We start from the raw sequence: 72,089 nt of genomic DNA, 5'->3' as shown, positions 1-72,089 counted from the left end.
AAGCATTATATTTATATGGGGGCAAAATCAAAACAAAATAATTAAGATATATTTTTTGTTAGGTCAAGATGAGTAAATGCTGTAATACTGTATATAAGTTTGAATATTCTGAGTGAAACTATAACACTGTGCTGTTGTCCCTTCCAATAAAATAACAAAAGTAATTCTATATTTTTTTTATTTGATTTGCATTTAGATTACCGACTATGTTATGTCTACATTAAAATTAGCTACTAAAGTTAACTACTAATATAAAATACATATTAAAATATAAATATATATTGAAGTAAATTAAACTACATATATATATTTATAACAAATACATTAATAACTAATTTTAATGTATGAATAATACTTTTGTTAGAATAATACTAATCTATTGCTATTTTTTTTTATTAAAAATATTGAGTTCCTAGCATTGTACTATTCTAATTAAGTTTCGGAAATTTTTTAGGAAGGATTAATAAGTCATTGAGAAATTTTAAATACTATATTAATCTTTCATTTGAAAGTTACTACTAATATTAGACATGTTGGTTTTTTTTAAGAGTCTTTCAATAATGAGTTGCAACTTGTGAGATGGTTTCATTTGCTTGTAAAAATTGACAAGTTTAAAATATGACTTATTTATAAATGGGTTAGATTTTGTTTTTTGGTTGTCGACGGTATTCCTCATCCCAACAGGATAAGGATTAATCTATCACATGTTAAGTAGATCTGTTAATTTATTTAGCCACATATATAAACTGTGTTGTTATTGTAACATTAGTTTCTTAATTAGATTTTTAATAACTAGAAATTAATTAGTTTAAAATGAAATTATATAGATATATGATAAAATTTCTTGATGACTTGTATGAATATTAGCTAAAAAATTACTAAAATTATTTAATATTTTTTAATTAAATTTTCTAAAGAATAAAATAATAAAAAAATTAAATGAGTAAACTCATTTAATTCGTACATACTTGTGCCCTATTTTCTAGGGTTTGTTTGTGTACTCTGCTCTGCTAGGATTTTTTTAGGAGAATCTTTAATTGTGAGCCCGTCTCATAAAAGACTACTAAGGAACAATGGCAACACATGCTGCCGATCGAATTCATGCTATTGTGACAGATGAAGAAACAGTCATTCGGTTCAATGATGAGAACATAAAGGATGGGATAGAAAAATGCTCTAAGAGTCTTGTAGGCAGGTTGTTTTCAGATCAGAAAATTAGTCCAGTGGCTATTGAGGCAGCTTTATATGCGATCTGGAGTCAACCGATATGTTTCAAAGTCATGGATCATGGAGGAAACTTGTTCCAACTCTTTTTCGACAATGAAACAGACTTGATTAGGATTGAAAGAGGTGCACCTTGGCTTTTCAAAAATTACATTTTGAATCTACGAAGGTGGAATGAGGACTTGGAGATTAAAGATGAGGAGTTTGCAATGGTTCCAACATAGGTTCAGCTATGGGGATTACCAGAACAATGCAAAACAAGAAACCTAGGCAGCAAAGTAGGAGAAACACTTGGGAGCATGTTAGAGACCGATTTGTTTTCAATAAGGGGGTAAGGAGGACTGATTGCTGAAGACGAAAGTGATGCTGGACATCACAAAATCACTAAGAAGATCCATTAAAATTTCAGGCAATAATCAGAAATTAATGGAGGTGAACCTGAAATACGAATGTATCGATAACTTTTGTTATTATTGTGGTTTTATTGGTCATGAAGTGAGAAATTGCTAGCAGAATTTGGAGGATGTGACAGTTGGACAATCAAAGGAGGAACAATGGGGTTCGTGGCTAAGAGCTGAACAAGTGGGGAGAAAAATAGAAAATCTAAAGGAGAACCAAAATCCTAACAAACCTAAAAAGGAGGAGGAGAGGAGACAAACGTCAAGGAAGCCTACACCAGTAAATCTAATACGTGCATTTGCTAGCTTATCAGTCCAAGAAGGCAATTCACAAAATAGTGGAGCTGAGGTAGGTTTCAAACCAGAAAACCAAATCACAGAAGGGGAAAGAGGACAGGAGAAAGTGGGAGAGAGTGACCCAGGATTGGAAAGAAGAAAACAAGGTGAGGGAGGAGAATTTGATAGAAGCTGAAAATTCTAACAGTTTATTCACCTTCAAAGCAACAAGCCGAAGTGAGGAGGTAATGGAGGCAGCAAGCTGAAGTTGAAACCGAAGGAAACCAACCCTCAAATCGGTCTCAAGATCCAAGAGGAGCAATATGGGGTTGCAAGACATGACGAATAGGAAGAGACAGTTTCAAGTAGTGGATACATCAGCAAGCATGGGAGAAGGTGCCACCCAACATATGGCACCCAAGGAGGGATGAAGATGCTGATATGGAACTGTCGAGGTTTGGAAAACCCCCTGATAGTTCACAACATCCAAGGGATCACAATATCCCATTCTCCCGAAGCATTGTTTCTATGCGAAACTAAAAACAATGCTTTGACAGTGGAGAGGGTTGTTAGGAGGGCAGGTTTTACAAATTGTTTCACGGTGGATCCAGTGGGTCAGGCAGGAGGCATGTCAGTTGCATGAAAGGAAGGCATTAATTTGCAAGTCATTGAGCAGAAAAGTTTTTTTATTCACTTCAAGTGTCACCATGTGGAATCTAATCAACAATGGGAGGCAATTGGAGTTTATTTAGCTACAGAAGAAACAAGAAGAAGAGAATAATTCAAAAGAATACTGCACAGAGTTCAGATTGGGGACGAAAAGATGATTGTGATAGGGGACTTTAATGCAATCAGATTCTAGCATGAAAAGGAAGATGGTCGAAATAAGGCAAAATTCTCAATTTAAGAATTCAATGACTTTATCAATGATGGTGAGTTGATGGATTTGGCCTTCGAAGGAGAAAAATTCACTTGGAGCAACCGTCAATTTGGAGGTAACCTGATACGGGAGAGACTGGATAGGGTGCTAGTCACTAATGAATGGAGAGCGGCTTGGCCGAATGCATTCATGACGCATTTATATTGCATTGGGTCAGACCACAAACCAATTTTGTTAAGTGACGATCGACAACAGAGGAGATTTAAGAGAAGATTCCGCTTCCAAGAAAGATGGTATGAAAAGGAGGCGGTGGTGGAATTAGTTAAGGAGGCATGGAAAATAGAAATCTCTGGATCTCCAATGTTTAAGTTAGTTGGAAAGCTAAAAAACTACAGGCATTGGCTGGTGGACTGGCAAAGGAACCCCCCCCCCACTAATTTCCAAGTCTGAATTTCATACATTAAGGAAAGATTGGTTGCTGAATACGAAAAAGGAAGCCATGTTAATCCCACAGAGATTTGAATATTGGAAGCAGAACTTGAAGAGGCTATGGAGGATGAGGAACGGTATTGGAGAGAAAAATCCAGGGTTCAATGGCTGAATTGGGGAGATAGGAACACTAAATTCTTCCACTCTAAATTCAAATCAAGATCAAGGAGGAATAAGGTGTGTGTTATGGAGGATGAAGAAGGAAATTCAGCAACAGACCCAGATGGAACTGCTCAAATCACAGAGAATTACTTTGTAAATCTTTTTTCCTCTAACAACCCGGCTGATCCGAAGGAAGAAATTCAACATGTGCCTATGAAAATTGATGCAGCCACAAACAAAAGGTTGATTCGGCCAGTTTTGGATGCGGAAATCAAGTCAGCAGTTTTCTCTATCAACCCCTTTTTAGCTCTTGGGGATGACGGATTTACAGCTAAATTCTTTCAATACTTTTGCGGGACAATTAAGGATGATGTGATCAGAACGGTCCGAAGTTTTTTCCTTAGAGGTAAAATTTTGAAAGCTTTTAATCACACTCATATCTGCTTTATTCCCAAAGTTGATAATGCGAGCTCTATGAAGCACATTCGGCCTATAAGTCTCAGTAGTGTTTTTTACAAAATTATCTCTAAAATTTTAGTACACCGAATGCAAACAGTCATGAATAGAGTGATTAGTGACAATCAAAGTACTTTTGTTAAAGGGAGGTTGATTAGTGATAATGTTCTTATTGCTCACGAGTTTATGCATTTCCTGAAAAATAAGAGATATGGTGACTGTGACCTAACTCTAAAGTTTGATATGAGTAAGGCTTATGATAGAGCCGAATGGTCTTTTGTTTGGCGATGATGAAAAAGTTGGGTTTTTGCAATAAATGGCTGGATTGGATGAAGGAATGTGTGACGACAGTTTCTTACTCTGTTACTGTGGATGGTCAACCACATGGTTATTTTAAACCATGTAGAGGGTTACGTCAAGGCGATCCTCTTTCTCCCTACCTATTTCTATTTTGTGCAGAGGGTCTCTCCCATCTGCTCCACAGAGGAGAACAGAGACTAGATCTTTCTGGTTTGAGATTGAATCACAGATGCCCCAGAATTACCTATCTATTTTTTGCAGATGATTCAATTTTATTTAGCAAAGCTATAGAAGGAAACTGCCGAGGGTTTACTAAGTATCTTACAGATCTACGAGGGTATAAGTGGCCAAGTGGTTAATCTAGACAAGTCATCTGTTTTCTTCACCAGAAATACACCGCTTCAAACCCGAGACCAATTGTCTAATCTTCTTATGGTTCCTCATATTGGAAATCAAAATAAGTATTTGGGATTATCGTCAATTATTCAGAGGTCCAAGAGAGCTACTTTCAACTATATTAAAGACAAGATTCGTCAGAAACTCCAACAATGGAAACGAGCTCTAATTTCTCCTAGCGGTAGAGAGATTTTGATAAAGGCAGTAGCTACAGTAATTTTCATTTATACTCTGAGTTGTTTTCGATTGCCTGATACTTTACTAGAGGAGTTACAGCGCACTATTTTATAGTTGTGGTGGGGACAAAAAATAGAGAGCGAAAGATGCAATGGATAAGTTGGCAGATTACATGTAGACCCAAAAATCAAGGAGGACTAAATTTCAAAGACCTAAAGGCTTTCAACCTTGCGATGCTTGCAAAATTAGGCTGGAGGCTACTTACTAAATCGAATTTACTGCTTAATAATGTCTACAGGAGAAAACACTACAGGTTCACAAGTTTTCTGAGAGCAGAGACAGGGAATAACTCATCATGGGGATGGAGGAGTGTCTTGGAAGGCAGGAAAGTCCTAGAAAAAGGACTAATCTAAAAAATTGGTAGGAAAAATATGGTGAACATTCATACAGATTCATGGGTCAATGACTACACTGGAATTATGCTTATTTCTAATCAAAACACTGATAGAATTCCTCAGTGGGTCTCAGAACTAATTTTTCCTAACAAAACTTGGGACCAGGATAAAATAGCAAAATTTTTTCAATCAGAAATCACTGAAGCAATCATCAATACTCCTATCTGTGAAGGCGACGATAAACTAACCTGGATGAGGACCAACAACTGTGGATATTCTGTAGCGTCAGGTTACCAAGTAGCATTCCTCTTCTACCACCCTTGAGCAGAGTTCCTCCTGATCGATGCAAGCAGCAAGAGCTTTGGATGAGCATATGGAAGATGAAAAGCCGACCTATTGTCAAAAATTTTATCTGGAAGATGGCTCATGAAGGCTTGCCAGTTAACCAAAAGATGCATTCCAGATTCACTTCTTCTAACCCGATGTGCATTCGCTGCCAAATGGAAGAAGAATCAGTAGGTCATTGCATTTTTGACTGTCCAGACTCAGTGGAAGCATAGAAGCTCGTGAAACTTGAAGTTCCTGCACAATAAACAGAACCATGGAAGTGATGGTTAGAGTTCATACAACCAACCAGACTTAGAAGCCATAACTACTCAAGTGAGCTGGCATCGAACCTGTGCTGGTAGATCTGGAAAGCAAGGAATGAATTGGTCTTCAATAAAGATCGGAGGACGCCTTGGATGTGTGTTGAAGCGGCTCACCGATCCATGCAGAGGAGATGAAAAAGATGAATTGGGCATTGTGCTCTTTGTGAGAGAGGGGAGAACTTAACTTCTACTGAGGAATTAGGAAAGTTACTTACTCAATTAATGTAATTCAATTACATCATATTCTTTGTTGGATCTTTTCCAAAATTGCCCCTTGTGTGTAGTCCCTAGTGGACCTTTCATTTCATTTCATTACATTAATAAAATATTTTCTTTGATAAAAAAAACTCATTTAATTCGTTAGTTCAAATGAGTCTAGTTAAACTATTTTTTTTAATTTTGATTTGTTGCAGGTAACGAGTTGACTCAAACCTGCATGAAACAAACTCATTATACACATTAGTGACTTGTATGCATAGTCATAGTGCGCGAATGTGTCACACATCAGACGCGTCGTGCACATTAATTACACCTTTGCTTAATTGTGGCTGACAGTATAAAACTAATTGAAGGATTTAATATACCAAAAATAAAAAAATTTAAGATTTATTTAGGAGTTAAAATTTTTTATAGAGCAAGTAGTTTCTTGTGAAAATCCTCAAGGATATAACTATATATTGTATAAAATTTTTTACAGTATCTCTCAAATTGACAGGTCACTATCACCATTATCTACAACCATCACCATCATCTACGATCACCATCACTACCACTATCAGATTCATTATCACCATCATTATCTACCATTAACAAAAAATTATAATTGATAAATTTTTTAATAATCACCGTTTATTTAAAAAAAATGATAGAGACAGACAGAGTCAGTAATCATAGTAACCACCAACCGAAATTAAAAAAAATTAAAGAAAAATGAGAGAGAAGAGGGAGATGATGAGAAAAGGGCAGAAAAAGGCAATGACAGTTGCAAAATGGGAGGAAGGCGAGTAGGCGATGACGTTGTGACTTGCTGAGTTACGAGCGTTGGACAGCGACAACACTGTGACTTGTTGTGTTGTGAGGGTTGGATAGCGCTGCAATTTGATGTGTCATGAGGGGTGGATGGCAAGGGAGACAAATCTGGACAAGTGACAAAGGGTGGCGACAGTGATGCGAGAGGCGGCACAGATCTGAGAAGCGCGACAGCAAAAGAGTGCAAAGGAAACCAAATCTGAGTATGTAAGGAAGGAAGAGAGAGAGAGAGAGAGAGAGAGAGAGAGAGAGAGAGAGAGAGAGAGAGAGAGAGAGAGAGAGAGAGAGGGGGGGGAAGGAAACATGGTGACAGCGGCATCATCAATGGCAGACGAAGAAACATCTAAGGAGAGGTGAAAGACTGGAGGATGGTTAGAAAAAATGAAAGTAGAAGGATAAATGGGATAGGGTTAAAGTAGGGACAAAGCTGAAATTTTTTAAATTAATTAAGAACAAAAATAAAAAAATTTATATTCCATAAATTATGTCTCATTGTCTTAATTTTAAAGAGGAATACTGAAAATATATATTTTATTTGTTTATATGTATTCTGCCTATAAAAAATATGTATCTCTATAAACAAATAATAGACATATAACATTGTGTTTATATATTAGTGTTCTCAACAAACAAATATAATCTAAGAAAAAAAACTTATGTCTATGTTAATTTTATCTCTAGATATTAGGTGAATAAAAGAAAAAATTATTTCTAAGATAAACATATTTTATCCGTTTTTATATTATATTTGTTATATTATAATCATTAATCAGAAACTCTGTATATAATTTTCATTATATCTATATTACTTAATTTTTCTTCACCATGTTCCATAATGAGTGATTTTTTTTTTTTTTCATTTTAAAGAGGGCAACGGGAAGCGAATTAGGTGTGTCAAATAAAATTTCCATCATACAGAAACATATACAGTCTAGATAATAATTTATAATTTAGTTATGTATTTATAGATTTTGTTTTTGTGGAAATAGCTTTTAAAGAATTATAACAAATGAATATTATTTGATACTAAATATTAAATGAGAATTAGTAAGGGTTCACACTTGTTTTTTTATTTTTCTTTTAGCCTTGTCTAATAGTGTTAATTATCTTTTAGATTTTTTGTTTTTATTATAAGAAAAACATTGAAAATGGTAAGAACCGTAATTTTAAAATTGACCATTTAGATAATATAAAATAATAAATTAATTGCTTGAAAATAGGTCAAAAATTTAGAAATTTTAATTTAAAAATTTAGAGGTAAAATTTGAATTTAGTGAACTTTTTCGAATAGAAAAATGTAATTTTCTGCGAAAAATTACATAAAAATGCGTATCGATAAATTAACCGGTAGTACCAGCTTAAGTCTGTATGGTACTGTGTGACAATAATAAAAACTGTAGCAAAACTTAGGAAAGTAATTAAAGTTAAAAATCGGGTACTAATTTCAAAGATTTGGCCCAAAATTAGAACAAACGGGCCAAAAACGCTAATGGATTGGACTGGGCCTAAGTTGGACCCAAGCCCAATATATAAATGCACTAACTTAATGAGCATTCAGCTCATAACTCACACACTTATTGTGTGTTTAAATTACAGTTTATAAATGGGTGTTTGCATAAAATTAATTTTGCAAACTTGATTTTGATGAAAAGTAAATTTGTGTTAAAGTGATTTATGTTTGATAATCTTTATATTAAAATGGATTATAGTAAAGTAAATGTTGTTTGGATTACACTACTCAAAATTACTTTTAGATAAAAAATTATTAAAATAGACATCAACTTAAATAATTTTTTTATATTATTCTATCATTTTAGTTTAGATATTTAAATAGATCTTGTTAATTAATTTTATAATAAAATTAATATTTACTTATTAAAATAAAAATAACATATAAAAATTGACAATATATATTTTTATATCAAAAGCAAAAATAATATATGAAAAATATATCAAAATATACTTTATTAAATTATATTACTTATAATTTTTTTACTACTCTCAGTATTCTTTTATTTAATACTATTTTAAACTATAAATTTTAATTATTTATGATTTTATTATTAGTTATAATTAGTTTTTTATTTATTTTGTTCTTTTTAATAAAATCAATAATTTTATATTATAACAAAATTATAATAAAAAATTAATATACAAAAATTACACTTACAAATTTAACAGAGTCAAACAAAAAATAAAATATTTTTATACAAATCCAAAAATAAAAATTTTATAAAAAATATAATTATATATTTGAAATATTTGAGTACTAAAGAGACTACAAGTAAGGAATTAAAGGGTAGAATTGAGAAGAAAAAATAAATTCAATCCTAACGTGATTCTCTAAACGCAGAAGCTATAATTTCTAGCTTCTTGTAAACGCACGTTAAGAACGTAAAATTATTTTAGTGTTTAGAGCAAAAAAATATCCAAACATAAAGAGGAAGCATTCAATGCACTCAAACGTGCTTTTCTTCTTTCTAACGCTAAACCACCTAAACCGAGCAGCTGGGAATTGAGAGAGAGGAAGGAGAAGAAATACTATTCATTTTCATCTTCATTTGCTTGTATCTTAAGTTACGGTGCTCCAATTCGTATCCCGTTTGTGGCCACGCAAAACTCTCGCCGAGCCCATTAGTTCTAGCTAGGCATTGTACATAATAACTCGAAATTTTTACTCCATCCTTCAGCCCTAATAATTTCAAAAATATAGGTTGTGGTTTTTAGTATATTTTTGTATTTTAGTTGTTTAGGTGCAATCCAATAGCAGGTTATTGTTGGTTTGTGCTCCAAATACTATTGGAAAAGATAAGATTTCTCTTTATTCTTGTGACTTTGTGAATTTGATGAACTATTGGTATTAATTGAGGTAATATTGGTATGTATAGTTTGAAATTATGATTGTTGGAGTTGATTGGGAGCATTGGAATTGAGTTTGGTGGATTGTTGGTAAATTGGAGGCTTGTTGGAATTAAATTTGGTGATTTAGTACATATTTGGGAATCATCCAAGGTATGATTTTGGTTTTCTCTATGTAATATGTAATGTTTTGTGACACTTAAGCTAGTGGACCATAGGATAGGATTGGATTGAATATATGGTTGCTTGAATTGTGATTGTGTTATATGAATGTTGATAAAAGTTGAGTAAATTGTGTGGTTGAGGAATGATTGTGGTGGAATAATAATATGATGTTGATAAATTATAGATGATGATTGTATGTATGGAATATTGTTGATGGATGATGCTGTTAAAATTTGATTGAAGAATTGGTGAATTGAATGATGATTAGGTGTGAAAATGATAAAGTGAATTGGTAAGTAATGGAACATATGGATGTGATTATGGGTGTTGAATGGTGAGTTTTGGTATGGCTTAGAATGTATATGAATTGGTTTGGTTATGGAAGTTTTGGAAACTAGAGAATGTTGCATGGTTTTGTAAAACTTGTTTTTAATGAATTTTAGCAGATCATAACTTGAGCCTTGAACCCTGAAATTGAGTGATTTTTATTTTAAATTAAAGATAATTTTAAGAGCTTTAAAATGATATAAAGTTTGAGAAAAATAGAAAAAAATGGAGTTTTATAGAGGAAGTTATGAACGTTGGAAGTTAGGGCCAAAAATCTGATTTCTGTAGCTTTAAAAATTTTCTAAGTCCGGTACATCATGCGTATGTGAACCTGTGCACGCGACGCGAGCATTCTTCACTGTCTGGGGTATCTCGCATACGCGGGGCACTGCATGCGTACGCGGAAGCTCAATGTTTACCCATGCGTACGCGAGATTTTAACATGTGACACGAGCATTCCATTCTGTTTTGGACACTCGCGTATGCGAACAGGATTTTGCGTACGCGACCACCTTTTTTTTTTAACTTGCGCGTACGCGGGATAGGGGTTCGCATAGGCAAGACCCATGTTTTGTTGAAAAATGGTTTTCTTCACTTTTTAAGGGTTTTCTAGGTTTCCAAACTTCTTTAACTTCTATTTAAGGCTCTTAGATAGTGATAAGGCTTTGAGGTTAGTAGAAATAATTTAGGTAACTTATATTAGGTGATTTATCCTTATTTTAGAAGACGAAGATTTAGGCTTGGGAAGTTCCAGTGATTGGAATGACTTGAGTAGTTCAACAAAGTATTGAAATGACAATATTGAGAACTGGTGATGAGTTTGAGACGTGGATATGATTTGATTATGATGAGATGAGTAGTGATAAACTTGTGAAATTAAGAATTGATGATGGTTTTGACGAGTTTGGAACTTGGGAAGGAATAACAAACTTGTTGGTTATTCAAAGAAGTGTGCAGAGTACCATATCCCTGGCGTGGAAGATTCTCTGCCGCATGAGTGTGCAAGGCACTATATCCCTGGAATGTTGAGAGTTGAGAGTTGAAAATGGATTGAGATGAGAAGATGGTGAATTCATTGGATATGATATGATAGTGTGCAAGGCACTATAATCCTGGGATGCACATGATATGATAGTGTGCATGGTACTATATCCTTGGCGTAGCAGGAAGGGCTACATCCAAAAGGATGTGTCGGGTTGGCAGTTGAACCGACAATGTGACATCACAGCCAATAGGACAGGCATTCATCATGTGCATTTTCTATATGTTTGATTGCTTTGCTTACTTGCACCCTATGCCTAATTGTATAACATGCTTAATTGCTTCTTGATTTACTTGCTATATATGAATATTACTTGTGTATTACTTGTATGCAAATACTTGTGTTTTCTTCTGGAATTGAGGAGGTTAGGTAGGCGGTGGCGATCGGATCGCATGGAGGATATGTTGGTGAAGGCTGTGGGACAGCGGTGATTTTAGTGATAGTTAGAAATTCCTTAAGTTAATGTACCATGTTTATGGTTTAAGTTATTTATTTCATTAAGCTTGAATATCTGTATTGATGTGGAGTTCTAGGATTGTCTTTGGCTTCCCGGAACCTTATATCTTATGTATTATATATTGGGAACTGTTACCATACTGAGAACCTCCAGATCTCATACCATATGTTGTTATTTTTCAGATGCAGGTCGCAACCCACCTATATGAGTTGCAGATTGGTGACAGAGCAGAGGATGGCTTCTCTTTGTTTTGATTTTGTTTTATTTTGTTGTAGTTATCTCTCTCATCTTTTGTATAAATATAACTTTGTTGCATTAGAGGCTTTTGTTTCAAACATCGAGAGATAAGAGTAAACCTTTTATAAAACTCTATTGTATTTCCTGACTAGTCTACCTAAACTCCGTAAGCTATGACTAGTTTCCTTTGTATAACCTATATATTTTTACCTTGTTTATTTATTAGCTTCTACCTTGTATATTAGGGATTTAACGTAAGATTGTATATTTATATGTTCTGTTCTTATCTTGCCTACGCATTTAGTTATCGTGTGAGAACGCTTCGCGCTTTGTAATTTCGCTTTATGCGACTTTGAGCTTTTATTCCTTCATCGGGCTTCTAATATTACTACTTCCTTCTCTCTCTCTCTCTCTTTATATATATATATATATATATATATATATATATATATATATATATATATATATATATTATGGTATGAGCTTTAGAACTTTCGTGGCACTTTATTATCTTTTGCTTTACGGCATGAGGTAAGACTTAGGTAATAGGGTGTTACAAAAAGTGTTGAAATTACCGATAGAATTGTTAAAAAAATATGTCGATAATATTATTACCCTTGAATTTACCATCGGACAAATTCTGACAGTATGAACATCATCGGTAAATTACTACCAGCGGATTTTTGAATCCCGACAATAATTACTGTCGGAAATAACTCCTTGCAGAACAACCATTTTGGTGTGTGTTTACCATCGGAAAAAATTCGATGGTAACATTGGCACCTTTTTATTTTTTCATGCCCAAGTTACCTTCAAAAAAATTATACTTTTTTAACTATGATTATCATAATTATAATCTGATTAAAACTAGATAAAAGCTAATAGAACAAAATGTTTCATTAAAATAAAAAACTACAACATAATAAAGTAGTGTCGTTAATGAAATAACGGATAGTGATGTGTAATTATACAAAATAAAACATTAAACCCTACGGGTCTTCATAATCATTGTTGTTGTCCTCCTCCTAATGGTCTTGCTGCTAGTCCTGATGCGGTGGCTGGTGCACGAATTGTGAATCACACTTTTCCCAACTCGTACCACTAACCAGCAAGTGCACTGGGTCGTCCAAGTAATACCTTACGTGAGTAAGGGTCGAATCCCACGGAGATTGTTGGTTTGAAGCAATCTATGGTTATCTTGTAAATCTTAGTCAGGAAGTCAAATATGTTTATCAGTTGAATTGTGAATAACCAAGAGAGCATAAATTAAAGGTTACTTGATATGCAGTAATGGAGAATATGTTGGAGTTTTGGAGATGCTTTGTCTTCTGAATCTCTGCTTTCCTCTGTCTTCTAATTCACGCACGCACGTCCTCCTATGGCAAGCTGTATGTAGGGGATCACCGTCGTCAATGGCTACATCCCATCCTCTCAGTGAAGAATATGCTCACATGCTCTGTCACAGCACGGCTAATCATCTGTCGGTTCTCGATCATGCTGGAATAGGATTCACCCTCCTTTTGCGTCTGTCACTACGCCCAGCACTCGCGAGTTTGAAGCTCGTCACAGCCATTCAATCCCTGAATCCTACTCGGAATACCACAGACAAGGTTTAGACTTTCCGGATTCTCATGAATGCCGCCATCAGTTCTAGCTTATACCACGGAGATTCTGATTAAGGAATCTAAGAGATACTCATTCAATCGGGTATAGAACGGAGGTGGTTGTCAGGCACACGTTCATGGTTTGAGGAAAGTGATGAATGTCACGGATCATCACCTTCATCACAGTTAAGCGCGAATGAACATCTTAGATAGGAACAAGCGTGTTTGAATGGAAAACAGAAATACTTGCATTAATTCATCGAGACACAGCAGAGCTCCTCACCCCCAACAATGGGGTTTAGAGACTCATGCCGTCAGAGAATACAAAGTTCAGATCTAAAATGTCATGAGATACAAAATAAGTCTCTAAAAGTTGTTTAAATACTAAACTAGTAGCCTAGGTTTACAACAAATGAGTAAACTATGATGGATGATGTAGAGATCCACTTCTGGGGCCCACTTGGTGTGTGCTGGGGCTGAGATTTAAGCAATCCACGTGCAGAGGCCATTTGTGGAGTTGAACGCCAGTTTTTGTGCCAGTTTGGGCGTTCAACTCCAGCTTTTGATCCTTTTCTGGCGCTGGACGCCAGAATTGGGCAGAGAACTGGCGTTGAACGCCAGTTTACGTCATCTATCCTTGTGCAAAGTATGGACTATTATATATTGCTGGAAAGCCCTAGATGTCTACTTTCTAACGCAATTGGAAGCATGCCATTGCGAGTTCTGTAGCTCCAGAAAATCCACTTTGAGTGCAGGGAGGTCAGAATCTAACAGCATCAGCAGTCCTTTTTCAGCCTGAATCAGATTTTTGCTCAGCTCCTTCAATTTCAGCCAGAAAAATACCTGAAATTACAGAAAAAACACACAACTCATAGTAAAGTCCAGAAATATGAATTTTTCCTAAAAACTAATGAAAATAGACTAAAAACTAACTAAAACATACTCAAAACTATATGAAATTAACCCCAAAAAGCGTATAAAATATCCGCTCATCACAACACCAAACTTAAACTGTTGCTTGTCCTCAAGCAACTAGACAAATAAAATAGAAGACTAATAGGTTGAGAAGCAATAATATCTCAGAGTTTTTGATTGAAGCTCAGATTCTAATTAGATGAGCGGGACTAGTAGCTTTTTGCTTCTGAACAGTTTTGGCATCTCACTTTATCCATTGAAGCTCAGAGTGATTGGCATCTATAGGAACTTAGAATTCAGATAGTGTTATTGATTCTCTTAGTTCAGTGTGATGATTCTTGAACACAGCTTCTTTATGAGTCTTGGCCGTGGCCCTAAGCACTTTGTTTTCCAGTATTACCACCGGATACATAAATGCCACAGACACATAATTGGGTGAACCTTTCAGATTGTGACTCAGCTTTGCTAAAGTCCCCAATTAGAGGTGTCCAGGGTTCTTAAGCACACTCTTCTTTTTGCCTTGGACCTTGACTTTAACCGCTCAGTCTCAAGTTTTCACTTGACACCTTCACGCCACAAGCACATGGTTAGGGACAGCTTGGTTTAGCCGCTTAGACCAGGATTTTAGTCCTTTAGGCCCTCCTATCCACTGATGCTCAAAGTCTTGGGATCCTTTTTATTTGCCCTTGCCTTTTGGTTTTAAGGGTTATTGGCTTTTTGCTCTTGCCTCTTGTTTTTAAGAGCTTTTGGCTTTTTCTGCTTGCTTTTTCTCTCTTTTTTTTTCTGCAAGCTTTGTTCTTTGCTGCTTTTTCTTGCTTCAAGAATCATTTTTATGATTTTTCAGATTATCAATAACATGTCTCATGTTCATCATTCTTTCAAGAGCCAACATATTTAACAGTCTCAAACAACAAATTCAAAAGACATGTGCACTGTTCAAGCATTCATTCAGAAGACAGAAAGCATTGCCACCACATTTAACTAATTAGAATTTCTCTTATTAAAACTCGAAATTTTATTGCCTCTTATTCAAAAGATCTACTACTTTATTCATGTTTGCTGATGATGAGAAAAATAAACTATAGTTTAATTGGAGATAAAATCAAAATAGATACTAATTACTATTATATGACTCCTAAGGTAAACTTCTATAAGGACACTGTCACAGAGTTAAGGCAGAAAGTGGAAATTAACAACCTTTATTCTGGGGGAACGGGGGTTCCTCTGATCCTTGGGGTGCCTGGTCCTACGAGAGAAGACTTTTGGCGCTTCAATTCCCTTAAGTCACGCCCTTGCTCCTCTTGTTCTTTAAACATATAGGTCAGCATTTGACTGTGTTCCTTCTGTTCTTTATTATTTGCTCCATAGCTTCCCGTATCTTGGTAACAGACGTCTCAAGATGCTCCCAGTATTCAGATTGAGGGATCTCTGGGAGGAATTCCTGTGCTCTCTTCTTGATGGGATCATCCTGTGCTTGTTGTTTTTCTATTGATGCTTTGGTGATTGGCTTCTCAATTGAGATATACTCAGTTATTCTCATCCTCACTCCAGCGTCCTTGCAGAGCAGAGAAATCACGCTTGGATAAGCCAACCTGGCCTCTTTAGAATTTTTGTTAGCAATTTTGTAGAGTTCAGCTGAAATCAGCTGATGAACCTCCACTTCCTTTCCCATCATGATGCAATGGATCATCACTGCTCTTTTAACTGTGACTTCAGAACGGTTGCTAGTAGGCAACAGAGAATGCCCAATGAAGTCTAGCCATCCTCTGGCGACTGGTTTGAGATCCTCTCTCTTGAGTTGATTTGGGACACCCTTTGTGTTGGTGGTCCACCTGGCTCCAGGGATACATATGTCCTCTAGAATCTTATCCAGGCCAATGTCTGCTCTCATCATCCTCCTGTTGAAGGAGTCTGGATCATCCTTTAGCTGAGATAGCTTTAAGATCTCCCTGATCCTGTCAGGGTGGGTATGAACAATCTTTCCTCTGACCACGGTCCGGTAGTCATAGAGAGCAGTCCCAGATAGTTTCTGCTTGTCAGTTTGCCACATATTAGCATAGAACTCCTGGACCATGTTCCTTCCCACTTTCGTTTCAGGATTAGCTAGGACTTCCCAGTTCCTGATTCGAATTTGCTCCTGGATCTCCGGATATTCATCTTCTTTCAGATCGAATATAACTTCCGGGATCACTGATCTCAGACCCATTATTTTAAGATAATGGTCTGAATGTTCTTTAGATAAGAACTTTCCTTGATTCCAAAGTGGTTTTGGAACGTTCTCTTTCTTGCCCCTTGGATTTGGTTGTTTTCCTTTAGGAGCCATGATCTTAGTGATCTCGGATAAACACACCAAACTTAGAGGTTTGCTTGTCCTCAAGCAAAAGAAAAGAAAGGAGAGGGGTAGAAGGAGAGCTAGGTGCAATTGTTGATGGAGGAGGAGGGAGGCCGAACCCAAATTTAAAGGGATGGGGGGTGGGTTTTCGAAAAATTGGAAAAGATAAGATAAAAAGATTGAGTTGAAAAAGATAAGATAGAAGATATAGTTTAATTTTGAAGAGATATGATAGATTTTTGAAAAAGATAAATCTGAATTTTGAAAAAGATAATATGGAGATTTGAAAAAGATATGGATTAGTTGAAAAGATTTTAGAGTGAAAAAGATAGATTTGTTTTCAGAAAAGATTTGAAAAGAGTTGGATTGAATTTGGAAAGAGGGATTTTTAGAAATTAAGGATTTTAGAAATCAGGGTTCTTAACATGTTCATGTAAAAATCATGCATTGAAACATAAAATTTGAAATTAGAATGGAAATACGTGTGGAAAAATGAATTTGGCTCCTCCTTGCTATCCTGGCGTTTGAACGCCCAAACACTGCCTGTTTTGGGCGTTCAGCGCCCAAATGCTGCTCTCCTGGGCGTTCAACTCCCAACTGCTGCCATTACTGGCGTTCAACGCCCAGTGGGTGCCCCTTTCTGGCGTTGAACGCCCAGATTGCTACCATTACTGGCGTTCAACGCCCAGTGGATGCCCATTTTGGGCGTTGAACGCCCAAAATACACTTCTACTGGCGTTTTCTTGCCAGTGAGCTCTTTTTCTCTGTTTTGTGTGCTGAGGTCTTCTGTAAATGATTCCTCACTTTAGTGTCAGTGAACTTTATATAAACAAATAAAAATAAAAATAAAAATAAAAATAGGGCAAAATGCTTAGAGGATTGTTGCCCCATGGCTGGGTTGCCTCCCAGCAAGCGCTTCTTTATTGTCTTTAGCTGGACCTTGCTGAGCTTTTAATCTAGCTTCAGCCTTGAGCATTCTTGCTCAATGTTGCCTTCAAGATAATGCTTGATTCTCTGTCCATTGACAATGAACTTCTTATCAGAATCAATATCTTGAAGCTGCACATAACCATATGGTGATACACTTGTAATCACGTACGGTCCCCTCCACCGGGATTTTAGTTTCCCGGGGAATAGCCTGAGTCTAGAGTTAAACAACAAGACCTTCTGTCCTGGTTCAAAGATTCTAGATGACAGCTTTTTGTCATGCCATTTTTTTTTATTTTTCTTTATAAAGCTTGGCATTTTCGAAAGCTGTGAATCTGAATTCCTCTAGCTCATTTAGCTGGAGCAATCGTTTTTCTCCTGCTAATTTGGCATCAAAGTTTAGGAATCTGGTTGCCCAGTAGGCCTTATGTTCCAGTTCCACAGGCAGGTGACATGCCTTACCATACACGAGTTGGTATGGAGATGTCCCTATAGGGGTCTTGAATGCTGTCCTGTAAGCCCACAGAGCATCATCCAAGCTCCGTGCCCAATCCTTTCTACGGGTATTTACTGTCCGTTCCAGGATTCTCTTTAATTTTCTGTTAGAGACTTCAGCTTGCCCATTGGTTTGTGGATGATATGGAATGGCCACCTTGTGGCGAATTCCATACCGAACCATGGCAGAGTAAAGCTGTTTATTGCAGAAGTGAGTGCCCCCATCACTGATTAGTACTCTAGGGACACCAAACCTGCTAAAGATATGTTTCTGGAGGAACTTCAGCACTGTTTTAGTATCATTGGTGGGTGTGGCAATGGCCTCAACCCATTTTGATACATAATCAACTGCCACCAGAATATAAGTGTTTGAGTATGATGGTGGGAAAGGTCCCATGAAGTCAATTCCCCATACGTCAAACAACTCAATCTCCAAGATTCCTTGTTGAGGCATGGCGTAACCATGAGGCAGATTGCCAGCTCTTTGACAATTGTCACAGTTACGTACAAACTCTCGGGAATCTTTATAGAGTGTGGGCCAATAGAAGCCACATTGGAGGACCTTGGTGGCTGTTCGCTCACCTCCGAAATGGCCTCCATATTGAGATCCATGGTAATGCCACAGGATCCTCTGTGCTTCTTCTCTAGGCACGCACCTACGGATTATTCCGTCTGCACATCTCTTAAAGAGATAAGGTTCATCCCACAAGTAATACTTTGCATCAGTAATTAATTTCTTCTTTTGTATCCTGTTGTACTCCTTGGGTATGAACCTTGCAGCTTTATAGTTTGCAATATCGGCAAACCATGGTGCTTCCTGAATGGCAAATAAATGCTCATCAGGAAACGTCTTAGAGATCTCAAGAAAGGGGAGGGACGTCCTTTCCACTAGCTCTATCCGGGACAGATGATCAGCCACTTGGTTCTCTGTCCCTTTTTTGTCTCTTATTTCTATATCAAACTCTTGCAGAAGCAATACCCATCTGATGAGCCTGGGTTTTGAATCCTGCTTTGTGAGTAGATATTTAAGAGCAGCATGGTCAGTATACACAATCACTTTTGATCCTACTAAGTATGATCTGAACTTGTCAATGGCGTAAACCACTGCAAGTAATTCTTTTTCTGTGGTTGTGTAATTTTTCTGGGCATCATTTAGAACGCGACTGGCATAATAAATGACATGCAGAAGCTTGTCATGACTCTGTCCCAATACTGCACCAATGGCGTGATCACTGGCATCACACATTAGCTCAAATGGTAACGTCCAGTCTGGTGCAGAAATGACTGGTGCTGTGACCAGCTTAGCTTTCAGCGTTTCAAATGCCTACAGGCACTCTATGTCAAACACAAATGGCGTGTCAGCAGCTAGCAGATTTCTTAGAGGTTTTGCGATTTTTGAAAAATCCTTTATAAACCTCCTATAGAATCATGCATGCCCCAGAAAGCTTCTGATTGCCTTAACATTGGCAGGTGGTGGTAATTTTTCAATTACCTCTATTTTTGCTTGATCCACCTCTATTCCCTTGTTTGAGATTTTATGCCCAAGGACAATTCCTTCAGTCACCATGAAGTGACACTTTTCCCAGTTTAAAACTAGGTTGGTCTCTTGGCATCTTTTCAGAACAAGTTTCAGGTGATCAAGACAGGAGCTGAATGAGTCTCCATATACTGAGAAGTCATCCATGAAGACTTCCAGAAATTTTTCCACCATATCAGAGAAAATAGAGAGCATGCATCTCTGGAAGGTTGCAGGCGCATTACATAGCCCAAATGGCATCCTTCTATAAGCAAACACTCCGGATGGACATGTGAATGCTGTTTTCTCTTGATCCTGGAGATCTACTGCAATCTGGTTATAGCCTGAGTAGCCATCCAAAAAGCAGTAATAATCATGACCTGCTAGTCTTTCTAGCATCTGGTCTATGAATGGTAAAGGAAAATGATCCTTTCTGGTGGCTGTATTGAGCCTTCTATAGTCAATACACATGCGCCACCCTGTAACTGTTCTTGTAGGAACCAGTTCATTTTTTTCATTATGAATCACTGTCATGCCTTCCTTTTTTGGGACGACTTGGACAGGGCTCACCCAGGGGCTATCAGAAATAGGATAAATAATCCCAGCCTCTAGTAGTTTGGTGACCTCTTTCTGCACTACTTCTTTCATGGCTGGATTTAGCCGCCTCTGTGGTTGAACCACTGGTTTGGCATTATCCTCCAATAAGATTTTGTGCATGCATCTAGCTGGGCTTATGCTCTTAAGGTCACCTATGGACCACCCAAGAGCTGTCTTGTGTGTCCTTAGCACTTGAATAAGTGCCTCCTCTTCCTGTGAATTTAAAGCAGAGCTTATGATCACTGGAAAAGTGTCACCTTCTCCCAGAAACGCATATTTCAAGGATGGTGGTAATGGCTTGAGCTCGGGTTTAGAAGGTTTCTCCTCTTCCAGAAGAAATTTCAGAGGCTCTTTCATGTCCTCTGAATCCTCTAAATCAGGCTGAACATCTTTAAAGATGTTTTCCAACTCTAATTCAAGACTCTTAGCCATGTTGATCTCTTCTACCAAAGAGTCAATAAGATCAACTTTCATGCAGTCTTTTGATGTGTCTGGATGCTGCATGGCTTTGACAGCGTTCAGCTTGAACTCATCATCATTGACTCTCAGGGTTATTTCCCCCTGTTGGACGTCAATGAGGGATCGTCCAGTTGCTATGAAGGGTCTTCCTAGAATGAGAGTAGCACTCTTGTGCTCCTCCATTTCCAGCACAACAAAGTCAGTGGGAAAGGCGAATGGCCTAACCCTGACAATCATGTCTTCAATCACGCCTGATGGGTATTTAGTGGAGCCATCAGCAAGGTGAAGACATATCCGGGTTGGTTTAACTTCTTCAGTTAAACCAAGCTTTCTGATAGTGGATGCAGGTATTAGGTTGATGCTTGCCCCAAGATCGCATAAAGCTATCTTGGTACAATTATCTTCAAATATGCATGGTATCAGAAAGCTCCCGGGGTCTTTAAGCTTTTCAGGAAAGCTTTTCAGAATGAATGCACTGCATTCTTCAGTGAGGAGAACTCTTTCTGTTTTTCTCCAATCATTCTTATGACTCAAGATCTCTTTCATGAACTTGGCATAAGAAGGTATTTGCTCAAGTGTTTCTGCAAATTGAATCTTTATTTCAAGAGTCTTGAGATAATCTGCAAAGCGAGCAAATTGCTTATCCTGCTCCTCTTTCCGGAGTTTTTGAGGATAAGGTATCTTGGCTTTATATTCTTCAACCTTAGTTGCTGCAAGTTTATTGCCTACAGAAGTGGTTGAAGAAGCCTTTTTAGAGGGGTTGTTGTCAGCATTTGTGTGTGTCTGATCCCTCACTGGCGATTGAGTGCCAGAGTTAGAAGCTGGAGTGGAACTAGACGCCAGCTCCTTGTCTGCTCCTGGCGTCTGAATGCCAGGACTGTGCCCATTTTGGGCGTTCAGCGCCAGGTCTTGCCCATTTTGGGCGTTCAACGCCATATCCTTGCCCATTTCTGGCGTTGAACGCCAGTCCTGCCTTGTTTCTGGCGTTGAACGCCAGTCCTGAGCATGGTCTGGGCGTTCAGCGCCAGCATTCCACCAATTTTCTGGTGTTTTAGCGCCAGAATTATTTTTCCCTGGGCTCTTACTGTCCTCAGGTGAATTTTGGGTGGTTTGCTCATTTCTTAGCTTTTTGCTGCCTTGAGGTGGGGTATTTAATGTTTTCCCACTTCTTAGTTGAACTGCTTGGCATTCTTCTGCTATTTGCCTTGACAGATGCTGCTTTGTTTGCTTAAACTGTTCGTCCATATGTATATTAGCCATCCTTGTCTCTTGTAACCTGTCTTTAAATTCGGCTAGTTGCTTTGTTAGAAAGTCCAATTGCTGATTGAATTCAGCAGCTTGTTTTACAGGACTGAGTTCAGCAGTTACTGTTTTAACCTCTTCATTCATGGAAGGGTTGCTGCTTAGGTACAGATGCTGATTCCTGGCAACTGTATCAATGAGCTCTTGAGCCTCTTCAATTGTCTTTCTCATATGGATAGATCCACCAGCCGAGTAATCAAGAGACATCTGAGCTCCTTCTGCAAGCCCATAATAAAAGATGTCTAACTGAACCCACTCTGAAAATATTTCAGAGGGGCATTTTCGTAGCATCTCTCTGTATCTCTCCCAGGCATCATAAAGAGATTCATTATCTCCTTGCTTGAAGCCTTGGATGTCCAGCCTTAGCTGTGTCATCCTTTTTGGAGGGAAATACTGATTCAGGAATTTTTCTGTCAGCTGTTTCCATGTCCTTATGCTGGCTTTAGGTTGGTTATTTAACCACCTCTTAGCTTGATCTTTTACAGCAAATGGAAACAGTAATAGTCTGTAGACATCCTGATCTATTTTCTTATCATGTACTGTGTCAGCAATTTGTAAAAATTGTGCCAGAAACTCTGTAGGTTCTTCTTGTGGAAGACCAGAATACTGGCAGCTTTGCTGCACCATGATAATAAGCTGAGGATTCAACTCAAAGCTACTGACTCCAATGGAGGGTATGCAGATACTACTCCCATATGAAGCAGTAGAGGGGTTAGAATATGACCCCAGAGTCCTCCTGGACTGTTCATTTCTGCTTAGGTCCATGATGGAGAAAGGGAGATGATGTAAAATAGAAAAAATATTTTTATTTATTTATTTATTAATTTATTTCAAAAATAAAATAAAAAAATAAAATAAATAAAAATGAGTAAAAGATTTTCGAAAAAGTGAGGAGAGAGAAAGTGGTTAGGAGATTTTGAAAAAAAAGATATGATGATTTTTGAAAAAGGTTTTAAATTTTGAAATAAAAATTTGAATTTTTTAAAGGAGAGAGAAAAACAATAAGATAACACAGGATTTAAAATTTTTATATCTGAGGTTCCTTATTTTCGAAAATTTTGGGAGGGGGGGGGAGGGGCAAACACCAAGGAACACCAAACTTAAAAATTTTAAGATCAAGACACAAGGAAAACTTAGGAACACTTTGAAGATTCACAAGAACACGAGAACACAAAGGAAGAACACCAAACTTAAAATTTCTAGAAAACCAAAATAAATTTTCGAAAAAACACAGAAAAATCAACAAGAAAACACCAAACTTAAAGTTTGGCACAGGATTTAATAGAAAAATTATTTTTTTGAAAAATATTTTTTTTAAAAGAAAATAAGGATTCTAAGATTCTAACACAACAATAAAAAGAGATTCTAAACAAAAAGAGAAATTTTTCCTAATCTAAGCAACAAAATAAACCGTTAGTTGTCCAAACTCGAACAATCCCCGGCAACGGCGCCAAAAACTTGGTGCACGAATTGTGAATCACACTTTTCCCAACTCGTACCACTAACCAGCAAGTGCACTGGGTCGTCCAAGTAATACCTTACGTGAGTAAGGGTCGAATCCCACGGAGATTGTTGGTTTGAAGCAATCTATGGTTATCTTGTAAATCTTAGTCAGGAAGTCAAATATGTTTATCAGTTGAATTGTGAATAACCAAGAGAGCATAAATTAAATGTTACTTGATATGCAGTAATGGAGAATATGTTGGAGTTTTGAAGATGCTTTGTCTTCTGAATCTCTGCTTTCCTCTGTCTTCTAATTCACGCACGCACGTCCTCCTATGGCAAGCTGTATGTAAGGGATCACCGTTGTCAATGGCTACATCCCATCCTCTCAGTGAAGAATATGCTCACATGCTCTGTCACAGCACGGCTAATCATCTGTCGGTTCTCGATCATGCTGGAATAGGATTCACCCTCCCTTTGCGTCTGTCACTACGCCCAGCACTCGCGAGTTTGAAGCTCGTCACAGCCATTCAATCCCTGAATCCTACTCGGAATACCACAGACAAGGTTTAGACTTTCCGGATTCTCATGAATGCCGCCATCAGTTCTAGCTTATACCACGGAGATTCTGATTAAGGAATCTAAGAGATACTCATTCAATCGGGTATAGAACGGAGGTGGTTGTCAGGCACACGTTCATGGTTTGAGAAAAGTGATGAATGTCATGGATCATCACCTTCATCACAGTTAAGCGCGAATGAACATCTTAGATAGGAACAAGCGTGTTTGAATGGAAAACAGAAATACTTGCATTAATTCATCGAGACACGGCAGAGCTCCTCACCCCCAACAATGGGGTTTAGAGACTCATGCCGTCAGAGAATACAAAGTTCAGATCTAAAATGTCATGAGATACAAAATAAGTCTCTAAAAGTTGTTTAAATACTAAACTAGTAGCCTAGGTTTACAACAAATGAGTAAACTATGATGGATGATGCAGAGATCCACTTCTGGGGCCCACTTGGTGTGTGCTGGGGCTGAGATTTAAGCAATCCACGTGCAGAGGCCATTTATGGAGTTGAACGCCAGTTTTTGTGCCAGTTTGGGCGTTCAACTCCAGCTTTTGATCCTTTTCTGGCGCTGGACGCCAGAATTGGGCAGAGAACTAGCGTTGAACGCCAGTTTACGTCATCTATCCTTGTGCAAAGTATAGACTATTATATATTTTTGGAAAGCCCTGGATGTCTACTTTCCAACGCAATTGGAAACATGCCATTTCGAGTTCTGTAGCTCCAGAAAATCCACTTTAAGTGCAGGGAGGTCAGAATCCAACAGCATCAGCAGTCCTTTTTCAGCCTGAATCAGATTTTTGCTCAGCTCCTTCAATTTCAGCCAGAAAAATACCTGAAATTACAGAAAAAATACACAACTCATAGTAAAGTCTAGAAATATGATTTTTTCCTAAAAACTAATGAAAATAGACTAAAAACTAACTAAAACATACTCAGAACTATATGAAATTAACCCCAAAAAGCGTATAAAATATCCGCTCATCAGTGGCACTGTGGGTGCTGGTGCCTGGGTAGGTGCAAGTGCAAATGAGGAGGAGCCGCCTCCAACACTGATGCCCACTGCATGCATCTGCTTATAGTAGACAGCCATCTGCTGCCACATGTATTGTATGTGCTCCAGCTCCTGTCTGTGTACCTGCCTCAGGGACTCCGTCTTGGCATCCCAAGCAACCCTTGTCGCCATGTGTGCATGGAGCTCCTCATACTTCTCCTCAGCCAAATGGAGATGGTGACCCTGATCCTGTAGGCTCTGGGTTAGGCTATGGACCTCCTTACGCAAATCTACGTTCTGTTTTGGCTTACAAGTCCTACAAGTTGACCCAAGTCCAACAAAAATGACGCGCACCACACTCCCCACACTCGAAAGTAAAAACCACGCGCCTTAATCAACCGTTTCGTTTTTCCAAAGCGCACTAATAATGAAAGAATCTTTCTCTTCTTCCTCAATCAATACCCATTTTCTCGAGATTCAAGCTACATTCGAAACAAAAGAAAGCTCTGAAGAAACCGTCCAACTCCTCGTGAAAAGTAGAACAAATCAAGAAGGAAACATTCAAATCTCCATCAAAAAACACCAAAAAATACGAACAAACATTATATAAGGTACTGTTTCATTTTTCTTCTAGGTTTTTCACATTTTTGTTTCTGATTTGGAAATCGAAGCACTATATCATCATATTTCTCTCTCTGTTTCACTGTTCTTGGTGTAGATTTCATATTCCTGTTCTGATGAAACTCTTCAAGTTGTTTACGCTATTTTACTTACTTCTAGTCAAATGATTTTTGAGTGTATACATATAAACTCTATTTTATGAATGTTTGGATATTTTTTAAGTAGGTTTGTATACATATAAACTCTGTATAGCACATTTCTGGGTGTATATGTTAGTATTGAATGTAACTGGTGCTTCTAGTGGCATTTTGAACTTAAATATCATTCTGAACTCGTTTAATTTATGATTTTACTTGTTTAGTTGAGTTGAATATGATTTTGAACTCATTTAGTTTCGTTTAATTGAAAAAATAAAATGTTTATATGACTAGATTTGGGTGTATATGGCAGATATTTGGGTGCAAGTGACTGGTTTTTGGGTGTATATCTCTGGTATTTGGGTGCATTTTTATCTATTGACAATATTTATTTTTCCTTGCAGTAAAAATGACAACCAAAAATCAAAGTGGAAAAAAAATACAAATATAGGTTATTTAAATGGCTCTAATTTTGCTTTGTTTACAGCAAACAAAGGACTTGAAGTATGCCACCAGACTACTGAGCGAAAAATTTGAAAAGATGAGCGAGCTGAAGAAAGCGATCATTCGTGAATTAGGTTTTGGTGGACTCATGTACATCCCGCCAATGAATGTGCCTCACAAACTATTAAAGGAGTTGGCTAACTCCTTTAAATTGGGCAAAAACACACTGGATACAAGCTATGGTTCCTTTAAGGTTAAACCTAAAACAATAGGGGCTGCCCTTGGCATCAATGCATCAGGTAACTGATTACAGAAAATCTTTATAGTTCGATTATCTGTAATATATTCTTTGTAATATCTTATTCTGATCTCATATAATCAAGTAATAAATTTGGATGCATATGAGTGATATTTGGGTGCATATGAGTGATATTTGGGTGCATATAAGAGATATTTGGTTGCATATGAGTGATATTTGGGTGCATATCAAGTAATAAATTGTTTTCTTTTTTGTAGGAGATCTATTTTCTGATAAAGTGAGTTATAAGAATCTTTCTGAAGAGAACAAACTCATTTTTAGAAGGTTCCAGGGCAACACTCTGAAGAAGCTGACCGATGAGATGTTTAAGAGGATTTTCATCCTCTATATTCAGATGGCATTCTTGTTGTCAAGTACAATAACCAAAGTATCTCCCGTGCACATTGCTCCAATATTTTTGAGATGGAGAAAATAATGGAGGGCAACTGGGGAGCCCATATGCTAAATTTCATCATTAAAGGCATAACAAATTACCGTCTGAAAAAGAAAAAAATCAATCGACGGGTGCCTCTATGCCTTGATGATAATCTATTTCCATCTCGCAAAAAACAAGGACAAGAAAGGAGAGGAAAAACCTGGACTGCAAGAATTATAGCAGAGATAGATGGCCATATGGTAAACAAACAGAATACCTTCTCTAATTTGTGTGTATTTTATTTATGTAGATGCTGTAAACTAACATTTCTACTGTTTCAGGACATCGTCAAGATGGCGGAAATAAAAAATAAATTGAAAGAAATGAAAAAAAGAAAAAAAAGAAGAAAACAAAAAAACAAAAAAATAAACCAAGTTCTTCGTCTGAGAGTGATTCATCAGATAGTGATGTTGATTTTTCCTCTGAGCCTGAGTCGGAAGAAGACTCAGAGGAACCTAGAAGGAAACAACCCAAAAGGGCGGCCAAAAAGTAAGTAATATTTTTGGGTGTATTTTGTCAGTTTTATGGTGTTTTTCCCTAATAATTGTTTGCTTTCCATGATGGAATCCAGAAAGAGGAAGCAGATTTTAGAGGATTCCAGTTCAGAAAGCAAAAGTGAATCTACTGATGAGTAAGATTCTGAAATTATCATCACTTTCTTTCCTGTTTCTACCAAAATTTAATGTATTAACAGAGGGTTTCTCATTTAATTTCAGGAGTGAAGAATACTTGCCAGTTAAAAAACAAAAATCAAACAAAAAAAATCACACTACTGCCAAAAAGTATGCACTGCCTTCAAGAGTATCTCATCATCAATATTGTTGTATTTGTTTGATTCATAATTTTTTTAATTTCAGGACGCAATCCAAAAAAAGAAAGCACATAATCGAGGATTTGTCTTCAGAAGAAGAAAATCATTCCTATGATGGGTAAGATACTTTCTAAACCAATCTTACACTCTAAAATCAAAACTATATTTTGTTAACATATACTTTTGAATATAATGTCAGAACTGAAATTGGAACTGAAACAATAGAAGGATTTTTAAGACAACATCAGTAAGGGTATGTTGAATTTGGGTGTATATTACCTTTTTTAAGGTGTTTTAGTTGCGGATTATTATTCTTCCTTTAATTGATAGAATTTTGATATCCTGATTTAACTAAATAGTATTATTTACTGAATGATATTTATTCTATACTTAGAATGCTGGAGGTGAGCTTAGCAACCGAGACTGATCCTTTGTTTCAAGGACAAACGGAACAAAGCAGTGTAAACAAACCTTCGGATTCCATGTAATTTCTTTTTCTTATACCATTTTCTATATTATTTTTTTCCATATTCTTCTAATTCTGTATATATTTTTTTAGAACAAAGAGCCCTTTAATATTTTATTCAAGAAAAAAAGACAGGAAAAAAACAAAAATCTGCAACTACGTAAGTTCTCAAAGAAAAGAGCCTTTCTGGGTGTATTTGGTTATTATTTTGGTGCATTGTTATCTTATTTAGGTGTATTTCAGGTTCAGTCGGAAAGAAGAATCGTTGAGTGATCCAGCTTAACAACAGATCATCGTTTTTCGACCATCCTCTCAACCACTTGATATGCAAGTTTTATAACTAAATTTCAACCCTTTAATCATCTATTTTAAAAGAGTTTTCTTAACATTTTATTTGTCTTGTTTAGAGTTCCAATTCAACTATGTCTGCCTTCATCCCAGGCAACATCAGAAAGCTCTGTGCCACCATTTGAACCATCCCCCCAACAGAGAGGTGAGCAAAATTATTCGGGTGCATTTCATTTTTGTTTGGGTATATTGTTATCTTATTTGGGTATATATCCTGAAAATTGAGCTATAATTAATTTTTTTATAATTTGATTCATTTTCTCTAACCTCACAGCACTCCAGAACCCCAAAAAGTTGATGAAAGCACACCAACAATGCCACTAGCTCCATCTAAAATGTAAGTTCATCAAAATAGAAATTGATTTTCGATATCATTTGTTTATTCTTATTCTTATAGTACGATATATGTCAACACGCAGTGATCCAACCCCTGAAGTGACTGCTACTGCACTATTGATGATGGTCAGGACAGCGTCATATGTACCTAAAGAATTACCGTTGCCATCATTCAGCCTTGACTTGACTGATTCAAGCCAAGAATAGACACAGATCCAAGAGGGGGTTGGGCAAGCAGAAGCTCAGGTGGTAAAAATTCCAGAAACCACAATACTAATAGAAGAATTAGATGTGATGGTGGAAAAGATTGCAAAGAGTGGAGAAAAGACAACACTAGATTTCCCATAAGGTAAAAGTCCGCCAACTGAAAAGCAGACCGTGGGCCAGATTTTTGATAAATTTGAAACTCCTGCGAGGAGAAATTTAATGTCGGCCGAAATGAAAGAAAAATGCTACCTCTGGGCGACACGTATCAGGACATACACGGACGATAGTTTTGATGAGTATGATTCACTTTGTACACTGAACGTCCAACAACCGTTGGTGTTGTCAAGAGTCCACTTTGTATCTTTAAAAGCTACTTCATATATTGAAGCTGACGTAAGATTAATGATTATGTTATGACATGTGACTGCAATATTGGTTGATGTAATTAATTTAGCTGTTTTGTTTTTCTAGATTGTCACTACCATGTGCCTGATCCTCAACCAACAAAATATTAAAAGATTCCATGAAGAAATTTACTGTCTCCCACCTAATATTGTGGTAAGGTGTAATGTATTAAAATTTGGGTGCATTTTATTATCTTTTGGGTGCATTAAAAGATTTCTTTTGGTGTTTTACAAATGCTGCAGAACATGGCCATTGGAAATAATCCAGATGGGGAGTTCTTACAACCAAAATCCAAAAGGCCATTTAATGTTGAAGACTACCCAATGTTTATACCCTTTTTGGACCGAAAAAAATTAGCATCACATCCATATGTAAGTTTTCATTTCTAAAATATCTTATCACAATTCTTTGGTTATCTATGAATTAAACTAAAACACTGTTTAATGTGGAGATATTTCAAATTTTTGCACCTGTTTGCTATTCAAATCATTGGTGGATGTGGGTGACTGATGTAAGAAAGAAAAAATTTTATATACTTGACCCCTATCACAAGACGTGTCTCTCCAAAGATAGAATGAAGCTAAATAAATTTATTGTAAGTTGATTATATTTTTTGTGTTTTGAAATTTGGGTGCATTTCAATTCAAAGTAAGGTGTGTAGTGTTATCCTTTGGGTGTATTGATTTATTAGACTTATTCCTTCTTATATTCGGCTTTGATTTTTGTTTTTAGGGGTATGTGATTTCGAGAATTAGGGTATATGTTGGGGGTACCTCTCAAGAGAAAAGATCGTGAAATTGAGCCTCCTTACATTGACATTTCAGGCCAAAAAACAGAGTACAGATCTTTCACTCTGAAAAATTGTGTTTTCAATTGCTGTCCTATTTTAATTTGCTAAATTATTTTTGGTTTTCAACTATGATTGTGCTATTTATGTCATAAAATGGCTTGAAATAATCGAGCCTCAAAACATTAAAAAGGGAAAGTATGAGTGGGATAATTGGACTCAGGAAATTATATTTAAAACTATATAACTCTCTATTACTTTTCTAAATTAACAGATTTAATTCAAATAATATTCTTTCAAATTGTAGGCGGAGGTCGACCACTTCAGAGTTGAATTTGCTTTCCGAATTATTTTTCATGACATGAATCATGACAGAGATACAGCGATCAACGGAAGTGAAACAATGAGATTGTTGAAGCCATCTGCAGCTTTGTTGAGTCTATATTGTCAAGTAGATTCTTATGATATTGAAAGTGACAGTGATTGACTTCAGTTTTATGTAGTTTTGAAATAGTTTGAACACTTGTAAATTTTGTGAATATTTAATTCATTTGTATTATAAAATTTATTTGCATAAATAAACTGTCTGTGCTGTATTCAAAAGCTATAAATTACAAGTACATAGAAAATAAAGAAAACCAACACCAAACCAACTAATACGCCCAATTACTTTAATTATGCACCCAAATATAACCCGTATACACCTAAATATGTACCTTAAAAACCCCTAAATCCAAAACCCTAAATCCTAAACCCTAAACACTAAACCCTAAACCCCAAAACCTTAAAACTCTAAACTCTAAACCCTAAATCCTAAACCTTAATTATGAACCCAAATATAACCCGTATACACTCAAATATATACCCTAAATACCTGAAACCCTAAACCTTAAATCTTAAACCCTAAACCCTAAACCCTACACTTTAATTATGCACCCAAATATAACCCGTATAAACCTAAATATATTCCTTAAATACCTAAAACCCTAAACCCTAAAACCCTATACCCTAAACCCTAAACCCTTAAACCCTAAAACCTAAAACCCTAAATCCTAAAACCCTAAACCCTAAACCCTAAACCCTAAACCCTAAACCCATAAACCCTAAATCTTAAACCGTAAACCCTAAAACCCTAAAACCGTAAACCCTAAACCCTAAAACTCTAAACAAAAAAATAATTTATAACATAAACAGCAGCATCTGAAAATATATAAATGTAAAATGTTAAACACAAGAAAATTCAAAAATAAAAAAAAAAAAAAAACTGAGCTTTACACCCATATTCTGTAACTATACACCCAAAAACTTATCCCCTGCTGCTGGTTTTCTGAACTGATAACTCATAACATGTCCGTGATATTGGCTGGAATTTGGACGCGCCACTGATGCCGCATCAAAGAGGTTTAACTGGAAATAATAAACTCACATATTAGCAAAACTATTAACAAGAAAATTAAACTCAATCACCACATATTTAAAGAACATCATTTTTACCTCGTTTAAAGTTTTCGTTTTCTTCTTCTTTGAGGCATTTGCAATCTGTTTGTCCAACTTTGAACCTAGCCTATTTTTTGGACGTCCTCTTCTTCGAACCCTTGGAGGACTTTGAAGCTCGTTAACGGATTCCAAGTTGGCATCTTCGTGAGATAACGAACATGTCCCTTTCCTTTTGGCTTTCAGTTCTTCCATCTCAACCATGACGTTATCGTACGCACGGTGCAGAATGGCAGTCAGCTCCTCCGATTTTGATGCAAATTTGCAAATATTTTGCGAACAAAACACCAATTCGTCAAACATCTTGCTTCTTGGCTCCAACAGTGGCTCGTCGTGGCTGCTCTTGATGTGTGTGTGTCGCCTCTTTACCTTCTTGCTCCATCGTTCCAATATATATCTTGATGACACTTGGGTTACTCGTTTAAAGCTTAACACGCTTAGTACGTGATGGCACAATATCCCTCTTGACTCAAATAATAAGCATTGGCATTTCACTTGGGCTGCTACTGAGTCGTAAGTAACCACAAACTTGTTGAATATTGAGCTGGAAATTTGTTCTCCAACTTTGTATACTGAATAGCCTAGAGCGGAGTTCGTTAATCTTGTGAGACAATTCGCCTTCCCTCTGAATTGTGTTTGAACTTCCCTAAACTTTTGGTGAGTGTACACATGTTGAAACTGAGCTTCAATGGAGGATTTTGTTGCATACAGTATCACTGTATGAAAATCTGCAGCATCTGATTCTCTCTCTGCTTGCTCCCTACTTCTGAGGCAATTATCGTATTGTTTGACAAATTGAATAAGTGATCTATTCTGGGTAATAAACTTGTTAAAAAATGAATGCATGCCCTCGCTCCTTTGTGTGTTTCTCTTTCCAGCCCAGAAGTGGTGATCTAGATAAATTGGAACCCATATATGACGGTCTTCATAAAGATCTGTAAAATACACCCAAATCAGACTACAATGCAACCAAAAACATGTAATTTGCACCTCTGCTGCAGATTTTAAAAAGTATTACCTGAAAGCCACTTGTTGTCCACAAGACCATACTTTAGCAGAAAATCATTCAAATTCTTATCAAATGAATCTTTGCTATGAGAGTTCCAAACAACTTGACTCATTTCTTGTTCGATTTCTGCATGTCCCTTGTACTCATTTAATTTACTTGGAATCTTCTTTGTGATGTGTCAAATACACCAACGGTGAATTTTTGCGGGCATACATGCCTCGATAGCCCTTTTCATTGACGCGCATTGATCGGTGAGAATCCCTTTCGGAGCATTTCCTCCCATACAACGAAGCCAACATTAAAATAACCATTTGAATGATTCAATATCTTCGTTTTTCATCAAAGCGCATCCAAGAAGTGTTGACTAACCGTGGTGATTCACCCCGACAAAAGAACCACAAACCAGATTATACCTGAAACAGATTACCACAAAATAGAATTATAATCAACAAAATTCACCCAAATAATGATTCTATGCACCCAAAAAATGCCAATATACACCTCTGCAGCAGATTCATAAAACAACATAAATTCAGCATCATAAACCAGAACACAATGTTACCTGTTTGTATTATAGGTGGTGTCAAATGAAATAACATCTCCAAAATACTCACAGGCAGCTCTGCTCCTTACATCTGCCCAAAGAGCAAGCTTAATGGACTGATTGTCCTCGAGTTCGAGCTCGAAAAAGAAATTCTAATTCTTCTCTTTCATTCTTAATAAGTATTTCCCGAATTCTTTAGCATCCTCTTGTTCCGAAATATTTTGCACTTCTCTAGTGATGTAATTTCTCACGTCTTTTTCGATAAAATTTAACTCGCGGTGACCCCCGGCTGCTGCAACAAATGATTGGAAAGTTTTGCTAGGTCTGATACCGACTTTCTCGTTATTCTCTATTGTACGACACACGGACATGCTTAGTTCCTTGTGCTGTTTGAGCATCTGTGCTTGATTTGGACAGCAAAGATGTGAATGATGTAACACGACCTTCGAAATGATCCAAATACCAACATCCTTTAATACGTGTATATAAATTCTTGCAGGACAATTTGAACCAGCTAAGGGATTTGTCTTCTCGGTCGGAGATATTTTTGATTTCCATTTTCCCTCTAACATGTAATTAATTGATTCTTAATTTCGTTTCCCTTCTTATTTGTGCACCGAATTCTTGTAGAAAAACCTACAACCTTTGAATAATCCTTGTAGAATTTTGCAGCATCGTCAATGGTTTTAAAAGTCATCCAACCTTGGAGACAAACTGGTCATCAACTGCACAGAAGGTTTGCAAAAATACACTCAAAAATACACTATATTAAAACAGAAACTAAAACAATTCAACTAAAATAATAAACTGTAATAAACTGTAAATGAACCCAAAATTTCCTTAAATGCACCCAATTATTACTGATCTACACCCAAATGTCTGATATAAAATGGACAAAATTATTTTAATTCTAATGAGAACTAGTGCATTACATTCAATTCAAATAAGGAAGAACAAACAACAAATATCACAGGTAAGGTTCACAGATTATTCAGCTACACAATAAAAAAACTACTAATCGGATTCAAATTCAGATTCAATTACTAACTAAAACTAAATCACACCTCAGGAACTTCATTGGATTCAGTTTCAAAATTCACTTCGCTCTGGTTCAGCTGAGAATCTGAAGTTGAATCATCTATTATCTTCAAACGTAAAACGAAACGAAAAATCTGAAGTACGTAAGGCAGAGAGAAACACAGGTAAAATACGAAGGAGAAGGCACAGAGAAAAGCTCGAAAGAGATCGAAGAGAGAAGGCAAGAAAACGCAGAAAAAATTCGAAAAAGGAAACGAAATCCTTTTGAAAAAGGAAGTTATATATTCGCGTGTTAATTGATTGAAAAATCTGTTAAGCAGGCGTGTGAAACATACGTGCCAAGAGAAGCGCGTTTTAGGAATAAGAGATATTGAAGACATGTAATACTTATATAGGAAAAAGACTTGTATGTGGAGATTTTCTGAAATACTAATATGTACTTTAGTTAAAATGATTAACAATAAATAAATTATTCTATAATATTATTATAGATATAAATACTATTTTTAGTCAAATCATGGAAATATTAGAATGATAAAGGTCTGGACCATCCTGCTGTAATCTTCATAAAATAATATGCCTACACAGTTCAAATTAATTAATATATTGTACCAATATATCATGCCATACCCTGCTAGATACTGTTGAATTAGGCTGCATACACCCGCAAATTAATTTTGCTATGACTGCACATTTAGTGAAACATAACCATATTATGACATAGTGGAATATTTTTTGTAACAGTCCAAACCACCCGCTAGCACGATATTGTCCGTTTTGGCACACAAGGTCTCACGATTTTGCCTTTGACGATATGGATGATAGCCAAATCCCCCCACACTCACTCGTCAAATGCTAGGGAGAGGTATCCACACCTTTATAAGGCATACTTCGTTCCCCTCCCCAACCGATGTGGGACCTTACAACCTTACAATCCACCCCCTAAGGGAGCCCAGCGTCCTCGTTGGCACATCGATCAGGGCTCCGACCCTGATACTATCTGTAACTGTCCAGATCACCTGCTAACACGATATTGTCCGCTTTGGCACATAAGGTCTCACGGTTTTGCCTTTGACGATAGGGATGATAGCCGAATCCTCCCATACTCACTTGTTAAAACGTGTCATGCTAGGGAGAGGTATCCACACCCATATAAGGCATGCTTCGTTTCCCTCCCCAACCGATGTAGGACCTTACAATGCACACGCGTAGAAAGCAGAGAGACCAAGTAACGCGTGCATGTCAGTCACGCGTATGCGTGAGTGCGTTTTGTGCTCCTCGCACAAAACCAGCATAATACCTGCACAACTCTCTGGATTTTCTACGGGGCACCTGCATCAATACAGCAATGCGTACGCGTTGGCCAGGCGCACGCGTGAGGGGGGGTAAAAATCGTAAGTGACGCGTGCACGTCGGCCATGCGTGCGCGTTGGAGTACGTTTTACCAAAAAATTTTCTAAGTCAAAAAGCTGCAGGATTACATTTTCAAACCCCCAACTTCCGACACACATAACTTCTACAAAATTTCTTTTTCAACCATTTCTGAACCGTTAGAAAGATCGTTGAATAAACTTTCATAAAATTTTGGTTTTGAAGAATTCATAATTTCGAGGACCGAGTTACAAACCGTTGAAATTGGTCGAAAATTAATTTTTACCCAAAAACAGAATTTACCAATTTTTCCAATGTGCACAAACCAAATTTATTTCCACTCATCCAAATGACCACAACCAAACCATATTCACATAATTACACTCAATCAAAACCAAACCTACCTCATCTACACAATTTCACCCAAAACTATCAAATTCTACACCTCAATTCCTCAAACCTTATTATTCAATAATCAAACCAATTATTCACAAATTCAACATCTAAAATCCATCCAATCTCTTATATCATCACACAATACACACATCAACTTACCTTCCTTACCTCTTTCTAGCCTCCGGCCCAAGATTCACGGTCTCCGGCCCAAATTCACAATTTAAATACATATTCCACAACCAACATTCATTATCTAATTCATCGAATTCTCAACACACCAAACATACAAATTCACACAATTCTCAACCCAATCATTAATTCACATTATATATCAACTGTGCATATTAGTACCACCTATTTATACAATCCAAACTTATCTTAGGGGGCATCTAGCCTAGGAATTCTCATCACATCACACAGTATTTAAATGAAACTTAAACCGTACCTCTTGTAGCCAAAATAATTGAGCTTCTTCTTGAGAGTCTCCACCAACCCTTAACTCCAAGCCTCACGAAAGCTCCTCAAGCAATATCAATCTTCCAATTGTGCACCAAAATCACCCAATACTCTAATATAATCAATTTTCACACTTATAATTAACCTAAGGTTCATGAAATTGATAAATCACAAGGGTTTGAGTACTTTTTACCTCAACCCTTATGAAATAGGGATAGAACCCACTTAGAATCTATGTTAGAGTATCCCTAAACAACCAAAATCATAAGATTTTAACACTAACTACCCAAAAATACGTAACAGTAGAAAATTTTGAAAACTGGGCAGATATGAATAGAATACTCACCACAAAACTTAAATAGAATCGAAGAGGATGAGAAGAGTGACGCGTGGCCGCAAACGGCTCGTCAATCGGAGTTCCGGAGAGAAAGTTATGGTGATTTGAAGTTTGGAAAGCTAGGTTTCCTTCCTCTCTTCTCTCTATCCGCCCCTCCCTCTCATTTTTAGGGTAAATGAGCTGAAATGCTCATAATTAATGTTTATATATGTTGAGTCTTGGGCCCACTTGAGCCCGGTTCACTTGATTTGGTCCGTTGGTCTAATTTTGGGCAAAAACCTCTAATATTAGAGTTTTAAATCGTATTTTAAATATTTCTATCTTCCCAAATTATAAATTCTTATTTCTTAAAATTATTCACTTCTAATTAATTTTCTCAGCCACAGACCGGACAGATCGCAGCCGGTACTGCTGGTCAAATTTCCAGTGCACATTTATATTCAGAAAACTATATTTTCTGACTCAGAAAAATTCACTAAGTCCAAATATCATATTTAAATTATCAAATTCCGATTGTTAAATTTTTTAACCATATTCGCTCCTATTTAATTTATTATTTAATTGATTACGTTTGACCGGGTTTTACATCTTTTGTATATGAAGGATAAATAAAAATTGAACTCCAATTTTTTCTAAAATATAAAATATTATCATTTAACAATAAATTAGACTATACGATTTCTTTTAAAAAATAAAAATAAAATAAAAAACCAAAATAGTATCCTATGATTTTCTTTTCAACAATGAAAAAAATTCAAATTAGACCTTTTGATTTTTAAATTAAAAAAAAATTAAAATTACACTCTATTTTCTCTTTTAAAAAATCATTTCCACATTTTTAAAAAATCACAAAAGTTAACAATATTTTTTGAATTTGGATTCTCTAAAGTTTGAATTTCACTTTAGATATTAAAGTGTGATCTCTCACTATTTATTTTATAGGTGGGACCAAAAATAAATATGAGAGAGAAACCATTCAAGAATAGAAGATCACACTTTATCTTCTAAAGTACAAATTTAAAATTTAGAGAATCCAAATTCATATTTTTTAATCTCACACAGGCTGAACTCATTAAATTTTTTTAGCTTACTCATTGGGCAGCTAGTTATTAGCAACCTATATGCAATAGAGAGGGATGTGCCTTCTCTTGTTCTTGATAGATTTTCTTAATATTTTATATATATACGTGATGGAGAATATTCTGCATATAATTAATTAACAACCGACCATTTTAGTAAATAATGAATAATGCTAACTCTTCGGCCTCCAGAAGCTTGACTAGCTATCCCCTCCAGCTCTTAAGAGTCATAATCTCAATATAAGAAATCAATAATTTATTATTTGAAAATATTCTATAACTTCATTGATCAAATTTTGGTGTTCAATCCATTTTTTTCTATAATATCTCCTAATCCGACAATTAAAAAACTAATTTATCACAAATTTAAATTTATTTTAAGAATTTATTATTAACAAATAAATTATTGTATAAATAAAATAAGATCCGAATATATTGTTTTAACATTTACTTAAAACAATTTATCTTTATAATAAATTAAGAACTAATTTATCACGAATTTGAATTTTTAATATTTACTTAAACAAATAAATAAATTAACCACTTCTCTATGATCCAAGTTAGTTGGTAATTTAATCTAATTGACATACATTTTAAACAACATACAACATAGTGCAGCTGACATTGACTATATTGTAAATAATTTTATCTTTTTCCTTTTTAAATGAACGGCTAAATCCATGAGCTAGCGGATGTAATAATAATAATAATAATATTCTTTCGAAATATAATTTGTCAATTACAATGTTATAGAATGTTTTTCTTTGAACGATGATGAGTATAATTCGATTGTTGAAAAACACAGAAAGTAACTATTTGTGAAAGACACTCCGATATTCAAATAAGGTTTTTTGGTTTATCAAATAAAGATTAAGATTAGCTTTTCAAAACATGCCTTTCTTATGTAAATATGGTACTTTATATAAGCAGCTCAAGATAGATTTCGTTGGTCGGTTATAATTAAAATATTTAGAATTTAATTCTTATTGTCTGATTTCTCTAAATAAAAAGAAAAGTTTCACGCAAGATAATATAAAATTATAGATTGTCCACGCTTTAAGATGTACTATTTAATCACTAAATAGATAATTATTTGAAGAAGAAAAAAATCACAGAACAAATGAATGAAAAATGTAAAATTGACAAGTATAATTAGGACTGATGATCTGCTTGAGCTATTCATATACAGATAATTATGCTATGCTCATCAACTATAAATGATGCAATTTTTTAGCATAAAAAATGATGCAAATTATAGTTATTTTGAGTGTAAAAACTAAAAAGAAAAGACTTGTTTCTTTTCCTCAAAACTTGGAATACATATCTAAAAGCATAATAAGAGTAATAAACGCTACGTTTTATGTTAAAAAATGGTATAGAAAAGGCATAAAAAGAGGTACGGAAAAGGAAAAGAGATAGCAACTTGCATTTTAGATACAAGTAACATAAAATTATTATTTTTATTATGCTGGAAAAAAACTCTGCTCATTCCATTGTACCGACTGAGAGCTGCTTAACTAATCAATGACTAATGATGAATGAAAGTAATTAATTTTCATTAATTATTTAATTAGAGAGACAAAAAAATATAAACAAAATTTATTTTATTTAATATTTATTAATTATTATTAAATAAGACAAATTCCGACTATTTTAATTAATTTAGTTTGATTACCAAACATTTTCATTTTCCTAAAAAATTTTGTAGATTCATATATATATCACTTAAGCATACTATCACTCTTAATTACCAACAAGCATATGAAAAAAATAAATTACAATGAGAAGAATGCATTAAAGTTGACTAACAAAAAAGGAGTATAAATTTAAAGAGCAATAACTATAGTAGAAGAAATAAATGCCATTAGGAAGAAAAAGAACAACAGCCTAACTATAAACGATTTAGGTAGAGATGTAAGTGGTGCTTGTTATGGTGTCTATTATTATGGTAATTATGATGTTTATACAATTTTAGTAATATTTAAATTTATTAAAATTAAAATAATATTTTTTTTAAAAAAAATATGACTTTAATTTTAGCAACACTTAAATTTAAAAAGTATCGTTAAACTTAACCGAAATAGCAATCATAACTATGAGGACAGTAGACACGACCGATGTATGGTATCTTAATCTCGTACACACATCATTTTCATTTTTTTTGGTTGTCCCTGACTATATTATAATAAGCTTATTATTTTCATGTGTGAGAGAGAGGGGGTGTATAATAAGAAGCTGTGAGAAGAGGTGTGTTTTATACTGGTATGAGATATACAAATCGGAGAAGAGGTATGTTTTATACTGGTATAGGATATACAAATCGGAGGCACTAATTTGTTTGTATTATTATTTTTTTTAAACAAACAATCACAAATCGGACGGTCTCGATTTGTGATTGCGAAAATAAAAAAAATTTTAATGTTAAAATCGGATCGTCCGATTTTTATTTTAAAAAATAAAAAAATAAAAAAATACAAATCGGACCCTCCGATTTGTAGTTTATTTTTTTCTTCAAACAAATCGGACCGTGCGATTTAAATAAAACACCATATAAAAAAAAACCTCATCTTCCAATAACAATGTATTACACATATATTTAATCAATATAAAAAAAAGAAAAAGTCTAGGGGGCCAGCAATTTTGTTAAATTCTGGCCAGCATGTAACCAGCAAAGGAAAGTGAGCCATTGGTTAAAATCTTACACCAATCTCACACCATTAAAATTATCATTGATGGCTATTTGATGGCTACAAATCACAAAAGTTGCTGCCCCCTAGCATTAAAATTAGCCTATTATAATATGTTGTAATAAGTTAGTTTAATTAATGAGCAACACGCAAGATATAGTCAAATAAAGTAAAGAGCAACAATCATGATAATGACAAATAATTAGTGGTATTTCGAGAGTAGCCTGTAAAGAATCTACTTTAAAGGCATTTTGTAACAGTAGGAAATGTAGAGAGCATGCAATGCATAAATGGATTCATGAGGATACTAAGATTAACGCACCGCCCAACTTATTCTTTGATATCTTCCACTCAATTATTTACTTGTATCAACAGATAGAATCATAGATGAGCTAGTACTTTTGAAATTCTTCTTTTATTTAAAAAAAAAAAAAGAAAAAGAAAATAAGGAATACCCATATATATGCTCCAGAGATTATGCCAGAATTAATGCTGCGGAGATGTAATACCAGCAACTTAATATATAGTTAGAATTGAATGAATGAGTGTAATTTTAAATAATTATAATACTGGTGAATAACTTTTTCATTCACATATTTTTTTATTTTCACTTTACAAAATCCACCATTAAATTAGTTTATAGCAATACATGCTATCTAGTTGGAAACAAAACTAAAGTAAGTAGTAAAACAATGCGTTAACTGTCTTCCACTTAAAAGATTTAGTTGCTAGTGACTATTATCTCTGTCAAAAGACTACATAGGCTAAAGTTTCAGATTTTATGCATGTTCTTCTGTTTGATTACTTATTTTATGCGCTTGCAAGCGTTTTCACTTAAAGCAGTACCATTTTTAATCCATTGCTCACCGTAGGCATCTAGACCTCAAGTAGATTATAATAGAAACCTGCTTTAAGGAATATACCTTTTCTTGAATTCAAGATATTCAAAGTCTCAAACATGTTTTGAAGATTAATATAATTTGCAACTGGAATTGTAATAGAGAATATAATGGAATAGTAACTATTAACCAAATGCCAATCAAAGTGCATGATTAAAGATATGGTGAAGAAAACAGAATGAAAGAGCAAAATAATTAACACTTAAAAATTATGATATAAAAATACTTCTATACAAACATCCAATTTTGTATTGTTATATCAGCATATTTCATTCACATCATCAACTACTCTAAAATTCATACAAATAAAATAGTATAAAGTTATTTTGCACTATGTATACAAAAAAAATGTATATATCTAAATTAAAAATATTAACCGTGAGATTAATAGAGTGTAGGCACAAGATTATGTGGAGATCATTGATGAATGCAGCACCAGATTAATCTCAGACCATTATTTTACCTGGAACAAATTAAAAATGCTGATGTAAGTAAGAAATATGTTTAGCTGATGAGTGCCATAATGAACATTTGATCAAATTCTGAGTATATAATACAGTTATCACCTGTATTTACTAGTAGTAACAATACCAAAAAATTCTGCTTCCCCATAAACTAGATGATTGCACAATACAAGAAACAAAGAGTGAGTATGATGTTCTGGTTGAGTGTATTTCTTGCTTCTCTCAATGCACATTAATTAACATAAGAGATATGGAGTATTCAAATTTTACATATAACGACACTTTTTTCCCCTTATAATCTGAGGGCTGAGTTGATTTCACATTGAAACAAAGGTTCTTAAGGATCTCATTAATTAATATCCTGGTATTGCAAGCTGCAATATAAAGTCAGATATGAGGAATACTTCTATGCATGAAAATTGGTTGAATGAGAAGGTTTTACCTAGCTATGATGGAGATTTCAGACACAAGGACATTTCAATTGTCCCATGAAAGAAGTCCCTACCTTGCATTTGGATTAAATCTCATGGAAATTCGTTAATAATTGGTCTATCAGGAAATATACCAGTGCTTGGAAAACCACATTGTGAAACATCTTCAGTGCATTGCTTCCAAAATACAATTAGATTTTACTGTTTGCCTCTTGGAGCCTTCAAGGAAGCTACGCCAAATATTCGCATTTGGTGGAAAAGGCATGCTAGTGATGATTTTCTCAGCTTCTTCAATTTCTCCACGTTTAGCCAGGAGGTCTACTATACAATGGTAATGATCTAGTTCTGGCTGAATCCCATAAGCAGTTCCCATCTGTTTGAAAATTTCCATCGCCTCGCTTACCAATCCACCATATCTGCAAGCAGAGAGCACTGCTCTCAGAGCTAATGCATCCGGCTTCAACCTGAATGATTCCATATTTTTGAATCTCTTTAGCGCTTCATGTGGATAACCATTCAGCCCGAAGGCAGTAATTAAAGCCGTCCATGTAATAATATTTTTGTCAGTCATTTCTTCAAAAACTTTTACCGAACTATCAATGTTTCCACACTTTCCATACATGTCAATTAGTGCATTGCAGATATAAGTGTCCCAGTTATAGAGGTTAGTCTTCATAATAAGTCCATGAAGAGAACTTCCCAGATCAAGACGACAAAGCTTGGTGCACACGCATAATATACTCATAAATGTGTAATTATCCGGTTGTATGTGTGCAACATGCATATGGTTGAAAAGTTCCAAAACCTCATTATAATTATTGCTCCGAGCACAAGCTGAAATGACAAGGTTCCAGGATACAGTATCAGGGCTTTCGAGCAAAGAAAGGAACTTTACCGTTTCATAGTATTGGCAAGTCCTGTTATAGATCCCGGCAATGATGTTTGAGGGGACTAGAGGAAGTGAATTACTGACTTCCTTGACAAAAGAAAGTGCTTCGATTATGAGACCGTTTCTACTGTAAGCCATAACAAGGGAGCTTAATACATATTCATGACTTTCATACCCCATTTTTATAAGCAAACCATGGAGCTGACGCGTGTTCAATACTGATGATGACTTAAGAGAAGCAGAAAAGGAAAACTCATTAACTAAGTGACCTAATTGTAGCATTTGTCGTAGTAACATAATCGGCATGGAAGAGCATTCATTCGAGTAACCCACCATCAAAGCATTCCAAGACACAATATTCTTCTCTTCTATTTGATTAAAACATTTATGGGAACACATCATGTTATCACATTTAGCATAAAAGTCTACCAATGCAGTACCTACAACAACATCAGATTCGAAACCATTCCTGATTACCTTAGCATGGATAGATTCTCCACAAACAAAGTTCTTCAAACTAGCACACATGTCTATAACAGCTACAAATGTGGCCTGACTAGGCATCAATCCCCTTCTAGACATATTCACAAACATCTCCAATGCCACTTGAGGTCTCCCACTTTTCACCAATGCGTCAATAATCGTATTCCAAGACACAACATTTTCAGCCGGAACTTCTTGAAACAATCTTTGTGCCGAGAACATGGCTTTGCATTTCACATACACGTTAATCAGACAATTAACCAAAGCAATGTCACCATCAAACCCACATTTCGTCATCAAACCATGAATCATTGCACTATATTCCAAATCCTGCTCAGGATCAACAAGTCCAGACAAAACAGCCACAAAGGAACCTTCTGACAAAGCAACCCCTGTCCTCACAAGATCACGAAACAAATTCTGGCAGTCTCCCACAAATCCATTACGTGCCAGAATCAATAGCATTATATTCCAAGTCACCAGGCTCTTATGGACCATATCTTCAAATGCAATAAAAGCTTCATCCAAACATCCATGCCTCCCAAACAAACCCAACAAAGCAGTACTCACAAAAGCATCAGCATCAAAAAGTCCACTCTTGATGCTCAAAGCCTGCAACTGCATACCCTGACAAATGCTCAACAATTCACAAGATAGTAACCCACTCAAAGTATATTGTGTTGGAGAAAAGTCAGAACCCCTCATGTGGCAGAGCAGGCTCCAAGCATCACTCACATCACCACGGCGACTATAAGCATGGATGAGCATGTTGTAAGAAACTACCGTTCTTTGGGGCAATATATCAAACACTCGACGTGCATGAAGAAACTCGCCAAGGGATAAGTAATGAGAAATGACATTATTGTGGACGAAGATGGATTGGTTTGGAATGGGACCCATAGTGATAGAGAGTGCATGGAGGCATTTAGTTGCATCAAGGGTGCAAGTGATGGAACACGATTCAACAAGCTTGAGGAGGTGTTGGCCATGTCGGACAATATGTCCATGGCAACTCATGCAGCTAACAACCCCGGCGCCAGATGTGGTATATTTGATTTGATTGTTTCCTAAAATGATGCAAATGAGTTCCTAAAATTAAAAAATGAGAATTTATAATATTGTGTTTTTTAATTTGATAAAAAGCAACTAATTGCAAGCAGCAAGCATTATTGATTAATTGTACCTAATTCAAAACGGTCCCCTTACACATTCAAACTTTTTCATCAACCAAGTTGACCCAAACCCAACAAAAACCAATCTCATCAGTAAGTGCGTGTAAAACACACTCCAACTCATCCACTAATCTAGCTGAATGATGTGCTTCCCCTATTAATGGTTTTCAATTGTATTTTTTTTAGTAATATTTGTGTTTTCCTATTAACTAAATAGCTTTGATCTTTCCAAGAAAAATGGTCAAGAAATCAAATTGCCAAAAAGTACCAAAAATATCAATAACGAACTCGTATACAAAAGAAAACCACATGAACTAATTCCATTTAGCACCGAAATGTATCGCATACAGCAGCAAAAAATCAGTATGGGAACTTGTATATAAAAGAAACCACATCATAGTAAACAACACAGGAACTACTTCCATTTAGCACCAGTATGGGAACTTGTATATAAAAGAAACCACATCATAGTAAACAACACAGGAACTACTTCCATTTAGCACCGAGACTAAAAGACAGAGACAGAAATAAATTTTAATATTCTGTTTGGTACAAAGTGGGAGACATAAATTAAAATAAGAATGAAACTCTAATTTAATTTGTACAAAAGATAAAATTAGAATTAATTAATTGAAATGAGGGTATTTTAAGTATAAAATGTTATTAAAGTTTCAGTTTCTGTCTCTAAAAATTTCAGCCCCTGTGTCCTCATTTTTTGGAGGTACTGAAATACTGAAATTTCAGAGACAAAATTTTAGTACCAATCTCTGAGCGAACAAACATGATATTAAGTCTCAGTCTCTCCGTCTCTGTCCCAATCTCTCAAAACAAACGCTACCAAAGTAACACAGGTACTACTAGTTACTGCAGCAGCATCAAGTCGTCTCCCATTACACATTATACCCCACAAGTCGTACTCTGAGCAAATATATATATATATATAGAGAGAGAGAGAGAGACACACACTTGTAATTTGTTATGAGTGAAGTGTGGAAAGTAAAAGCATCCAAGTGATCCAAGTTTCCAAACAATCAAAGCATCAAGATATAAGCACAAATAAATTTTAAAAAAAAAAGTGAAAAAAGAAATAGAAGATGGAATGCACTTCAACAAGCAGAGTGAGAGTGATGGTAGTGTGTTGATAGGAAGAAAGACTAGAAGACTTCTTGAAGAAGTTTAAAAAAAGTAACAGAAAATAAAACAGATTTCGCATTTTGTGCAAAGCCGAAAAGAAAAACATGTCATTTAATTGGGCTTTAGGGCTTACAAAAATGTGCTGAGAAAAGAGAAGAGGGGGGAGGGGCTTAGATAAAAATACTAGGAGCCGTCCCTATTGGTTTTCTATACTTCTTCAAATAGATAAACTATCATGCATAGTTGTCAGAACCGACCGGTGATCGAATCGGTCGGACTACTAGGTCACTCGGTCTCTAGTTCAACCGGTGGGTCAAAGGTTGAATCGATTGACCCATACTTATTAAAATAAAAATATAAAATAATCAAAAACTTAAAATTAAAATTTGAAATACATGTCTTCACAAACATGTTAACAATAATCAAGTCTCAAATTCTAAAAATAACTAATACTAAAATAGACATAAAATTAGTCAGCATTATTACAATAGTATCTTAATTTGACACAATAAGAACAACAATTCATAAACTAAGTCCAAGGAGTAATTTCAAAGCATAAGCTTCTCGCAATATATGCATAACAAAATAGTTTTTCCAGATTCAACTAATTGTTTACAATGGCCCCACACAGGATCAGTTTTTCCTCTATTATTATTTGTTTGGGTTACAATTGTTGTATCAAGAGTTGATCCTTGTTCTTGGGACGATGGTGTTTGTGGTGAATCCATCTTAAAATCCCGTAAAAGAAAAAAATTCAATCAACTAAGTAACTAAGAGCAAAACCAATCAGCATCATTACAACAGCAACAATCAACAATCAACAAAACCACTGCATATTCATAATCAGCAAAACCAATTCATAAACAATTCAACAATCAACAAAATCATTCATAATCAGCAAAACAATTCATAAACCAATTCAACACTCAACAAAATCACTGCATATTCATAGTCAGCAAAACCAATTCATAAACCAATTCAACAATTAAATTAACAACAATAACATTTCAACCAATTCAACATTTCAAGTTCAACCACTGCCATATTCTAATCAGATTCATAAATCAATCAACAATAAAATCAACAGAAATAACATCAATGAATCAACTATTAAAAATTACTATAGAATATTAGAATAACTAAACACACAAAAAAAAAAAAAAAAAGCTTACCAGTTGACTGTTGTTGCAGCGGCAGAATCGAGCAGTGCAGGCAGACAAGCAGTGCAGTGCAGGCAGCAACACCCACGGACGACGAGAAGCAACAACCACGCACAGCTCGAGCACTCACTGGCGGAGGGAGGCGCGGCGAGAAGCGAGCAGCTGAGGCGAGCAGAGACGGAGGACAGAGGCGAGACGCGAGCAAACGAGGCGTTGGGTTGGGTGCAGTGATGGCGGACGACGACGACACGCAGCAGGAACTAGGAAACACAGCTCGAGGCCTCGAGCACTCACCGGCGGAGGCGCGGCGAGACGCTGGCAGCCGAGCACAGACAGAGGAGAGCAGCGACACGCGAGCACATGACTCGGAGGATCCGGCGAGAGGCGCGGCGACGGCGGCGAGCGTGCGGTGGCGGTGAACGGAGGTGGAGTGAGCCGCTGAGGTGACCTCTGATGGTGTCTGGGGGTGAGCTCCCAGCCGTTTGTGAGAGTGAGAGAGAAGGGGGTGTGGGGTTGTGCTTCAGAACTAGGAGGTTTCTTGAACCCGCCGGTTCACCGGTTTTGATAAAATCCGACCCAGTCAAACCAGTTCTTACCAGTTTTGCTCCTTATCCGGTCCAATTATAAGTTCGGACCGACCTAAAGCTGGATTGCCGATGTTTCCGATCCGACCGGCCGCATCAGTCCGATTTTTACAACTATGTGCATATTATTGGACTAACGGATCACATTTTATTAGCTATTCTAAGAGTGTGAAAAAGGAATAAATAAATAACCTAATTATGTTTTCTAGTCAAATTAAGGAATCTAATGTCTCTCTGCCACAGCATGTTTGAAAAGGCATGAAGAATGAAAAGATATATCACACAATCTATATATCTTGGTAATGTACTTTGGAAATCCATTAAACCCCACCCCTAAAGAATATTAACCAGGGAAAAAAAATCTAACATTAATAAGGCAGTTGAAGTAGTTGAATGAAATTCACTAATATAACGGTAACTAGTTCTTTAATTGTTGAAACTATTAAGCCTTAGAGCAAATACAATAGTAGTGAAGCAAATTCAGTCTGAATAACAAGATTTTTGACATAAACTATTAAATATATAATTATTTATGCACTTTTACCTAATAACTTAAGTTTTAGAGATAAATAATTTGATAACAAATATTTTGAATATTTTAATTACTAACTTGAGGCTAATTCACTCAATTATGTGATGTGATGACATGTTGGAACTTGGAAGTGTCACCAATAAATATATCATTACAAAACTTAAAACCATTACAGAGAATATATATTTCACTTGATCATTTTAATTCAAACAAAAAAAAATCAATTACAAAAAATTATCAAATAATCAGTTATCAATTGAATCAATTTGGTTTTTATTGAAAACTTTATTAAAAATTAATGATTAATTGGAATTTTCAAAACTTTGAGAATAATTCATACATGGCAAAGTCATTTCTAAAAATTGTATTCTTAGCAACGATATTTCTGGAAATAAAAATCAAGAAGACATTTATCTTTTATCCCTCTTTATTTAAGCCATATTTATTATTTATCATCTCAAACCATATTTAAAGCCTCCATATTTGAACATAAAGCTCTAAGGCCCTTTACTTATTTACCGGCAATGATAGATATAACTTTATAAGCTACATTGATTAAATAAAGGCTCACTAGAATGTAAAGTATGTAAGATTAGCTAAAGCCTAATCAAATAAAGGCTCCTTGACAAGAAGATCAACTTTCTCATGAAGAAATTTTAGCACATCCTCTCGCCCTTCCTTTATAAGTAACTGTCTTAACTTGGCGAATGTTGAACCAGATGGTCGAATTCCATTTTCTATCATCTCTTCCATCAAAACACATGCTTTCATAGCATTGCCCTTTTGGCACAACCCATTGATGAGGACTGAATAGGTGTGCAAACTTGGGACAAACCGTTTTGACTTCATATACTTCCATATTTTCGTAGCCATCTCTAGTTCATTTCTCTCACAAAACATTTTTATCAACATTGTATAGGTATCGGCATCCGGTTCGCAAGACTTAACCATCCGGCGGAAGACCCTAAAAGCTCTATCAGTCTCTCCCTGGCTTATCAAACCGCTTATGATAACATTGCAGGTCCTTGAATTAGGATCAACACCATTGGATTCCATCTCTTGCAAAACTCGATGAACATTTTTGAATTTGTTTGCTTTACAGAAAGCACCAATCAATGCATTATACACCACAACATCTGGCTTGATTCCCTTGCTTTCCATCTCTATGAATGTGTTGATAGCATCTTCAATCCGATTTTCCACCCCATATGTGTGGACCAGGACACTATAAATAAAAGAAGTTGCCCCGCAATTGTTAGCATCCATTTCCTTTACTATCTCTACAGCTTCATCAACTCTTCCGGCTTTGCAAAGAATGTCAACCATTATTCCATATGTGACAATATCCGGATCACATCCCATGCAAACCATCTCTCTAAAAACCTCTCTTGCTTTCGGAAGACTCGGAGCCCTTCCCCATCCATCAAGCAATATGCTATAAGTTTTTGAGTCCGGGACAAAGCGATCCTTCATAGAGTCAAAGATCTCCTGAGCCTTTCTCACATTCTTGGACTTGCACAATGCACTTAGTAAACCGTTAAATGCAGCAAGATTTGGAGATATGTCATATTTTTCCATGACATTAAACGTATAAATGGCCTCATCTACCTTCTGAGCTCGGGCATACTTTCGCATGATGATACAGAAAGTCTCAATATTCAACATCCCCTTTTTCCTCATAGCATTGACAAGATCCCACATGATCTGGTATTGCCTTATTTTGGCCAAAGACTCAATCATTGAGTGATATGCCTTGACGTCGTGTGTGTAATTTCTCTGCTTCTCAGCCCACTCGAAGAACCGGAACGCCAACATACCGGCATTCTCAAAACTCTTGAGGACACTCTGGACCAAATCCGGTGAAACTCTAACACCAGTTTGATTAAGAGCAGTGTCCAGTCCCATTGGAGGACATGACATCATAGTCTTGCATACCATTCTAGTTGCATCTGTAACCTCTTGAACTGGTTCACTTGTACAATACAATTTGGCAAACAATACCCATTTGGATAATGGTTTTTTCCTGTTGTCAAAAACTCTGATCATTGTTCCTTCCAAATCAAACCTAATTCAACACAAATAAACAAACACATGGTGGGCATCACATGTTACTATATAATCTAGTGGTGGTTGTTTAATAGAACTGCATGAACAAATATAATCTAGTGCACCATTTATGGGAGTGAATCAGCAATGAAATAGTACAATGTTTCAATGTGCATTTTTATTTGACAAAACAACCTCGTCATTTGAGTTGCTTTTCAATACATTTGTTAAATCAAATAGATAATCAACCATCAAAGCCGATTTTCCAGATAAAACTCAAAATGAAGCACCACTTCCAGATTTAACAAATGTCATATATCAAGGAGGTATGCTGTCATACTAAAAGGGATGACAATTCAGATCTCGGGGCAGGTTTTTTCAACGATTGACTGGGTATAGAGTGGATTTTGGGTAACATTTGCTGATTTCTGTTTGGATATGGGGCAGGTGTTGGTAATGGCTCCCACGCCCTATTGTTAATTAGTTTTATATGCTGTGTGTTAAGACTATTTTGATATTCTAAGGCTATTTTGATGGATTGTAAGACTATCTCTATGCTATTTGTTGTTGTGAACAATTTAAAATTATCTTTGTACTTAATTATATTTTTGAAGAATTTAATCATGTTTGGAATTTTATTTATTAATTTAGTTCAATTTGTTTATTTTCATGCTATAGTTTTTCTAAAGAGAAAAATTATAAATCAATTAAATTCCAAGGTTCCAACAGAGCAGGTACAGGACAGGTATATATACCTGCAGGTTTGGTGTGGGATAAAAATTAAGATACCCATAAGTAATGGAGCGGAGAATGGGCAATGCATAGGTGTTTGGGACGGATATGAGTACTCAAATACCCGTCTCGCCCCGCCCCATTGCCATCCATATATACTAATAAAATTTTTGTTATATGACCATTATATTGTTAATATTAATAATTTTTTTCATGCTAATTCTCTATTTAACTGGTATATTCTTTCGATCTAATAAGGATATGATAAATAATAAGTAATGGACAACATTTTTAAGCTTCATTTTGAATTTGGTTGTAACCAATTAATGTTCATGCTAGAAACATGAGTTTAGTGTGTTCAATAAAGGTTAAAATCAGGAATATAAAATCTTGAAATCAATTACATTTTATTCAGTTTGGCCTAATAAGCATGATGTATCATGTCACTTTCTACTTGGCTAAATGGGGAACAAAATGGACTCACACTTCAAACAGTCAAAACTCATAAAGAGTGATCATTTTCAGTTCTTTATCAGAAGCTTCTTTACCGAACAAACTTTCTCTTATTTTCATGAGAAACCGACAAAAATATTTGAAAAAAAAAAGACATTGAGCGAAGAAATGTACCAATTTAGCTATTGGAGTGGGAAAAAATCATTAGGAGGTTCCCCTTTATATTTCTATAGAAAGCTTAAATAATTTATTAAGAGGTTCCCCGACCAACCAAACCGAATTGAAATGCACTGTTATCAAAATGCCTAAATATCACAACCAAGAAACAAACCAAGAATCAAGAACAAAATCAGAACAAAGACCCAAGAACAAAATACAGTCTAGATCCAAGAATCACAACCAAAATCATAATAGTATTAATATTGAATTAAAAAAAAGCATCAGAACAGAAAAAAATAATACAATAACAGAAAACAGAACAAATAATTACACAATAATAGAAAACAGTCCAACAATCAACCTTAACCAGGATCAGAAAAATCAGAACCGTGAAACTAACGAAGAACAAAAATCATAAAATAATCAGTCCAACCATAAACCATAACCACAATCAGATTTTGTCAGGTCCAAGAACCACTACTCATCAAACCCCAGTAAAAATTGTGGATACAGATTTTTATTGCAACAAATTTCTTTCAAAAACGAAAGGAAAATTCAGAACAGGGAGAAAAAAGACATGCAGTTAAAGAATAGAAGGAAAAAAATCAAGAACCAACCTGAGGCAGAGTGCAGATGCTCCATTCTTGATGATGCAAACAGAGAGTGGCAGAGTGCAGGGCGAAGTTGACTGTTTCACACTGCACTGAGGACATCATTGAGGCCGACGACACGGCGGATGCTGCTCCGTGCTGCTGCTGCGTGGCCGACGGCGGCTATGAGGAAGGGAAAAGGGGAGGAAGCGACCGCTGGTATGGCGTCTCGGCGGCAGCTGCTATCCGGCGGATGGCGGACGAGAGTGCCGAGGAGGTCTGGGCTCAGCACTTCATTAGAGCGGAATTGAAAATGAGGATTGGGGCTTTTGAGAGTTGAGAGGCGCTATTGGCAAGATTCCGAAAATCGAACCGTCAATAAGCATACCGAATTTTTAAGTAAATATTTTTTTTGAGTTATCTTTTTTAAAAATTATATATCTAAATAAGTCTTTAAAAAATTTTACATAGGATGTTTTCGTTTGAGGTTTCTGAATTTATATAAATACTTTCGTCACACTTTTGAAGACTTATTTATCTAAAAATAAGAGATAAATCTAAAAATAGTCTCTAAAATTACACTTAAGTTTTAAAGTGATCCTTGAAATTAATAATTTTTTAAATTCGTCTCTAAAATTGCACTCGAGGACTTATAGTAGTCCTTAAGATAATTTTCGTCCATCCTTACCACCGGAAAACTGAGCTGGACTGAAACGACATCATTTTGTATTTATAAAAAAAAAAACCTAATTTCCAATACGACGTCGTTTTATATTTATAAAAGAAAAACTAATCCCCAATTATCTTTACCAATTCTCTTCTTCACATTATTCTTCGTCTTCTTCAACTTCATAAGTAGCAACAACAACAACATCATCAGAACCAGCAAAAATCATTGACTTAAGAAACCTAATTACAAAAGATCACAAAAAAGAACCATCAACAATCAGAAAATATCAATTAATCTAAATAGCAAGTATCAATCAACCTAAATAGCAAAAATCACAAAAAAAAGCAATAATTACAGAATCCAAAACAACAAAAAATCAACCATGGCAACTATATTAAAACACAATCAGCAACAGCAATAATCACCCAAAATATTAACAATAATGATTAAATAACTAAAAAATTTAAAAAAGTTTACCTTGGCTGCAGAGAAGAGAAGAAGGATGCAGAGAGAGACAAAGAGGAGAACAGAGAGCAGACGGCGACAAGTAGAGAGGGAGGAACTGTTAGCCGGGACAATGGAGAGCGCCTGAAACTGGCCGTGAGAGACATTTTGTTTGTGGCCTGAAGCGCCTGCCATTGTTGGTGAGCCTTGGAGTCGCCGGCGAGTGCGGCGTGCTCGAGAGCGATGACGGTGGCGACAAAGGGGTAGGGGCGGTTGACGGAGCACTTGAAAATAGTAGGAAAGTGCAAAATCTGGACGGCGAGATCGGAGACACCTCGATCTTGTGGTGGTGAGGGGAAGCAGATTAAGGAGTGTGAAAGACTAGGTTGGGGAGGAGCGACCGGCGCGACACCGAAATGGAGGCTAACGACAGAGAGGGTTGAGAAAAGCTTGCCTCTGCAATTGTGAGTGAGTGAAGGGAAAGAGAAATGGCAGGTTGGGGAAGGGGAAGGGAAAGGGGAGGCTCAGGGAAGGGTGGGGCTTTAGCGTGTTTTTTTTTTAATAAATACAAAACGATGTCGTTTTCAATGTTCCGATGAACGGAAAGTGCCTTAAGGACTAATATGAGTTCCGGAGTGCAAGTTTAAGGACAAAATTGAGTAATTATTAACTTCAAGGACCACTTTGAAGTTCGAGTGCAACTTCAGGGACTACTTTGATGCTTAACTTGTGAAAATAATAAATTTGACTAAAATAGGGACTTATATGTCTTACTTTTATAAAGTTCAGAAACCTCAAGTAATAAAATTTTTTTAGGGACGAAAACGTCTGACGCAAAATTTCTTAGAGACCTATTTGTGTATATACTCTTTTTTAAAAGATCTTATAAAAAAGTGTAATATTTGGATATTTTATGCAAAAAAAAAAATTTATTTATTAATTATGTTTGGTATAGCAATATAAAAGTATTTTTTATTTATTTATTATGTGAAAAATATTTTTTTAAAAAAAATTATCTTTTAAAAAAATATAAATGGTAATTTCTCAAAGAAGATATTTTTTAATTTTTTCGTATTTTTACTTTTACTACTAAAAATTTATCAAATACACTAAAAAATTAAAAAAATATTTTTTATTAAAAAAAACTTTTTCTATCAACTTAATGACACCTAAACAAGTACATAGTCTAATATAAATTTTAAAATATTATTTAAATTAAAAGTACTATATTAACTACAATATTATAATCTCATCCAAATACAAATTCAAAACTCAATAACAAAAGAAATAACCAATCACAATGTAAGAATTATCTTTGGAAAAAAAAAAAGTAGAAAGTGGTTCTTAGAGGTCCAATATGAAATATGCTAATATTGTGACTCTCGTTACTGCCATACGTAAGTTTTTTTTCTGCTGTGTGTACCCAAAACTTTTTAAAATTCAATTAGGTGCACAAATAATTAAATAAATGAATGAGGATGTGGTAGATGTTTATAGTGGCTTTGTTTGGATTTTTTTTTGTCTTGGACTTAGTTCGAAAACCGTATCCGAACCCGCAACACCAACCCGTCTGAACCCAAATCGAATACTAATCATCTCTCTTGATGTGTTGAACTTGAATCCCACATGACCAAAAAAAAAAAAAAAAAGAACTTGAATCTCAGCACCGAGAACAAGCTCCATGGCTTCCATGATATGCCCTTAGTTAACTCCACTTCCGTTTGATCGTGGGGTCTAGATTCAAGTCTTGAATCAGGATGCTCTTGTTCATAAATTGGTTCTTGTTTGTCATTATTGCTCCATCTTAAAATACTATTAAAAATTGAAAGGTTTTTTTAGTTAACATAAGGGGCTTTTCACTAAAGAAAGGCGAGGATCTACTTCTTTGCCGATATCTGCAGTAGAATTTAAATCTTGGATTCACGATATGGAGCTCGTGGATCTAGCTTTACCTGATCGTAAGTTTACTTGGTTCAGAGGCCAGTCATGTAGTCGGATCGATAAAGTTCTGGTTAGTCTGGAGTGGCTAGAAATTTTCTGAAACAAGATTACGAGGAGGCTCAAGAAGTTTGTCAGACCATTGTCCAATAATTATGAATGTCACAAGGTTGGGAGGGGGGCCGCAACCTTTTCGGAGTCTGAATGCGTGGTTTACTCATGAGGGGTTTTTGAGGATGGTAAAGGAGGAGTGGAGGTGCCTAGGGAAAATGCAGCTGATGGACAAGTTGAAGGCATTGACGCTTCCACTGGGCAGGTGGCGTAGAGAGCACTTTGGTAATTTGAATAGGAGGATAAATAATTTTGAAGAGGAGATCAGGAAAGTTGATGAGTTGGTGAGCAATGGAGTTTATGATGGAACATTGGAGGCTAGAAGAAAGGCGCTTGTGAGCGCTTGCAAGAAATGGTATGTCAGGAAGGAAATACATTGGAAGCAGATGTCACGGTCCAGTCATGCTAAGGAGATGGATAAAAACACTAGATACTTCCACAACTTAGCCTCGGCTCGGAGACGAAGCAATCAGATTGATGCCTTAAGGATCCATGGACGCTTAGTGCGGAATCCAGCTAGAATCAAGATTGCTATACGAGACTTCTATAAGGAGTTGTATCATCAGGAGAAATCACCAAATATTGGATTTTGGGAAGGGCTGGTAAGACGAATAACTGCAGATGAGGCAACAGAACTGGAACTGTTGCCGAGTGCTGAAGAAATAAAGTCTGCAGTGTGGGACTGTGAGTCAACAAAAGCTCCAGGAAGCGATGGGTATAACATGAATTTTATCAAGAAGTGCTGGGCAGAAGTTGGGAGGGAATTCACGGATGCAGTGATGGGGTTCTTCCATTCAGCAGTGCTACCTGCGGGTTCCAATGTCACGTGGGTGGCGCTGGCATCAAAATTTGTTGGAGCTACAGAAATAAAGGATCTCCGGCCGATCAGTATGGTGGGTTGTGTCTATAAGGTCATCTCTAAGGTGCTGGTTCGGAGGATGCGGAAAGTGATGCCGGACTTAGTGGGCGAGACTCAGAATGCTTTTGTACAGGGCAGGAAAATTCATGATGGGGCTTTGATTGTTTGTGAAACAATACACTGGCTAAGGTCAAGGAAAAGAAGCTCAGCGATAATTAAACTGGATTTTCAGAAGGCTTACGATAGGGTCAAATGGAGCTTTGTGGATATAGTGCTGCAAAAGATGGGCTTTGGACATAGGTGGCGGGGGTGGATTAAGGAATGTCTTTGTTCAGCGTCTATGTCAATGCTCATTAATGGGTCTCCCTCTAAGCCTTTCAAAATGGAAAGGGGCCTACGACAAGGGGACCCTTTATCTCCCTTTCTGTTTGTACTTGTCGTTGATGTGCTTCATAGAATGATCGGGGAGGCGGTGAGGAATGGGCGCATATCCTCGCTTTTGGTTGGTAGGGATAACATTGCGTTATCACACTTACAGTTTGCGGATAACATGATACTTTTCTGCCCGCCAGAGGAAGAAACCATACGAAATTACAAGCGACTGCTGCGTTGCTTCGAGCTGATGTCTGGATTGAGCATTAATTTTGAGAAGTCCAGCTTCATTCCGATTAATTGTGAACAAAGGTGGGCGCACAAGATGTGTATCTTGCTGGGATGTAAGGAGACCTCACTCCCTATCCGGTACCTCGGCATCTCTTTGGGAGCGAACCCGAGGCTAGTTAAGACGTGGAAACCAATGATTGATAAGGTGGAAGAGAAGCTGAGTCTGTGCCAAGCAAAAACCCTTAATAAATCGGGTAAGTTGGTGCTCATTAAATCGGTTCTTAATAGCCTGCCTATTTACTATCTCAGTTTGTACAAGATGCCAAAGGCAGTAGCAGAGGAATTGATTTCCTTACAAAGACGATTCTTGTGAAGTAAGGAGGATGGGAGGAGTGGGATACCACTAGTGAGATGGGAGGTAGTGATGGCCCCTAAAAAGGCGGGTGGATTGGGAGTGGGAGATGCTGTGATTCGAAATACAGCTCCTCTATTCAAATGGTGGTGGCGATTCTCGAAAGAGGACTGTCCCTTATGGAAGAAAGTAGTGTGCTCTTGTAACAACATGAATCCGTCTGAAATGCTGCATGGTCAACCTATTCCTTCGAGAGGGGGTCCATGGAGAGACATTTGTCAGTTACAAATCAAAGAGCCACAAATCAGAGAACAGATGATTAGAGGCTTGTCAATGGAAGTGGGAAGCGGCAGAACAATCCGGTTCTAGGAAGATGACTGGTTAACTGGTGGTGTCTTGAAAGATTTGTTCCCTAGACTCTTCTCGGTTTCAAACCTTAAAGGATCTGTTATAGGTGACTGCGGGTGATGCGTGAGCATATTGTCTATCTTTTCCTAGTGAATTTGCATCTAATTTGTTGAATTTAATTAAGAATTAATTATATTTTAGCCACTATGGATGCTATTTTGAGTTTTGTGCAATTTTATTGATTTTAGGTAGCATTCGGATGGAATTGATGAAGTTCTGCAGAGAAAGAGAAGAAACCAAGGAGATGACCAGCGAATACCGACGCGGACGCATGACTCATGCGACCGTGCGGAATGGAGGAAATCGCAATGACGCGATCGCGTGCCTGACGCAAACGCGTGGACGGAATCTGCACAAATGACGTGAACGCGTGGACGACGTGGACGCGTCACATGAGCGATCTGGACAATTGACAGAAAACGCTGGGGGCGATTTCTGGGCTGTTTTGACCCAGTTTTCAGCCCAGAAAACATAGATTAGAAGCTGCAGAATGGACAATTCAAGTGGTCCCATCCATCCATTGAAGATTTGATTATTTAAATTAATTCAAATTTAAATTCAAATTTTAACTCTAGGAAAAGATATTATTTTAATTTTTAGTTTTAGATATTAGACTTTAAAATTATTAGGATTAGTTATAAAAGGGATCCCAACAGGGTGATTCCAACACAACATTTTTTTCGCAACATTATTCCATACAAATTTACATTCCATATTCCATGAGCAACTAATCCTCCATTGTTAAGGTTACGAGCTCTGTCTATTGTATGGATTAATTTTATTGCTTTTTCTATTTTAATTTATGTATGGATTTATAATTTAAGAATTGTTTTCGCTCTTTATTTTATGAATTTGGGTGGAACGGAAGTATGACCCTTTTTCTATTTAAGTTCTTGTAAAACTTGGAAAAGCTCTTTACTTGAACAACAGCTTGAAAACATATTCTCCTAAATTTTAATTATCTGGATTTAACGGGATACGTGACATATAATCTTTTTTTTTGGTAATTAGAGTTTTTGTGGCATATAAACTGGAATTTGATCATGTAACTTCTAATTAGAATTAATTGACCAAGGAATTGGCAGTTAATGAATTTTAGAGGAGACTAGGAAGGTCTAAGGAATTAGGGTCTAGTCACATATAGTTTGCCATAAATTAAATCCTACATAATTAAAATAGTTAGTAAAAAAAGTTAATCTGGAAAAATAGATAACTCTGAAACCTTAACTGTTTTCTCAATATTTTATTCCCAACATTTTTACTTTACTATTTTATTTTCTGAACGATTGTTTAATGCTCTTTGAATACTCAACACTCTTTTTTGTTTGTCTAACTAAGCCAAATGAATTAATCATTGTTGCTTAATCCATCAATCCTCGTGGGATCGACCCTTACTCACGTAAGGTATTACTTGGTACGACCCGGTGCACTTGCCGGTAAGTTTGTGGGTTGAAAAACCCCGCACCAAATTTTTGGCGCCGTTGCCGGGGATTGACTGTGACTAACAACTATTAATTACTTGATTGCTTAGATTAGGCGTTTTGGATTTTAATTAGTTTTATTATCATTATTATTAATTTTTATTTATTTTAATTCCCATAATTTTTTTTCTTTTTCCTTTGTTCTTTCGTTGATACCCCCGGTTCCCCGTTTTAATTTTCATACTTTATTTAACCTTTGAATTTTGTTTTCAAACCTGCGTCCATTTTTTTTATCTTCCTTTTTATTTTTATTTTCTTTTATTTTCATTTTGTTTCTTCCTATTAATTTTCTTATCTTTTAATATTTTATTAATTTTATTTTATTTCTATTTTTAACCTCCAAAAAAAAAAGAAAAATTTATATTTTAGTATTAATATTTTTTCTTAATTTCTAAAATTAAGTTTGGTGTTACTCAGTTGATTCTATTTTAATTCTCTTGTTTAATTTTTTTTTAAATTTTCGAAATTTTTATTTATTTTCAATTATTATTTTCAAAATTTTATTTATTTATTTAGTTAGTATTTTTATTTTATTATTTTACACAGGTTACCTCACAAGGACTTCTCTGCACTCTGACATAGAGAGTCCTATTTTTTCTTGTTTTCTGCTTGTGTATGCGCAGAAATAGAGACAAAGAACATCTCTTAGACTTTGATCTTGAACCTGAAAGAACTTTCAGGCGACGTTTACAACAAGCAAGACTTTGCAAGGCTGCAGAATCCACTATGGCAAATAATAATGCTAATGCCAATGTGGTAAATCCGAATGGGGATGATCAGCAGAGAAGAGTGCTTGGCTCTTATTCTGCCCCTACTGCGGATCTCTATGGAAAAAACATTGTGGTGCCTCCTATAACTGCAAACAACTGAGTTGAAGCCACAATTGGTCACCCTGGTACAACAAAACTGCCAGTATCATGGACTTCCTCATGAAGATCCAAATCAATTTATTTCTGATTTTCTGCAGATATGTGATACTGTGAAGACAAATGGAGTAAACCCAGAGGTGTACAAACTCATGCTTTTCCCATTTGCTCTGAGGGATAAAGCAAAGCTATGGCTAGATTCCCAACCAAAAGAGAGTTTGAATACTTGGGAAAAGGTTGTTACAGAGTTTCTCACTAAATTTTTCCCACCAAAGAAGCTGACTAAGCTTAGGTTGGAGGTTCAGACCTTCAAGCAGAAGGAGGGTGAAACTCTTTATGAAGCTTGGGAGAGATACAAGCTACTGACTAGGCAATGCCCTCCAGATATGTTCTCCAAGTGGACCCAACTGGATATCTTTTATGAAGGCTTAGGAGAGATGTCAAAGATGAGCCTAGACACTTCTGCAGGCGGTTCATTGCACAAGAAGAAAACACTAGAGGAGACTATTGAGCTAATTGAATTGGTTGCAAGCAACCAATATTTATACACATCTAACATGAATCCTGTGAACTCTGAGGCCGCTCAGAAGAGAGGCGTGTTGGAAGTAGAAGCTGTTAATGCTCTTCTTGCTCAGAACAAGCTTATGTCTCAGCAGATAAATCTACTTACTCAACAGATGGGTGGCATGCAAGTCTCAGCTATCAACACTTAAAATCCACCCCAAGAGACCTCCTATGACATGACAGGTAACTTTATGTAAAATGATAATTATGATTATGCTCAACCCTCTTCTGAACAGGTGAATTATATGGGGAGTGGTCCTAGAAATCCCAACAATGATCCATATTCTAAGACATACAACCAGGGATGGAGGAATCACCCAAATTTTGGGTGGAGGGATCAACCTCAGAGACCTCAGAACTTCAACAATAGTTCTCAGGGTGGTTTTCAACAGAACAACTATAATAACCGCCAATTTCAGTCTCAGCAACAACAACCACCTCAGCAGACAAATTCTAAATCCCAAGAAGATTCTAAATGGGAGATGATGATGAGTTTCATGCAAGAAACCAGAGCCTCCATTAGAAACTTGGAGGTGCAAATGGGTCAAATGAGCAAGCAATTGCCTGAAAGGTCTCCAAATACATTCCCTGGTGATACAGTGGTGAACCCAAGAGAAGATTGCAAGGCCATTCAATTGAGAAGTGGTAAGGTAGCTAGTTCTGAGACCAAGGTCAATGAAGATCCAGTTGAAAAGGAAGCTCTAGAGGAGAAGAAGAAAGAGGTAGAGCACGCCCCTCCTAAGCGTGCAGACAACCCGTTTCCTGACTCTCTTGACACTTATCCCACCTTACCAAAAGCCCCTGAATACAAGCCAAAAATGCCATATCCTCAGAGGCTTCAGAAGGCGTCCAAAGAAAAGTAATTCTCTAAATTTTTAGATGTCTTCAAGAAGCTGCAGATCAACATCCCTTTTGCAGAGGCTCTGGAGCAAATGCCTTTCTATGCTAAATTTATGAAAGAATTGTTGACCCACAAGAGGAATTGAAAGGAGCAAGAAACCTTGGTGTTAACCAAGGAATGCAGTGCTATTATTCAACACACCCTTCCTGAGAAGATGCCAGACCCAGGGAGTTTTGTCATTCCTTGTACCATTGGAGAAGTCGGCATTCAGAGAGCTTTATGTGATCTTGGAGCTAGCATCAACCTCATGTCACTTTTAGTGATGAAAAAGCTTCAAATTGAGGAGGTAAAACCTACTCGTATTTCTCTTCAACTTGCTGATCTTTCTATTAAATTACCTGTAGGTGTGGTTGAAGATTTACTTGTTAAAGTAGGACCATTTATTTTTCCTGTTGATTTTGTTATATTAGACATGGAAGAGGAGGTAAAACCCTCTATTATACTTGGTAGACCCTTTTTAGCTACAGGTAGAGCTCTGATTGATGTACAAAAGGGTGAATTAACCCTGAGGGTCAATGAAGAATAGGTGGTCCTAAATGTTTTTGAAGCTCTCAAGCACCCTAATGATTCTGAGGGGTGCATAAAAATAGATGTTATTGAACCACTTGTTCAAGAAGTACTGGAAGCTGAGGTACTTGATGATGTTCTGGATCCTATTTCTGAGTATGAATTAGTTGAAGATGATGATTCACCACCCCAAAAGGAGCTGATGAACACGCCTATAAAGGAGAAGGAAGCCCCCAAGCTTGAGCTCAAACCCTTACCCCCTTCTCTGAAATATGTGTTTTTGGGTGAAAATGATTCATATCCAGTGATTATTAGCTCTTCCCTGAAGCCTGAAGAGGAAGAGGCGCTTGTTTCAGTGCTCAAGAGTCATAAAACAGCTCTTGGGTGGACCATTAGTGACTTGAAAGGGATTAGTCCAACCAAGTGTATGCACAAGATTCTTCTTGAAGATGATGCCAAACCAGTTGTGCAACCACAAAGGAGACTTAATCCAACTATGAAAGAGGTGGTCCAAAAAGAGGTAATGAAATTATGGGAAGCATGTATTATTTACCCTATTTCTGACAGTCCTTGGGTAAGTCCTGTGCAGGTAGTTCCCAAGAAAGGAGGGATGACAATGATCAAGAATGAAAAGAATGAGCTTATTCCTACAAGAACAGTCACAGGATGGAGAATGTGCATAGATTACAGGAGGCTCAACACTGCTACAAGGAAGGATCATTTCTCCCTCCCTTTCATTGATCAGATGCTTGAGAGGTTAGCTGGTCATGCTTTTTATTGTTTTCTAGATGGATATTCTGGATATAATCAAATTGCAGTGGACCCTCAAGATCAAGAAAAGACAGCATTCACATGCCCCTTTGGAGTATTTGCCTACAGGAGAATGCCATTTGGACTTTGCAATGCTCCAGCAACTTTTCAGAGGTGTATGCTTTCAATTTTTTCTGATATGGTTGAAAAGTTTATTGAGATATTTATGGATGACTTTTCTGTTTTTGGTAATTCTTTTGAATCCTGCCTTAAACATTTATCTCTTGTCTTGAAACGGTGTCAAGAATCAAACCTTGTTTTAAATTGGGAAAAATGTCATTTTATGGTTACAGAAGGCATTGTTCTTGGACACCGAATTTCAAGTAAGGGAATTGAGGTTGACAGAGCAAAGGTGGAGGTAATTGAAAAATTACCACCACCAACAAATGTTAAGGCAATTAGGAGTTTCTTGGGTCATGCAGGATTTTATAGAAGATTTATAAAGGATTTTTCTAAAATTGCAAAACCATTGAGCAACCTGCTGGTTGTTGATGTTCCTTTTGTCTTTGATTCTGATTGTCTGCATGCTTTTGAAACTCTGAAGGCAAACCTTACCTTTGCTTCCATTATAGCTCCCCCTGACTGGGATTTACCATTTGAATTAATGTATGATGCTAGTGATTTTGCTATAGGAGCTGTTTTAGGACAGAGGCATGGCAAGCTTGTACATGTCATTTATTATGCCAGTCGTGTATTAAATGATGCTCAAAAGAATTACACAACTACAGAAAAGGAATTATTAGCTGTTGTGTATGCTGTTGATAAGTTTAGGTCCTATTTACTTGGTTCTAAGGTTATTGTTTATACTGACCATGCTGCTTTGAAGTACCTTCTAACCAAACAGGATTCTAAACTAAGATTAATCAGATGGGTGTTACTCCTTCAGGAGTTTGATATTGAGATAAAAGACAGGAGAGGGTCATAAAATCAAGTAGCTAACCATCTTTCCAGAATTGAGCCTGAAGCAGGAGAACAACCACCCACAGCTGTAACTGAGACGTTTTCGGATGAGCAATTGTTCCTCATTCAGCAGGTACCATGGTTTGCAGACATTGCAAATTATAAAGCCATGAATTTTATCCCAAGGGAGTACAGTAGGCAACAAGTAAAGAAGCTATTGACTGATGCAAAGTACTACATTTAGGAAGAACCATACCTTTTTAAAAGGTGCTCAGATGGAATAATTCGGAGATGTGTCCCGGATGAGGAAAAGCAGCAGATTCTTTGGCACTATCATGGGTCTGATTATGGAGGCCACTTTGGTGGTGAGAGGACAGCTACAAAAGTCCTTCAGAGCGGGTTTTACTGGCCGACTCTCTTTAGGGACTCAAGAGCTTTTGTGAAGCACTGTGGCAGATGTGAAAAAGCTGCAAATCTCCCTGCCAACCATGAAATGCCACAGCAGGGACTTCTTGAGGTTGAGCTATTTGATGTGTGGGGTATTGATTTCATGGGATCTTTCCCACCCTCACATTCAAACAACTATATCCTAGTGGCAGTCTACTATGTGTCCAAATGGGTGGAAGCTGTGGCTTTGCCCACTAATGATGCCAAGGTGGTAATAAGCTTTCTTCAGAGGTATATCTTTAGCCGGTTTGGCGTCCCAAGGACACTCATTAGTGATGGAGGAAGTCACTTCTGTAACAGACAGCTGGACTCTCTTCTGCATAGATAACCCTCAGACAAGTGGACAGGTTGAAGTTTCCAACAGGGAACTCAAAAGGATTCTAGAGAAGACCGTCAGTGTTTCAAGAAAGGACTGGTCTAGGAAGCTTGATGATGCTCTCCGGGCATACCGGACAGCATACAAGACTCCAATTGGCATGTCCCCATATCAGTTGGTCTATGGCAAAGCCTGTCACTTGCCAGTTGAGCTGGAGCACAAGGCTTATTGGGCAATTAGGTATCTGAATCTTGATTCAGAAGCTGCAGGAATTAAGCGGATGCTTCAGTTGAATAAGCTTGATGAATTCAGATATTCAGCCTATGAGAATGCCAAGCTCTATAAGGAGAGAACCAAGCTACTGCATGATAAGAAGATTGCCATCAGAGTCTTTGAGCCAGGACAAAGAGTGCTTCTGTATAATTCAAGGCTCAAATTCTTTCCCGGGAAGCTGAAATCCCGGTGGTCAGGACCGTTTGTGGTTACCAGAGCCTCACCATATGGTCATGTGGAAATACAGGAAGAAAATTCTGACAGGAAATTTACAGTGAATGGCCAGAGGTTGAAGCACTATCTTGGAGGCGAGATTGACCGCCAGAGGTCTACTCATCTGCTGAACTAGCAGAACCGACCGTCAAGCTAGTGACGTTAAAGAAGCACTTGTCGGGAGGCAACCCGATAATTTCGTATCCTTCGCTATTTTTCGTAGTATTTTTTCTTAGTTATTTTATTTTTATTGAGTTCTTACTAATTTTCTGATCATGCAGCTATGTTCTTCCAGGAACCGAACACCTCAAGCTATAAAAAAAAAAGGGCACACGACGCGTAAGCATCATTGACTCGAACGCATCAATCAAGTGTGCGTGAAGATTAAATATTGACAGAGAGTTGCGCGGGAGTGGCGCTGGACTTATGCCTTTCGCACAAATGGTCCCACGCGAACGCGTGTCCCACGCGTTCGCGTCGCTTGTGATTTTTGCCACCGACGCGTCTGCGTCGCTCACGCGAACGCGTGACCTGCAGAATCGACGTAAAAGGTGTTTTGGCAGAGAGTTGTGCTGGCTTGGGGCTGGAAATGTGCTACAAGCACAAAATTGCCCATGCGGACGCGTCCTCCACGCGTACGCGTCATTTGACCAAATAGCCATCCACGCGTCCGCGTCGCTCACGCGAACGCGTCGTATGAAGATTTGGTTCCCAAGCCATGCGAACAGAAAGTCACGCGGTGCGCGGCTGGCTTCGCGCGAATTGCGCAAAACCCAGGGCACGCGATCGTGTGCCTGATGCTGACGCGTCATTAAGGAAGTTCCGCGACGCACGCGAACGCATGCTCCACGCGAACGCGTCGCTTGCGCCGCCCAGTTTTCTTTCTCTCTCTCTCCCAATCCTAATTCTCTCTTATTCTCTTATCCTTTTATTTTTTCATCTTAATTTTTGTCTCTTCTATTTTCAGTTCTTATTTACTTGAGGACAAGCAAACCTTTAAGTTTGGTGTTGACGCTTCGCGTAAAGGTTTTCTGTTTATTCTTATAGCACCAAAAGGGAGGCAAATCATCTTCACTGAGGAGCACAACCTGAAAAATAAAACGTCCGCTAGGATAACTAAGGTGGTTGAGTTCCTTTCATTTTTATTCCTCCCCTCTTTGTCTATGTTATGTTCCGATTTTCTGCTATTTTGCTTTGTTTGTTGCATGATCCTTTATTAGTTAGAATCCTAGGACTAGTTTAGTTTTCTTTTAATTGCTTAATGTAAGACCCAAAACTTTTGAAAAGTCTTATTATGATCAAGTCTCAAATCATATAGTTATTTATAGCCTTAATTTTGAAAATTATTTTATTAAAGATAAATAAGGCAAGTTGTGATTTATTGAATTTGAGACAAGTTATGATTTATTATCCAATTTGATAATTATTGGATTATTTTCTATAATTATATTATAAAGTTGGTAGTTATGAAATAATAAGAATTTTTATATGATTCGGATTAAATAATTAATATTTTAAATATTAATACTGTTACTTTGGAAAATAAAGGGTTTAATTATATTATTTCTAATTATTTTGATTTGGGCATTTTATGGAAAATAATTTGTAAGATTGATAGAGAAAATAGTATTTTCTATATGCAATTAGTGTTGGATTTAATTATGGGTTTCAATTATTATATTATTCCTAATTTTATTAGAAATTACGAAACTACCCCTAACCCTAAAAACCCTAACCCGGTTACCCATTCCCTCTAACCCTACAGCCACCAAAACCCTGCCCCAACAACCAGCAGCAGCAATGGCTGCAAAGATGAAAGAAAGAAACGAACGAAACAAAGAGAAGGAGATGCATAATTAGGGTTTGTCCTAGCTAGTGGAACAAGAAAGACATGGATCTATATTCAATACCATGGGTCAAAGACAGAGGGTCTCAGAGAAATTCAACTAGTAACACACTTTCCAAATCTCAATCTATGATTTAATGAAAACAGTTCCTCTCCTGCTGCTTATTGACGAGTGATTAGCTTGGCATTCTCTAAAGAAAGAGGGACCTTCTCTGGTCACTGACACCATCTTTCTTCGATTGAGCCCCCCAACAATGCCCTACCCCCCGTTAGCCTGCCTGGGCGAGGGAAGAGGAAAAAAAAGTACTCACGCTACAAAATGAGGCGGCGCAGTGGGTTCCACTTCCATCGTCGCTGCCGTCGCCAACAGAGGGAGAGGGAGACTGAGTCGCGGCGGAGGAAAGGAGGGAAGTCACCATTGCATCACCACGTCGCCACCGATTTGCCGCCACCACAAAGCCGCCGTTCTAGCCTGAGTAAGAGAGAGATCGAGGCGACGCGAGGGAGAAAGGAAGCCATCGTGCTCTGCCGCTGCCAGTTCTGCCGTATCCTGCGTCGCCGTCGTTTTTGCCACAGAGCCATTCGCCGTCCTTCATGGTAGAGAGAGAGAGAGAGAGAGAGAGAGAGCACGCGCGACAGGGGAGCCCTGTTGAGGCCGGTCTGTTGGCTCCATTTTCGCCGCTGTGCCATGGAGAAGAGAGAGCCGCGCCACACCTCATTCATTGCTAACCCACCGAAGCTGGCGCGCGAGAAGAGGAGGAAGGGACGCTGCCTTGCGCCGTCGCCAGCGTGCCTGGGCGCTGTTGCTGCGAGTTTGCCGTCGACGAAGCTGGGTGGTTGCTGTCCTTGTCAGAAGCGGGAGAGGAGGAGACGCGATGATGCTGGGTGGTTCCGCCGCCCTTGCTGCCGTGCCGTCAGAATCTGCCGCCATGGCCGCCGGAGCTCCAGGCTGAGCTTCTGCCACTTGAGACCTTGCTGCCGTCGCCGGAAAAGTATGCCGGTAAGGGTTTCAAACTTGGTTTTCGTTTCTTGTGAGATTATGGGAGTCTTATTGTCGCGGCATGTTGGTTTCAGTCACCGTCACCGGAGTTGGGTTGCCGTAGCCGCTGGAGGTGGCTACCGGGGCTACCGCCAAACCAGTTCAGAGGCCGTTACTGTTTCGTTTTCGTATTACAGTAAGTATCTTATGTTTCGAAAAAGCCTCGCGTTAGTATTCGGTTGTGTTTGGTTAATGAATATGAGTTTTGGTAACGTGAGGTCGAGTCCTGATTACTATATGTTGTGATTAGTGTTGCTGTGGTTATTGCGAAAGTGGCTGCGAGCTGAGGTTTTGATTGCCGTCAGTTCGGGTTGAGGCGGAAAGGACTCTGTGAGGCGTTTGGATTATGGAACCTTGCGTTTTGAGGTAGGGGCGCTTTCCAAAACTATACTTTATGTATTAGAATTATTACATATGGATACTGATGTGAAAAAATGTGTATTTGGTGATTGTATCGGCCTTATGTATTATTTGATTGTCTCGAAAGCTTATGAATGTTTGTTTGGCTGAATTGTTGTGCGGCTTTATGAAATGTAATGTTTGGAGGTTGATTCTTTAAAGATTTGAAATATGAGTTTAATCCGTTGAGGATTAGTTTGAAGTGAGCCAATTATTTTGATGATGTGAAAGATAGAATACTCTTGAAATTCAGCCTGGGTTGCTTTAATTGATTTGGTTTTGATAAATGATTTATTGCTGAACTGATCCTTTTAAACTTTGGAAATTGGTTAAATCGGTTGATATTGAGTTGATTTTGAAATGGTTTCCTTGAGATATGCCACTGAGGCATTTAGCTTACTTTTGAATTGATTTCTGGTTTTGAGCTGTTGAAAAGGATTGTGAAACGGTTTAGTTGGGACCCGAACCAGGTGGCAAAGTCCAAGTTTTAGGGGAGGTGCTGCCAAAATTTCTATAAAATCCGAGTCTTTATTGAAAGGTTGTCGGGAAAAATGATGAGTTAAAGAGTTCTACTATTTTATTTGAATTATCAAGAAAATGATGATTCATGCTTTTGAAATGAATTATTAAAAAGGAAATTGTGATTTAGTCTTGCTTCTTAAGAAAAGCATTGTATCTCTTTTGGGAGAAAGTTATTTAGATGAAACTTATATTTTAAAGCTGTTTCAATTGTGACAATGGCTATGCCTTTGAATTTGACTTGAGAGTTTCAATTAGAGGAGTTTCAATGACTTTGAAAAAACCTGAATGTCTATTGACAATTTTCATTTTAAAATGTTTTGAGAAAGGTTTTAAGTACTCTTTGAATTCTGAATTCTTGCAAGACTAAAACAATTTTGAGTCGTTGAAACGTTCTAGAATTTATCATGGGGGTTGAAGCTAGTTTTGCCTAAGTAAAGGAAACGGATTTGAAAGAAGTGAAAGATTATATGACTCGGTTTGGCTTAGATCCTATTTTATTACTCAAATAAGGAAGCCAAGGTTTTTAATGAATTTAAATGAACTTGGCGAAATGAGTTATGTTATTCTCCCCTAAAGACTTGGGACTCTGCCGAGAAACTTTGTTATAAAATCCCATTGTGGGATGGGTGATTTTGAATGTTCCCAAAGTGAATCTTTAACTTTCCATGGTTTTGGAAGTTTTGGAAAGAGGATGCCGAGAGCGGCTTTGTTTTAAAAAGGGAACTTACTTTGAGTAAATTTGGCTTATGAGCCTGAGATGATTTGAGAAATGAGATCTTTAAAGCCAAGGCTGAAAAGAGTTGGAACTTGATTTCAAAGTGAAATGAATTGAGAAAAAGTGATTTATGGCTTAAATGCCGATTTTATGAGTTTAATGATGTTGAATGGTGGAAGTGCTATTTTGTTATGGGCCAGAATGGCTGTGTATGATTATGAACATTGGCTAGTTCTGGATTGAACCGTGAGCCGGGATGGCTGTGTATGATATTGATTTATGGCTGATTGCCGAATGAGTTATGGGCCGTATGGCCGACTATGAATTATGAATTTAAGCCGGATGGCTGAGATGGATGTTGATCCATGGCTGGGACTGAATGAATATATTCTTGAGATACCTGGGTAATAGCAAGGGTTCTGGTTCGTCCCACTTGCTCCAGGTCGGAGACTGTGACGCCTGGGTAGTAGCGGTAGTAGTGGTGATTCCACTCGCTCCAGGTTGAGCTTTTAAACACCCGCCTGGGTAGTAGCCGCAGTAGTGGTTATTCCACTGGCTCTGGGTTGAGCGGGTAGTAGCAATGGGGTTGTAGCTCAAACCTACTTGCTCCGCGATGGGTGTTTCTGTCCATGGTTAGCTACCAGGACATGTCGGGTTGGCTCTATAACCGACAGATGATATCATCAGCCACTAGGGACTGGCATGCATCATATGCATCTATGTGACATTGTTTGGATGTGCATATTATACTTGGTTTGCCTATGTGATTAATTGCTAATTGTTCTACTTGCAATAACTGTTTGTTTAAGCTTGCATCTTCCTATTTGTGTTTGCTACTGGGACTCTGTTGGACTGTGGTGATTGGTTGATGGTTGGATTGTTTGGGCCTAGGGCCGTGGTTGAAATAAGATGGACCGATGATTGGTTTCGGTTTTGTGTGTTTACGGTTTGGAAAGATATGAAAGGCTATTTCGGTTCAATATAGATAAACCTTTTTGAAAGGCTTTTTATGTTTTTGAGAATTGAATGGTTCCTCTTTCAGAAAAGATTTTCGACTTTACTTTTATTGAAAACCGTTGTTTTTGAAAAGAGGCATAAGACGGTTATTAATCATTGGTACGGTTTATCTTCACGTATCCTATTACAATAATTCCCAAAAACCCTCTACTGAGAACCCTTTCGAGGATGATGTTTTCACCCCCTACATTTTTCCCCTTTCAGGATATGGGTGCAGAAGTCACGAAGAGTTTATTCAGTTGTTGTTGAGATGCTCTGTATTGTTTTAGTTATTGTTTACTGAACCCTTGCCTTTATCTTGATATATTATGAAAGAGGGATAGGAATTGTATTGGTTAATGCTTGTAAAGTTATTTACGTATATTTATGTATATATATGGATGTACTCTTTATGAGTTGTTGTAAGTTGTATGGTATTTATGGATGTACGTTATCGAACGAAAGTATTTTTAGGAGCGGTATTGCGGTTTAAAGTTTTAAACAGGTTCATATTTTAGTATTAAATAGTATAAGTGTCGTCGTAATGTCCGAGCTATCAGAGTCGCACAGCCGGAAGCGTGAGCTTTGGTAGTTAAGGTGTTACATTATGGTATCAGAGCGGTCTTTCCTGTAGAGCCTGTGGAATGGACCGACTATGCTTTGGTTGCATACTCTGAGCATTTGTCATGTACTAAGTCTTGTCGAATGACGAGGATTAGAGCTTTATGCACATGACTGTCTATTGATTAACGCTGTTAGTCTTGCATTGCGTGATTCTTGGTATTAAGTTTGGCCGGCTTAATACTAGTGAATTATGTATATGAGAGCACTAATGGGTTATCATAGGCGATATACGAGTTTTGAGCAAAGCGAATCGCGGGGTTTGGGAACGTTGGAAACTATTTCTCGAGGCTATTCAGTTGTGTGTTTTGGATTTTGTTCGAGTCGACCTGTTCTTTCATGTCCTAACTTGAAGTTCTTGTTTGCTAATCCTTTGAAAAAATAGTTTGACTTTTCAACTCTATTCCTCTATTCATATGCATTCTTGTTTGATCTTAAGTGCATATGCTTGGTTGAACTCCTTGTTGTATCTATCTTTCTTTGTTTGAGTTCTTCTTGATTCATGTATCTTTTGACATGACTTTGAACTTGTCCTACTACACTGTGCATTTTAACTCCGGGTTCCGAGTTCATTCTTAAGGAAATTGTTGATTCAATTTTTCTCTTATTTGACAGTGATTACAGCCAATTTTGAGATTTTTATGAAAATTGCTATTGAATAGATACATACTTATCTATATATGAAACTTTGAAGATTTCTTATACAGTTTAACAACTATTTATTTCTAATACCTCGCCTGTACTTTTACTGGTTTATGTAACTGCATTTACTTTAAATTACAATTTGACTTTCTAGTAATTTTACTATAGTTCCAATGCACATCTTCATTTGATTATGTAT

The 72,089-nt window shown here is 36.8% G+C and overlaps 2 protein-coding genes and 1 non-coding gene across 4 annotated transcripts; all 3 read right to left on the bottom strand.

Annotated features, from left to right (window-relative positions):
* Positions 1-41,797: 41,797 nt before the first annotated feature.
* Positions 41,798-48,820, bottom strand: LOC112737749 (pentatricopeptide repeat-containing protein At3g58590). Its single transcript, XM_072210614.1, has 6 exons — positions 48,808-48,820; positions 48,244-48,268; positions 47,948-48,049; positions 47,364-47,869; positions 42,648-44,952; positions 41,798-42,081 (listed from the first exon to the last, which is right to left on the bottom strand). The coding sequence occupies exons 1-5, from the start codon at positions 48,818-48,820 to the stop codon at positions 42,680-42,682; spliced, it is 2,919 nt and encodes a 972-aa protein (XP_072066715.1). The 3' UTR covers positions 41,798-42,081; positions 42,648-42,679.
* Positions 48,821-48,949: 129 nt separating this feature from the next.
* Positions 48,950-52,858, bottom strand: LOC112737748 (pentatricopeptide repeat-containing protein At1g77360, mitochondrial). 2 transcript variants are annotated; one of them, XM_025787810.2, is made up of 2 exons: positions 52,475-52,858; positions 48,950-50,532 (listed from the first exon to the last, which is right to left on the bottom strand). In XM_025787810.2, exon 2 carries the CDS (start codon positions 50,511-50,513, stop codon positions 49,071-49,073), a length of 1,443 nt encoding a protein of 480 aa, XP_025643595.1. In that variant the 5' UTR covers positions 50,514-50,532; positions 52,475-52,858; the 3' UTR covers positions 48,950-49,070. The 2 variants fall into 2 exon arrangements, with proteins under 2 accessions (XP_025643595.1, XP_025643596.1); XM_025787811.3 differs by having other exon boundaries at positions 48,950-50,490; positions 52,475-52,829.
* Positions 52,859-60,463: 7,605 nt separating this feature from the next.
* Positions 60,464-60,570, bottom strand: LOC112739442 (small nucleolar RNA R71). Its single transcript, XR_003170378.1, has one exon. It is a non-coding gene; the product is annotated as a small nucleolar RNA R71 (small nucleolar RNA).
* Between the last annotated feature and the right edge of the window lie 11,519 nt (positions 60,571-72,089).

This window comes from Arachis hypogaea, chromosome 13 (assembly GCF_003086295.3).
Source record: "Arachis hypogaea cultivar Tifrunner chromosome 13, arahy.Tifrunner.gnm2.J5K5, whole genome shotgun sequence".
NCBI classification, from domain to species: Eukaryota; Viridiplantae; Streptophyta; class Magnoliopsida; order Fabales; family Fabaceae; genus Arachis; species Arachis hypogaea.
This window is presented reverse-complemented; position numbering and strand designations above follow the sequence as displayed.

Excerpts from the sequence above, each read along its gene's own strand:
- LOC112737749 (XM_072210614.1), bottom strand. Across the intron at positions 48,050-48,243 it reads GGGTTTAATGGATTTCCAAA|TTGTAAAAATCGGACTGATG; the intron begins GTACATTACCAA and ends ATATGCACATAG. Across the intron at positions 47,870-47,947 it reads CCGGATAAGGAGCAAAACTG|CACAACCCCACACCCCCTTC; the intron begins GTAAGAACTGGT and ends CTAGTTCTGAAG.
- LOC112737748 (XM_025787810.2), bottom strand. The coding sequence starts at position 50,513 with ATGATCAGAGTTTTTGACAACAGGAAAAAACCATTATCCAAATGGGTA.